The sequence below is a fragment of the Zalophus californianus genome, chromosome 9, assembly GCF_009762305.2.
Source record: "Zalophus californianus isolate mZalCal1 chromosome 9, mZalCal1.pri.v2, whole genome shotgun sequence".
In the NCBI taxonomy this organism is placed as follows: domain Eukaryota; kingdom Metazoa; phylum Chordata; class Mammalia; order Carnivora; family Otariidae; genus Zalophus; species Zalophus californianus.
The window spans coordinates 59,130,591-59,202,679 of NC_045603.1; the positions used below are offsets into that span (position 1 = coordinate 59,130,591).

Here is a 72,089-nt window from a genome sequence, read left to right on the forward strand (position 1 = left end):
AATTTTTCTGTATTGCAGAAGTTTAGATGTAATTTATTATGTAGTTCAAACTAAGCCAACATTTAATTTGATTTCTTTTCGATCCATTGAGTTTTTGGAAGTATTTTTAATGTCCATGCCCATAGAGTTTTCTCAATTAGTTATTTAATTATTATAGATTTCTCCATTAAGCTGACCATTATCAAAGAACATACACTGAATGATTTCAATCTTTGAATCTGTTGAGGGTTTATGTCCCATCTATTGTGAATGACAGTAAGTGTTCTTATGTATTTTAACCACTAGAATATTTTTATTGCTAATGCCATTGTGGGATGTTTAAGGATAACAAAAAATATATTGGATTCTGGTACAATTTACAGATTGGCTGGCCAAGCTCTACCCCATGTGCTTTCTAATTGGAGCTGTTGGAAAGTTCAAAGGTCTCCTGCTAATAGGGTTCTTGGCACAAATTTTGCTCTACCGATGAGATCCACACAAACTCAGAATTTGAAAGGGCATAGTGAGTTGGGCCTCAATTTTCTGTTCCTTTTGACATTTTCTATCAAGGAAATATCATCTTAGGAAGGTTGTGCAAACATGTGGGCTATATTCTGCAGCATTGTTGATCCCCAACCTCCTAAAGAAGCTATTTTGATGGATGAGGAAGGAGTGACATCTTTTTGCTTCCATGTATCTGGTCCCTGGACCCCAGTTAAGATGTTGTATTTTAATTGTATCTACTGGTAGCCTATCTCTGTGAATTTTACTATAAGGGTCATTATGAGTGTCACCCAGAAGTTCCTCCAGCCTTTCCAAATTTGATAGGCCTCAATTCACCTTGATTAGTATTTTCCTATTTAAAATACCTAAACTGTTTACTCCTCCTGCACTTACCAAGTTTTTACTAATACTGCATTATAATAAGGAAAAACTCTGGATCCATATATTTGGCTATTTACCAATTTTAAAAAACCCATATAAGTTCTAGAAATAATTTTTAATTAAAAAAGAGATTTTCTAAAACTAGAATACAATTAAGTTATGGATATACTTAGAGGAAAATGGCATCCTTATAATATTAGTTTCATTAAATAGAGCATTATGTCTCTGGTTTTACTGTAGTCTTTTAGTCACACATAGTTATTGAGGATTTTTAAATACAGATCATGATCTTTCATAAATATTCTTATTAAAAATTTTTTAAATGATTTTTTGAATATTATAATTTCTTCCATTATATTTTCTATTTAGTATTTAAACATAAGAAAGCATAGAATTAGCAAAACATTATCTGATTTTGTCACTTAGAGGGCATTTGTCATATCATAAAATATTTTTACATCAGGAAATACAGGTAACTCATAATTTGGAGTTAATTTCTATCTTTTTTAAAGCATAACAAATGTAATTTATTACATGATTTAATATATTCATTCATTTAAAACTTATCTCATATATCACTAGTGTTTAAAGCTGTTTCTTTTTGCCTACCAATATCTATGCTATGATAATTACCAGAAAGTTTTTCTTTATCAATAAAGAAAGTCCAGAGAAATTTCCCAAAGGATACACACAACCAGAGAGGGAAAGTTTTTTGTATTTGGACTATTATTAGGTTATTTGTTTATTTCTGAAGTTACTGCAGTCCTCATGGACAACAGACGTTGAGCTTGCACTTATGTCTCCATAATTGACTTTATGATTACTCCTCTCCCAGTGGAATCCATCACAGTGGATGAACAAAACCTCAGTGTTGAAAACTTCTGGAGAAAAGTGTCAGAAGTAAAATGAGTAAGACCATCACAATCACTGCTGATACTCTACCAAGTGATCATGGACTCTGGAGACCCAAAGTTGTCCTTAAATATCCATGGTTTTCCCATTATCCTTACTTTAAGATATATAAGGCATAATAGAATTCAAGAAAACAACTCTACTTTATATACATATTCTTTAAGTTTACTTGCCCTGACTAAAGAGTGAGAGCCCTCGAAATGATGCAGCTTTGATAAAAAGTCATTCATTGTCATGTAAGGATTGGAATGTTCATCAGCTTCTATCTCTGCTTCAAAGAAAAACACTAACTGAATATGGAATATATTAAACTACATAACTACTAATGGAAATAAAATATATATAATGAAGCAATAACAATGCATTTATTTAGGGGGCATAGCCTTGGCCTGAGAAGATGAACATATATTTGGGAAGAACTTTAGAAAATGTTATATGGCTTAGTGATTGTTTTGATATTATTAATTTTAACCTAACAATAACTTCTCATTTTTTATTATATTTTCAAAGATTACAGTGTAATAATGGAAACCAAATAGATGGAGGTATAAAAAGGTAAAAATATTTCTTAATATATTTGTTACTGTCCATTTAATGATTCAAACACTCACAGTCAATCATAATGGCTACAGCACTATCATACTGATGATATGTATTCCTCATATTTTAGGTTATATATAATACTCTTATTTTCACTAAAGATAATTATTTAACTACAAATATATTAGGAATCGAAATTCAAAATGTGACTAAAATTAGACAATATATTATGTTACTTTCTTGGTAAATATTCAGCAAAGTTATTATTTTTATTTTTTTCAAGATTTTATTTATTTATTTAGGGGGGAGAGCAGAGGAAGAGGAAGAAGCAGGCTCCCCACTGAGCAGAGCCCAATGAGGGGCTTCTAGGATCCTGGGATCATGACCTGAGTTAAAGGCAGACACTTAACCGACTGAGCCACCCAGGCACAGTGGGTGGTTCAGTCGCTTAGTGTCGCTTCTGACACTAAGTGAAGGCCATCGCTTAACCAACTGAGCCACCCAGGCACCCCAAAATTATGATTTAAATACAGTAACCCATTAACTTCTTTCACTGCTTCATAGAATAACCATCTCATGGACCTAGTATTATCTAATCCAAGTTTCTGATTCTTCAAGATATTAAAATTGTTTTATAGGCAATATTTAAGATGTAAATAATTTATTTACATTAAAAAATTATTTATGCCACTATAAACAAAGCCCAGATTTCATTTGCTTATTTTACCTTGTGTCTCTGAGCAGGTTTCTGCCATGGATGGCAGGGGGACAAGGAATCACTCAGAAGTGACTGACTTCATCCTTGTGGGCTTCAAGGTCCACCCAGAACTCCACATTCTCCTCTTCCTGCTGTTTCTGCTTGTGTATGCCATGATCCTTCTAGGGAATGTTGGGATGATGACCATTATTATGACTGATCCGCGGCTGAACACACCAATGTATTTCTTCCTAGGCAACCTCTCCTTCATTGATCTCTTCTATTCTTCTGTTATTGCACCCAAGGCTATGATCAACTTCTGGTCTGAGAGCAAGTCCATCTCCTTTGCAGGTTGTGTGACCCAGCTGTTTCTTTTTGCCTTGTTCATTGTGGCTGAGGGATTTCTCTTGGCGGCCATGGCTTATGACCGCTTCATTGCCATCTGCAACCCACTCCTCTACTTTGTCCAGATGTCAACTCGTCTCTGCAGTCAGTTGGTGGCTGGTTCCTATTTTTGTGGCTGCGTCAGCTCGATTCTTTTGACCAGCGTGACATTTACTTTGTCCTTTTGTGCTTCCCGAGCCATTGACCACTTTTACTGCGATTACCGTCCACTTCAAAGGATTTCTTGCTCTGATCTCTACTTTCATAAGATAGTTTCCTTTTTCTTATGCAGCATTATTATTTTGCCTACCATAATTGTCATTATTGTGTCCTATATGTATATTGTGTCCACAGTTCTAAAGATAAGATCCACTGAGGGACGTAAGAAAGCCTTCTCCACTTGCAGCTCTCACCTCGGAGTCGTGAGTGTACTGTATGGTGCCATCATTTTTATGTATTTCATCCCTGACAGATTTCCTGAGCTGAGTAAAGTGGCTTCCTTATGTTACACCTTAGTCACTCCCATGTTGAATCCCTTGATTTACTCCCTGAGAAACAAAGATGTCAAAGAAGCTCTGAGAAAGATCCTGGGGAAGAAAATATTTTTATTTAATTCTATATTAACAGTGATATAACTGAAAGGCCTGGACATTATGACAATTTGGGAAGGCATCAATGTAAAGAATACACCCAAAGATTTTGAAATATTTAATTTTAGAAAGTTTATTTATTTGAATCCCATGTACTTACAGCTGAAAAATACATTTGGATGATATTTTTTCCTGACTGTTGATTTTGTAGTGGAATGGCTTTCTCTGTACTTCAACTTCATTTGGATAAAGATCATGATTGTCATGTAATTTGATTTTAGGGAAAATATATTCCAAGTTTGCTACTGGCACTCTAAGGATGATGTTGGGGTGTGTTGTTTATCTTGAGTCAGTAACAAATGTTATATAATGTATATAATTGGTAGATGTAACAAAATTTGATATAATAAGACAGAACAAAATATCAGGTTTACTGAGGAAATCTTTTTGAGTTTTCGTTGAGAGAAACAGATACTCTAGAGCATACAGAGTCTTAAGGGTGACCTGTGAGTTGCTCAATTATCCAGAGGCTAAAAGATTGACACACTTATTTAATGGTTTCTCTGGATTAGATCAATTATTCTTTTTTTAAAGATTTTTATTTATTTGAAAGAGAGAATGAGAGAGAGAGAGCACGAGGGATGGGGAGGGTCAGAAGGAGAAGCAGACTCCCTGCTGAGCAGGGAGCCCAATGCAGGACTTGATTCCAGGACTCCAGGATCATGACCTGAGCCAAAGGCCGTCGCTTAACCAACTGAGCCACCCAGGAGCCCTTAGATCAGTGCAAATCCTCCCTTTTCACAAGAAAAGTGTAATGAAAATGAACCAAAAATAAAGAGAATTCATTTTTTGTTATATATGCTGTTTTTTCTCTAGCTCCTTTAGGTGTAGGGTTAGGTTGTGTATTTGAGACCTTTTTTGTTTCTTGAGAAAGGCTTGTGTTGCTATATACTTTCCTCTTAAGATTGCCTTTGCTGTATCCCAAAGATTTGGAACAGTCGTGTTTTCATTTTCATTGGTTTCCATGAATTTTTTAAATTCTTCTTTAATTTCCTGGTTAACCCATTCATTCTTTAGTAGGATGCTCTTTAGCCTCCATGTATTTGAGTTCTTTCCAACTTTCCTCTTGTGATTGAGTTCTAGGTTCAAAGCATGTGGTCTGAAAATATGCAGGGAATAATCCCAATCTTTTGGTACCAGTTGAGACCTGACTTGTGACCTAGGATGTGATCTATTCTGGAGAATGTTCCATGGGCACTAGAGAAGAATATGTATTCCGTTGTTTTGGGATGGAATGTTCTGAATATGTCTGTGAAGTCCATTTGGTCCAGTGTTTCATTTAAAGTCTTTATTTCCTTGTTGATCTTTTGCTGAGATGATCTGTCCATTTCAGTGAGGGGGTGTTAAAGTCCCCCACTATTATTGTATTGTTGTATTATTGTATTGTTTGCTTTTGTTATTAATGGGCTTATATAATTGGCTGCTCCCATGGTAGGGGCGTAGATATTTACAATTGTTAGATCTTCTTGTTGGATAGACCCCTTAAGTAGGATAAAGTGTCCTTCCTCATCTCTTATTCTGGTCTGTGGTTTAAAATCTAATTTATCTGATATAAGGATTGCCACCCCAGCTTTCTTTTGGTGTCCATTAGCATGGTAAATGGTTTTCCACCCCCTCACTTTCAATCTGGGGGTGTCTTTGGGTCTAAAATGAGTCTCTTGAAGACAGCATATTGATGGGTCTTGTTTTTTAATCCCATCTGATAGCCTGTGTCTTTTAATTGGGGCATTAGCCCATTTACATTCAGGGTCACTATTGAAAGGTATGAATTTAGTGCCATTGTATTGCTTCTAAGGTGACTGTTACTGTATATTGTCTGTGTTCCTTTCTGGTCTATGCTGCTTTTAGGCTCTCTCTTTGCTTAGAGGACCCCTTTCAATATTTCTTGGAGGGCTGGTTTCGTGTTTGCAAATTTCTTTAGTTTTTGTTTGTCCTGGAAGCTTTTGATCTCTCCTTCTATTTTCAATGACAGCCTAGCTGGATATAGTATTCTTGGCTGCATATTTTTCTCATTTGGTGCTCTAAATAGATCATGCCAGTCCTTCTGGCCTGCCAGGTCTCTGTGGATACGTCTGTTGCCAGTCTAATATTTCTACCATTGTAGGTTACATATCTCTTCCCCCTGGGCTGCTTTCAAGATTTTCTCTTTGTCTCTGAGACTTGTAAGTTTTACTATTAGATGTCGGGGTGTTGCCCTATTATTATTGATTTTGAGAGGGGTTCTCTGTGCCTCCTGGATTTTGATGCCTGTTTCTTTCCCCACATTAGGGAACTTCTCTGCTATAATTTGCTCCAATATACCTTCTGCCCCTCTCTCTCTTTCTTCTTCCTCTGGGATTCCAATTATTCTAATGTTGTTTCGTCTTATCGTATTGCTTATCTCTTGAATTCTGCCCTCGTGATCCTGTAGTTGTTTCTCTCTCTTTTTCTCAGCCTCTTTATTTTCCATCATTTGGTCTTCTATATCGCTGATTCTCTCTTCTGCCTCATTTATCCTAGCAGTTAGTGCCCCCATTTTTTATTGCACCTCATCAATAGCCTTTTTGATTTCGACTTGGTTAGATTTTAGTTCTTTTATTTCTCCAGAAAGGGTTTCTCTAATAACTTCCATGCTTTTTTCAAGCCCAGCTAGTGTCTTTAAAGTCATGATTCTGAACTCTAGGTCCGACATCGTACTAATGTCTGTATTGAGTAGGTCCCTGGCAGACGGTACTACCTCTTGTTCTTTTTGCTGAGGTAATTTTTTTCGTCTTGTCATTTTGTGCAGAGGAGAATAGATGAATGAGAGAACAAAATGCTAACTGGTTAACAACGTCCCCAGCAAATATATTCTAAACAAATCAGAAAAGACCTGAAACCAAGGGAAAAGAAAGGGAAAGAAAGAGAAAAGAAAAGAAACAGAAAAAGATAAAAACAACAACAAAAAAAACAGAATATGATCAAATATGATCAGGCTAGTGCATAGATCAGTGCCACACACTAGATTTTGGGTGTATTTTGGTCTGTTAGAAGAAAGTGCTTCCTAAAATTTTAAAGAAAGAAAGACTTATATATGTACAAAATAAGGGTTGATACAATGAAGGGATGGATGATGACTGTAAAGATGAAAATTATAAAAGATTTTATAAAAGGAATTGATAAGTTGTTTGAAAAAAGAAAGAAGATTTAAAAAAAAGAGAAAAGAAAAAAAAGGGAGAGAATATGATCAGGCAGGAGACTAGAACAAAGCCATACACTAGTGATTTAGGGTATATTTTGATCTGTTAGAAGAAACTATCTCAGATTTTTAAAGAGAGAACAACTTTTATATATATATATATATATATATATATATATATATATATATATATATGTGCCAAAAATAAGGGTAACTACTATGAAGGGATAGAATATGACTCTAAAAATGAAAAATAAAAATTTTTTAAAAGGGATTGATAAGATGTTGGTTGAAAAAGGGAAAAGGGAAAAAGAAAAATTCAAAAAAAAGTTAAAAAAATTAACTTTGAAAGACTAATGAATCATGGTAAAAAAAACCATGAATTCTATGTGCAGTATTCCCCTAGCGCTGGAGTTCTCCTGTTCTCCTTGATCAGTAAACTTGATCTTGGCTGGCTGTTTGTGCTGATCTTCTAGGGGAGGAGCCTGTTGCCGTGGTTCCCAAATGTCTTTGCCAGAGGCGGGATTGCCCCTCCCTTGTCAGTCAGGGCTAAGCAATCTGCTCAGTTTTGCTCTCATGAGCTTTTGTTCCCTGCGAGCTCTCGGTACAGCTTTGGAGGACGAGAGTGAAAATGGTTCCCTCCCAATCTCCACCTGGAGGAGCCGAGAACTTGGGGTTCCGCTCCTCTGTGCGCCCCCAGAGAAAAGCAGTCAGTCACTCCCGTGTCCCCGGTCTCCGGCCACACTTCGTGCTCACCCGGCCTGTGACCGAGTGTTTCTATCTCTGGCACCTGACCCTGTGTGGAGACTCTAAACCCAGCAGATCCCTGCGGTGCGCTCCCGCGCCGCTCCTCCTGGGGGAGGAAGGGGAGTCTGCTTGGCTCTGCCGCTTGTTGGGTCCCTGCTGGAGGAGCAGTGGCCTGACTGGGCCGCGGATCACAGTTTATGGCAACCCCGAGCTGAGAGCCCGTGCCTCGGCTCCGTCTCTGCAGCTGGCTTCCCTTCTCCGATACCTGGGAGCTCTGCCGCCCTCAGGCACCCCCGGTCTTTCTGTGACCCTGAGGGTCCTGAGACCACACTGTCCCACGAGGGTTCCACCCCCCGCTTAGCCACTGGAGCGACGTCCCTCAGCAGAGCCGACTTCTAAAAGTTCCGATTTTGTGCTCCGCGGCTCTATCACTTGCCAGAAGCGGCCGATGGAGGCACACTCCCCCGCCATCTATCCTCCCGAATATCGCCTCGGATTCACTTCTCCCCACGTCCTACCTTCCAGAAAGTGGTCGCTTTTCTGTTCAGAGAGTTGTTACTCTTCTTTTCTTCAATCTCCTGTTGAGTTCATAGGTGTTGAGAATGGTTTGATCTCTATTCAGCTGAATTCCTGAGACCAGATGAAATCTAGGTCTCCTACTCCTTCCCCATCTTGCTCCGCCCCCCACATCATTAGTTTCTGATGTAGTGTTCCATGATTCATTGTTTGCATATAACACCCAGTGTTCCATTCAATATGTGCCTTCTTTAATACCCATCACCAGGCTAACCCATCCCCCCACCGCCTCTTCTCCTCTAGCACAGTAATTTTTCAATGCTGACTTTTTCTTTCTTTTCCCGGTATCAAGAAATTTCTGTATTGCTACAGGAATTGCATTCAGGTATATTCTGTTCTCACTCCTGTTAGGAAATTACTCTTCTCATTTTACTTTAGATTCAAGGTGGATGCTTGTGTTGTACAGTGTAAGTTCTGAAAACAGGGATATATTGAAGAAGAAGAATATCTATCATGTTAATATAAATTAATCAAAATACATACAGAAATGTATAAATATATGTATATATAATTCTTTGAATTTGATATATGCATTATAGGACTGCTTATAAACTAATCAAAGTTGTAGTACAAGTCATGTACAAAATCATATTAATAATATACAGCTAATATTTTGATTTGTAATTATGTGATTTAAAACCACCCTTGTCAAAAACATCATGCACATAAGGAACTTCTTCAAACTCATCTAATGACTTTCCATTGAATTTATAACTATAGCTGAATTTTGTGTTGATAACTAGTAAAGTTTTCTTAATTTAAATGATAGTGTTTAAAAAAACAAAAAAATAAATGATCGTGTTAATGGTGGTGAATCCTCACTCAACTACTGCTACACTAACAATTATACTTAAAAGTTATAGCCTACTTTTATAATTGAGATTTTTTTATGTGATAAATATCTTCTATGCCTTCAGTAGTTTCTTGTTTTTAGAGGAAATTAAATTAAATCTTGAATCCTCCCCTCCCCCCAAAAAAGACATTTCTGAGTGATTGCTTTTAAATGCAAGTCCTTGGATCTAAAAGAGAAGATCTGCCCAATTCTTGTCTCAACCACTCTATTGAGAAATAGCTGGTGTAAAATAAACTATATTCATTCAGAGGATACAAATCTGAGTTTTGGCAGTTTTATACATCAGTGAAACCCTCACCACAATAAGATACAGACTTTTTTAGTTACTTTTTTTTATTCATTTAAGTAATCTCTACACACAGCTTGGTGCTTGAACTCATGACCCTGAAATCTAGAGTTGCCACTCTTCTGACTGAGGCAGCCAGGTGCCCCAAGATATAGAACTTTTCCATCACCTCTAAAAGATTTATCATGCCCCTATTTAGATCATGTCTCCTTCCAACCCCATTCCCAAATAACCAGTGATCTGATTTTTTTTTTGCATATCCATCTATCATCTATCTACCTATCTATTGAATCTGCATATGATATGCACTCTTTTTTGGCAGGCTTATCTTTAACTGAGTAAAATGCATTTGAAATTTATTCACTTTTTCATGTGTGTAAGTAATTCATTCTTCTTATTGCTCAGTAGTATTCCATTTCCCATTGTACACACATACCAAATTTTGTTTATGCACACTTAAATTGATGGGCAGTTGAGGTGTTTTCACTTTTTAGATATTGTAAGTAAAGCCAATAGGAACATGCAAACATCTGTATTGGAGCCAGAGCCCACTCCCACCACCTTCCTCCCCTTTTCAGCCTAGTGTGATAGAAAGTGCACAGGCAAGTGTACACAAGAACACAGGGGCTCCTCCTACCCTAGATCCCACTCATGGGCTACCATATCACTTTGAGAGTGGCAGGCTGAAGACATTTCTTATTTCTTCCAGCTCCATGTTGCAGAAGCTCTATACAAGACAAGAGTAGCTAAAATGTCTAGTAATCTCTTCCTTTACCCAGGGCCCATTCATAGAATAGAAGCTCTACCCCAGGCATGATAGGCCAAGAATTATAGGCCTCCAATTCCCGTTGCTCCAGTTCAAAGGATAGAGATTTTTTGCCATGAGAGATTAAGTTTAGAAGACCATAGGCTACTGACCCCACCCAGAAACCTGCTCATAAAGCCAGTGTCACTCTGAGAGAACTGGGTCACTGCTCCTGTTCCAGTTCCAGAACAGTTGAACACAGGTTTTACCTAGAATGAAAAGCAGGCCATAATAAGAGAGGGCTCCAAAGCTCTCCTCAAGTGAACTGACTTTATTTAGAACAAAGTATGGAAAAGTTTAAGCATAAGTGACTCTCAAACATAATACACATTTGGTAATAAGCAATTAAGAAGAGGTTGGTAGCTCCATGAGAGCAAAAAGCTAAATGAGAACCAACTAGAAGTCTACCAGAGAGAACTAGGGAAGGAGACAGCAAAGAAGGCCTTCCTAGGTTGGAGCAAACCTCAAAGACTGAACTTAAAGACTATATATATATATATAGTCTTTAAGTCCAAAACAATTGGATCAGATAGTAAAGAAATATATGTCCCACAATGTTTTCAAAACAATAGAACAAGAAGAATTAGTGGAATCTCTCTACTGGGTGGAAAACATACAGAGACACATCACCCAACAAAATTATCAGGCGAGGACAGAGCCAAAGCTAGCCCAATAAAACCTCTGACATCCAAGAGCATGCACAAGCCTAAGGTTATGCCTCTGAGGTGACACAGAGTGCTTCTCAGAGCAAAGAGATTTCAATAATACAGTCAAAAAAATAAACAAGCAAAAAACAAAAATATAGAAATTATTTCAAAAATGTATTCTGGAGTTTAAAGGTACAATAACTGAAAAATGTTATATAGTGGGAATCATGCAGTATGTACCTTTTTCAGGTTGGCTTCTTTCACTTAGTAATGTGCATTTACAATTCCCTCATGTCCTTTCACAGCTTGAAAGATTTTGCTCATTTCTTTTTAGTGCTGAATATTATTCCACTGTCTGGATGTACCACAGTTTATTATTCACTCACCATTCGTGTGCAGGTTCTTGTGTGGACACGAGTTTTCAACTTGTTTGGGTAAATATCAAGGAACACAATTGCTGGATTATATATGTTTATGTTTAGTTTTATATGAAACTGAAAAACTGTCTTCCAAAATGGCTGTACCACTTTGCATTCACAAGAGCAATGAGTGAGGATTGCTGTCCCTCCACATCCTTGACAGCATTTGGTGTAGTCAGTGGTTTTGATTTTGGCCATTCTAATAGGTATGTAGTAGTACACTGTTTTTTGTTTGTTTGTTTTTTCATTGAGACGTTAATTTTTTATAGAAGTTTAAGGCATAGAGATTTACCATATACCCTTGTCCCTACACACACACACACCTTCGTCCAGTGTCAACATCTCCCACCAGATTGGTATGTTTATTACAATTGATGAACCTACAGTGACACCCATTGAAATCCACAGTTCACTTAAGAGTTCACCTTTGTTATTGTATATTTTAGAATTTGAACAAATATAAATGATGTGTCCATAATGATAGTATCATAAAAAGTGTTTTCAATGTCCTAAAAATCTTTTCTCCTTTGCTGTTCATCTCTTCCTCCCCACAGCCCCTATCAACCACTGATCTTTTTCCTCACTCCATAGTTTTGCATTTTATGGAATGTCATAAAGTTGTTATATGCAAACAATGAATCAGAGAACACTACATCAAAAACTAATGAAGTATTGTGTAGTGACCAACATAACATAATAAAAAGTTGTAAACATACAATAGGTACTCTTTTCGGATTGGCTTCTTTCACTCAATAATATGTAATTAAGATACCTCCTTGTCTTTTCACAGCTAGATAGTTTAATTTTTAGCACGAAATGGTATTTTATTCCCCGGATATATCATGGTTTATTTATCCATTCACTTACTGAAGGAAGCAACTTACTGATTGCTTCCAAATTTTGGCAATTATGAATAAAGCTGCCATAAAATTCCATGTGCTGGTTTTGGTATGGACATAAGTTTTCAGCTCCTTTGGGTAAATACTGAGCAGCATAATTCCTACATGATTGATCAGTAAGAGTGTGTTTCGTTTTCTAAGGAAACTGCCAAATTGTCTTCCAACATAGTTGTACAATTTTGTAACACCCACTAGCAATACATAAGAGTTCCTGTTGCTCCACATGCAATTATTTAATGTCAGTGTTCTGCATTTGGGTTATTCTGGTAGGTGCATAGTGATATCCCCTCATTGTTTTATATTATATTCCCTGATTATATATGATGTGAAGCACCTTTTCATGTGTTTATTTGCCATCTGTATTTCATGTTTAGTAAGGTATCTATTAAGGGCTTTGTTCCATTTTTTTAATAGGGTTGTTTGTTTTCTTATAGTTGAGTACTAAGTATTCTTTGCATATTTTAGATATCCTTCATCAGATATATTTTCTATATACTTTCCCCTAGCCGCTGTCTTTCCTTCTCAATCACTGATGATATCTTACACAGAGCAGAAGTTCTAAGTTTTAGTGAAGTTCAACTTATCAGTTATATTTTTCATTGATCATGCCCTGGTGTTGTATCTAAAAAGGCATTGCTAAACCCAAAATCATCTGGATTTCTTCTATGCTATATCCTAGGAATTTTATAATTTTGTGTTTTACCGTTTGAGTTAATTTTTTGTGAATGGTGTAGTTTATGTCTATGCTCCCATTTTTGCATGTGGATGTCCAACTATTCCAGCACTCTTTATTGAACAGCCTGCTTTTTCTCTATTGTATTATCTTTGCCCCTTTGTCAAAGATCAGTTGATTCTATTGATGTGACTCTTTCTACTTTCTAAGTTCTGTTCCATTATTCTATTAGTTTATTTTTTCACAATACCAATTGTCTTGATTAATGTAGCGGTATGGTTGTGTATAGTTGAAGTTCTGTAGTGTCAGTCCTCCAATTCTGTTCTTTTCTTTCCATATACTGTTGGCATTTCCGGTCTTTTGCCTTTTCATATAAACTTCACTCTAATATCTGAAGTTAATCAATAACCAAAAAATAACTGGCTGGAATTTTCATCAAGATTGCATTGGATGTATATCTCAAGTTGGGAAGAAATGACATCTTGACAATATTAGTCTTCCTTTCCGTGAACCTTCAATGGTTCTATATTTATTTAGGTCTTCTTTGATTTTTTTCCATTAGAATTTTATACTTTTCCTCCTAGAGATCTTGTACATTTTTGTGAAATTCATTCCTAAATGTTTTATTGGGAGGAGTGATAATATAAATGGTATTGTGTTTTAATTTTAAATTCTACTTGCTCATTCATGATATATGGAAACCAATTAACTTTTGTATATTAACCATGTATCCTGTAATCCTCCTATATTTCCTATTAGTTTCAGGAAGATGTTTTTGCCAATTCTTTCAGATTTTCTACAAAGACAACGATGTCACCTGTGAACAAAGATAAAGTTATTCTTCCTTTTCATTCTGTATAATCTTTTATAGTAATTGGCTACAGGTGCCACAGCAAAATACCACAGACTGAGTTCATTAACCACCAATTTTTTTCTTCCAGTTCCAGAGACTAGAGGTCCATGATCAAGGTGTGAGGATTCTCTCTTTGGCTTACAGATGTCTGCCTCTGGTTTCCTCTTCACATGGTCGTCCCTCAGAGCACATGCACCTCCAGTGTCTCTCTGTGTGTCCCAATCTCTTCTTATAAAGACACTGGCCAGACTGTATTAAAATCCACTGTAGCAGCCTTGTTTTGAAGACTCTGTCTCCAACTATAGTCACGTACTGAGATCTAGGGGTTAGGGCTTCAACATATGAGCTGGGAAGACATAATTCAGCCCATAATACTTTTATTTCCTTTTTTGTCTATTGCATCACTTAAGATTTCCAAACAAATGCTGAAGAGATATGGTGAAGGGGGACATCCTTGCCTGATTCCTATCTTAGTGGAAAGCTTCAATTTCATCACCATTAAATTCAATCTTAGCTGTAGGTTTTTGTAGATATTCTTTTACAAGTTGAGGAAATGCCCCTTTATTCCTACTTTGCTAAGAGTTCCTTTATATTCCATCTGTTGGTACCATCACCAGAAACACGATACAAGTTCAAAAATGGTGAGACACACCTCCTTGGTGTACTCCCCTCATACTAATCAGTTAATCAGTTCTGTATTTAACATAAAATTTTCAAATCAGCCTTTTTTTTCACTTACATTGGTATACTTCAAGCCCACATCAATAACATGAACTGATATAGCAGTATACTGACTCCAATCTTATTCCTTTTAAATACATCTTCCACCTAGCCTTATGACTTTCCCTAATTGCCAGCACCTGTTCTCAGGCACACCACGACTTTGAAACCTATATGTTTCTCTTCGGCATAAACATCTATGGATTTGAATTGTCTGTGCAAGGATGTGATTCTCACACTAAGTGGTAAGCTCCCCAAAGAATAAGGTTATTTATATCTGAACCCACAATAAAACATACTAAAATTACCAAATAAATGAATATCCAGAGGCATAGATGAGTAAATTTTAGACCACACACTATTTTAATGACTAACTTGCTCCATAACTTTATTCAATATTTTTCACAATAATTAACACAGGGGAAAAAATGCATGAAAATCCAAACTGAGGGAATGATTGCCCAAAAATGTTTGCAGGTCTCTATCTACCACTTTGGTTCTTTATATTAAGATTTAGCAACTAGCAGTATCTCAGAACAACCTACAATACCTGACACATTTGATATAAAATTTTCCAAATTAATGTATATAGCAAAGATTACTTATTGTTTGTTTCTTATTATTTCTTCCTCTTGATAAAACACACATACCATACTTGATTCAAAATGAAAATTCTATTTAAAATGATAAAAAAAGTAGTTATTAAATTGGAAAATATTATTTTTTAAAAAAATAAGTTGCACATTGGGGCACCTTGGTGGCTCAGTCAGTTGAGCGTCTGACTCCTGGTTTCTGCTCAGGTCATGCTCTCATGGGTCATGAGATTGAGCCCCATTTCATGCTCCGTGCTCAGTGGGGAGTTTGAAATTCTCTCCCTCTGGCCCTGCCCATAATCTCTCTCTCACTCTCACTTTCTCTCTCTCTTTCAAATAAAAAAGAAGAAAGAAGTTGGGCATTATTGTCAATTATTAGTGATTGTGTATAGTGCTAGGAACAATTTTAAGACAAATGCCAGATAAAATATTGTTTATACAGTATAATAACATGTAAAAGTCAGGTTCTGCAGCAAGCCAGTAAAATAAATAGAAACCGATTCTGTGAAACAAAGTCGTATTTGAGATAGTGTGAGGTTCAGCTTGAAAAATGATCTAATATCCAGTACATCTCCAATATCCAGGACATTCAGGATTAACAGCATTCCAAGTAACTCACCTTGAAAAAGTTCCAATAATATTTTTTATGATGCTCAGGAGAATAATTTTCACTAATGGCCACAAGGAGTATGACAGAAATTGCCACAAAATCAATGGTAGAAAAGAAATAAAAATCAAGCGAGTGTATTTCTCTTCTCTAGAAGTTTCGTTAGAGCTTCTTTGACATCTTTGTTTCTCAGGAAGTAAATCAAAGGATTCAACATGGGAGTGACTAAGGTGTAACATAAGGAGGGTCAGAATTGGCATTTGTAGTAAAAAAATGTGGCTCCAGAATCCATGCATTCTTAATCACTGCAGATTACCACCTTTTATAATAAGCTGTTCTGGTTCCTTTACTCGATTTACTTCTATTTGTACTTCAGAGTTAAAGTTTCTTGCTCCCAAAATAAGTTCTCCCATCTTTAAACCTATGTTAAAACACGTCTGCATATATCATGCTCCAAAGGATAGTAGCTATTATCACCATATTTTAATATTCATATTGAGTATTAATAAGTTATTCCTTAAGATCAAAACTTCAACTTGTCCTCATACATGTCAGCACAATATTCTGTGTCTGGCAGATTGCGATTAATCAATATCTGTTATATACATATATGGTTGAATGACAATCGAGCATGCGAAATCAGAAAAACTTGAAGACTTTGAAATACTCAAATGGTTAGCATGGGTTTAGGTTTGAGTACAGGAACGTCCAGGGCTGCTTCTCACATTTACTAACTGGGACTTTGGACTAAGTGATTTATGTAATTTGCTTATATCCTCGATATAACCTACTTAAGGTATTTAAGTTATTGCTGTAACTTTGGCAAGTTACTATACCACTGTAAACTCACATAAACCGGGGATGAAAACACTATAACTCCCAAAGTTTTCTTGGGGGTACTTAGTGCATGTAAATAGTACCATTTCTGAAAGAATAAGCACTTGACAGATATTAACTATTATTATATTTATCATATCACAATGATGCCAATCATGCTAAGGTTCCCCAGAAGAACCATCCCATAAACAATCAGGAATAATAGGAAGAGGAGACTGTGGAGCTCTGGACAGACCCTGATGCCTACAAGAATGAAGTCAGTCACTTCTGAGTGATTGTCTCCTCCCTTGTCACCCATGGCAAATTTCTGCTTAAAGGTATAACAGAAAGTCAACAGATAAAGTTTCCACTATTTCTCTACTATCATATATAGTACTTTACATTAAAAAAGACCTTATAGTTGACAGAATACTATCAAGTTAAGTCCCATTAAGTTTACACACATAAGAAAATTAAAGATGAGAGATACTTGATGTGCCTAAGGTAACACAACTGGTTAAGGTAACACAACTGGTTAAGGTTCAAACTGGAATTTGAACTCAAGGTGAAATATTTTATATTCAAGTTTATTGTGAATTTCAACACAACAAAGTCTGATACGTCCTTATATCTCTCTATCTTGTCATACAGATGGTTTTCAAGATGTCATTTGTGATTTCAAAGTACTAAAGTCTAACACTTCATACTAAGAAAAAGACACTTCCTTAAATTTGATTTATCATTTTATATTCATTTTTTGTAATAATACTTTGCTACAACACAGTAAAAATAATTAATCTTGGAAAAGGAAGGTACAAGTTCTTTTCAAGATAATATGAACTTTCTAGCAAAAAGAGCTTTTACAACAACAAGTAAGTTACTAAAGAATTAATTGTCTTATTTGAGATCTTTAAAAATAAAATCAGACTTGAGAGCCTGGGTGGCTCAGTTGGTTAAGCCACTGCCTTCGGCTCGGGTTATGGTCCCGGAGTCCTGGGATCGGGTCCCGCATCCGGCTCCCTGCTCAGCGGGGAGTCTACTTCTCCCTCTGACCCTACACCCTCTTGTGCTCTCTCTCTCACTCTCTCTCTCACTCAAATAAATAAATAAAATAAAATCTTTAAAAAAAATCAGACAAACTTCTGGAAAAGTCTAATTTTATTTAAGTGCAAAACTGAAATGTGATTGATGCCTTTATAATTTTTATCCTGTAAAGATTGTTGATACTGTTTTTCTATGTATAAATCTGTCAAGAAATCCATGTCATCTCCAACTTCTACACTTGAGGAAAAAATTAGAAACTTCAAAGTGAGGAACAAATCAAAATGTAAAACGAATATATTAGAGAGCAAGTTTTATGAAACTTTGACCAAATGGTCAAAGCCCAGTAGTTTTAAAAACAAATTTTGATTTTCTAGAAGTATCTAAATTAACCTATTTGGTTTTGGGTGACCTGTTAAGCAACTAAGGCAACATTAGTTAATTTGAAATATTTTTGTTATTTTCCTATGAAACAACACACTCACTGTCAATTAAGGATGACCTCATACATCTTTTCTTCTTTGGTGGCATTTAAACCAAGTGTCATTTATGCTTTCAAGGAGAGGTATGGATGATAAAAACCAGCAAATAATCTACAAAATGTCTTTACTGAAACTAAAATGAGTGATACAATAGCAATCAAATTAGAGAGTATTCAGAGTTTCTCCTTGACTCTCTATCCTCCCTCAATTGTAAGAGGTTTACGTGTTTTTTGACTGTCTACAAAAATCCCTCAGATCCCAAAGCCTTCATGACTTTCTTTGCTTCCTTCATTTATTGCCTCTCCCCACAACTCTCTCAAAGAAAGACATGAAATTAATTCATATAGATTCAAATCAAGGGGAACAAATGACTAATGAGATATATTACTATTCTCAGTCTTCACTCTACTGCCCCACCACATATTGGAAATCCATTCAAGTAATTGTATAGTAATTTGTTTATTTTTTGTTTATTTTTTATTCTTTTTTTATTTTATTATGTTATGTTAATCACCATACATTACATCATTAGTTTTTGATGTAGTGTTCCATGATTCATCGTTTGCATATAACACCCAGTGCTCCATTCAATACATGCCCTCCTTAATACACATCACCAGGATAACCCATCTCCTACCCACCCCAGAACCCTCAGTTTGTTTCTCAGAGTCCATAGTCTCTCGTGTTTCATCTCCCCCTCTGATTTTGTATAGTAATTTGGTTTTATTAGGAGGTGGGGGGATGAATTAGGTTTACAGGTTAACACGCATGAGGATGATATTTTATTCTAGAACTAATAGAATGAAGCTATTTTTAGGCATAAAGCTGAACAGAGCAGTTTCAAGTGCCAGTCATCATTTGCTGGTTTGGAATGGGGAAAAAGAGGATAGTTGAAGAAAAGAGGAAGCCCTTTTAAGACATGCTAACATTTTTTCACTCATAACTCTTTTCTGCAAAGAGGCATAAGCTTAGTAGGCCTTGTCCTTTGGTCTTATTTAAAAAGGAGGAGGAGAAAAAAATCTTAAGTTCTTATACCAAATCAAATGTTACTTTTTTGAGACTATATCAATGAAAACAACACATTAGTATTTCAAGGATATACATTTTCATCTGTCTGATTATCCATTAATGTGTTTATTCAATGTTTTTGAGTACCTGTTCTGGACCAAACATTGTGCCTGGTGCTGAATATGAAGACCAAAAAGAACTGAAAGCTATACTAGCTTATGGCATGATATGATCCTGGATATGAAATTTTTTATTATAATATTATAACTGCATTTATTTAGTGCATCACTAAATGTCCAGTATTAAGCAAATAAATTCACTGCTAGCCTTTTAAAGAACATGTATTTTTAGAACTGTGGATAATAAAACTTTTAGTTATGAGATTCTGTGACCACAGCAACCTTAGAATAGGTAGGCTTTTGAAAGCAATCCTGACATTAAATGTTCCATATTATTATTCTGACCCTACTGTGTCACAATATTTGGTTCAGAAAATGTTGTCAGTGTACCTGTAAGGAAAAGGTGATAGATCTAACCTAGAGTAATAAAATACAGTAAAGTAATATTGTTTAGTGCTTTTATACAAAATTATAGAATATGGATGATGAAAGATTCACCTCTATTCATAAATGAATGATAAATAGTCAATATTAGGTATAAAATAATCAAAAGAGCAACGATGGAGGATTTTTATGATTGTAAAGTCTTCTAAGCAATGGAAAGGAGAGATAAATGGATAATAGAACATATATCACTAAGACTATGTTTTAAACATAGTTATCATATTCCCAGTCTGATTTAGTTATGGTCTTTCTTCAAGCAAGAGACTATAAATCACTGAGGTTATTTTTACCTGATAACCTTTAATATATGGCATTCCACATTCTGATACTCAAAAATTGCCTTTTAAGCATGTAGAAAATGTCTATGGCTATCTTATTGAGTGACTAAAATAGATATAATTGCTTTTTAATTATTCTTACCTGAACTTATATTTCTTTTCTATCTTGTGAACTAGTTCATGTGACTCTGCAGGGATTCAAATTCTTTTTCTTTAAGTCTGGGAAAGAAGATGTATTTTAAAAATAAAACTAACAATGACAATGCCAAAATTGAACATCTCAAACAATGTTTAATCCCCAATAAAATTACAACCTCCTTAAGCATGTCATGACCATGTTCTTTGTTAGTGGTATTGCCCATAGGTCCATAACTTCCTATTACCTGTTACTGAAGTTTGCTCTTTCTTTAATATAATTTTGTTTGAAAACCTGTTGTATCGATCTTCCTGAACACCAAGTGAGGATGATGGACTAGGAATCTTCCTCTTTAAGAATTACGGGTATTTCTCTACTAAAATTGAAATAAAAGCAAAAGAAGCTAAGAAATCAAACTGCATGAAAATCTCTGCCTCCATGCTAACATGTTTTGCAGGCCTTAGAATGAAGATGGGCACAAAATGGAGATTTAAGACCAGTAACAAGACTCCCCAGTCCCTGACGACCTACAAAAATAGCACCAGCCAGAATCCATGGTCGTCGAAGTTTTTTCCAATCCCATGAAAATATTTCAGAGAATTGCAGCATAAAGTTTTTAGAATAAAATTTTTGGAGGAAGAAGTCCCTCTGAGAGAGGACTGAAAATAAGTCAATTATAATTTTGTAACAAGGGCAAACTCCAGGGCCATCCCATGAGGACTATGTGAGGAGCAGTTGTTGAATACTCTTGGGACAATTACAAAGTTATTTTGGACAAGACTCCTTGTTAGAAAGTTTTTTTTTCTTTATATTAGACTACTGTTCGCTTCTCTGTAATGTCTACATGCCTGATTGTTGGCTTCTTTGAAACTTCTACCACCTTTCAGAGCCTCTACCCAAAAATTTGCTTTCTGAAGCAACACTGAACATCTTTATTTGATCCTCTAAATGACACCCTTTAAAAATTTAAAAAGACAGATGCACTATTGCCCCATAGTCTTCTCATTTCTGTATTCAATGTCCTTATTTTTTTTATTAAGATCTCCATTCAGGAGCAATTAAATGATTTCTATCTTGCCAGTATCTCTGCCAAACAATTCATTGCCAACCTTTGACATCAAGCTGTATATAATCCATCCCCTTGAAATATCATTCCCTAATTACTTGTGATTTACACTTCTTTAATGCATATAAGACTGAAAGTTTTTTTCACATGTTGCCTCTTAATAGTCTTGCAGTCAAAAGAAAGTCTTTTTCACATGTTGCCTCTTAATAATCTTGCAGGCAAAAGAACCTTTTGTTTTGTTTTGTTCTGTTTTGGCCTTATGCGAATTGCTCTTAAACCAGATGTTCTTGTTCTGTGGATTTTTCCTACACCTTCTATCTGTTCAAATATTTCTTCCCAGTTTCCACTACTTTATACTTAGCCTCTTACATTTTAGACTGTTGGCTTTAGCTTATATTACTATATTATTAAAATCAGTCCAACTATATTTAGGGACCCTCTGATATTAGAGAGTTCATATTTTTGGACATATGGAGGCTATATCCTATAGCCTTCTAAGTTTTCATTGACATAATTTTTGGGCAGAAATAATTCAGAATTGCTTGAGAAAGCCTCCCTACAGGTTTATGAAGATCTGTTAGTCAATATAAAAAAATGTATACTTGTTTAATCACTGTAAATCCAGCCTCTTTTTCACAAAGACTCTAAAATAGCTCATTAAAATAAAGATACATGACATATGACCTCACTGATATGAGGAATTCTTAATCTCAGGAAACAAACTGAGGGTTGCTGGAATGGTGGGGGTGGGAGGGACGGGGTGGCTGGGTGATAGACATTGGGGAGGGTATATGCTATGGTGAGTGCTGTGAATTGTGCAAGACTGTGGAATCACAGATCTGTACCTCTGAAACAAATAATGCAATATATGTTAAGAAAAAAAAGAAGAAGAAGAAGACAGCAGGAGGGGAAGAACGAAGGGGGTAAATCGGAGGGGGAGATGAACCATGAGAGACTATGGACTAAAAACCAACTGAGGGTTCTAGAGGGGAGGGGGGTGGGGGGATGGGTTAGCCTGGTGACGGATATTAAAGAGGGCACGTTCTGCGTGGAGCACGGGGTGTTATGCACAAACAATGAATCATGGAACACTACAACAAAAACTAATGATGTAATGTATGGTGATTAACCTAACAATAAAAAATTTAAAAAAAATAAAGGCAGAGAGGGAATTGAAAAAAGGAAAAAAATTCAAAAAATATATATACACATATATACATTCATATGGGTATATGTGTGTATAAACTGAATATATATATATCATACATCATGTATATGTGTATAGATCTCTCTCATTCTGTTTCTCTCTCTCTACACACACACACACACACACACACACACACAATGTGCATATGATAAAATCTGTGAGTTTTGTGTTAGATAATCCCAAGACCAAAATAATAAAATGAAACCCAATAAAAAAATAAATTAAATAAATAAATAAATATACGTGATATGGTAATCTTCTGAATATTACTTTACTCTGAGGGTTTCAACTCACTTTTCCTCATTCTGGACTCATCAAATATCTTTATAAAATCTAAGAAGAGGGGTGCCTGGATGGCTCAGTCAGTTGAGCATTGGACTCTTGATTTCAGCTCAGGTCATGATCTCAGGATCTTGGGATTGAGCCCCACATCAGGATCCGTGCTCAGCATGGAGTCTGCTTGTCCCTCTCCCTCTGCTCCTCTCCCTGTTTGCTCTCTCTCTCTCTCAAATAAATAAATAAATAAATAAATAAATAAAATCTTTTTAAAATCTAAGAAGATATCAGGGAAAATTATCAAACATATCCCAACTCATGTATACATAACTACAAAATTAATATGTAAAATAACCTTCTATGTATTAGTCATTAGTCATTTTGTCTATGTATTAGTCATTTTGTCTGTATTAGTCATTAGTCATGACCAAATTTTCATCTCAGACACCGCTAAGTGTAAGCTAAATTTTGTGGTCCTAATTCATAAAGCAGAGAATCCAGACAACTCGATGAGCTTTTCACAATCTAGGCCACTTATAAACTTCTTATAATCTGGCTCTATAACAGGTATTTCCAGCTTCAAGTCTCCTTCAATTTGTACCCAACTTATACTCTCCTACTGCCTGAATAGATCTTAGAGTTCCATGACTCCCTACTGTTATTCATGTTATTCCTGCCTATTTTATTGGCCTGAGTATCTTTCTTACCTCTTTATTTTCACTTCTGTACTGGAATTACTTAATAATACCATCGTCAATATACCTAAACTTTTACCATCATGTGTTCACTTACCACTATATCTTAAAATGCCACCTTAATATGAATTTCATTATACAGACTTTAAAACCCAGAGGCCTATCTAGATGTCCTATTAGCATTTCAAACAACATCATGCCCACCCCCCTTGCCCCCCATCCCCATTTAATCCTGATTTCATGGCATTGAGAAGCATGTGAAAGAGAGGAAGAAAAGCAAAGACTAATTGTTCCCCCCCCAGATAATGGATTTTCATCCATTTAAGGCATCATATTGACATGATGACCACTGAGAAAATCATGAAAAAAAATTTAGATTGCATAGAGTAAAACCAAGAAGTCATCCTGATGGCAATATCAGTGATGAGATAATAAACCTGTGCAAGAGATGAAAATATGTTACTCTCATGTGCTCACTCCCAGCTATCGAACACTCAGGCATAGCCCCCATTCTCTACTTCCCTCTCAACACACGGGCGTGTTTGCGCACATACACGCACACACACACACACACACACACACACACACACAGTCTGCATTAACTAATGGTGACAGCTTTTAATGGGCTCCTATCCTAGTTAGTAAATTACTGTAAGTAATAGCACAACATTTTCTATTATATAGGAAAATATTTTTAACCCAGTACTTAAAATAATCATCAAGTTCATCCTTTTAAAAAATTTGATTATCCAGATTTGGAACCCCTCACCTCAACTTGAATATGACTAAAATAAAACAGAAAACAAAGAAAAACAAACAAACAAAAAGTGCATAATTATCTTCTTCTCCTGAACATTCATATTATTTAAGTTTCCAGATTTGTCTTTCTAAAATGTTATTTTAATCATTTAAAATAATGATAAAAGAAATCCTTTCTTTTTGTTTTTGTTTTTTGGGTTTTTTAAAAAACTTTCATTTAAATTCCAGTTAGTTAACATAGAGTGTAATACTAGTTTCAGGTGTACAATACAGTGACTCAATACTTCCATACATCACCCAGTGCTCATCACTAGTGCCTCCTTAATCCTCATCACTTATTTCACCCATCCCCCCACCCACCTCCACTGCAGTAGCCATCCGTTTGTTCTCTACAGTTAGGGGTCTGTTTCTTAGTTTGCCACTAGCTCTTTTTTTTCCCCCCTTTGATCATTTGTTCTATTTCTTAAATTCCACATATGACTAATATCATATGGTATTTGTCCTGCTCTGATGGACTTATTTCACTTAGCTCCCTGCTTAGCGGGGAGTCTGCTTCTCCCTCTCCCTCTGCTCCTCCCCCCCAACTCATGCACTCTCTCTTTCTCTCTCACTCTCTCTCTCAAATAAAAAAAATTTTTAAAAACAAACAAACAAACATTGGTGACAGTGATCCCTATCTTGTTTCTGACGGTAAAGGAAAAGCTCTCAGTTTTTCTGCATTGAGGATGATATTAGCTGTGGGTCTTTCATATATGGCCTTTATGATGTTGATGTATGTTCCCTCTACCCCTACTTTGTTGAGAGTTTTTATCAAAAATGGATGCTAGGAGGCGGAGCAAGATGGCGGAGGAGTAGGAGACCTAGATTTCGTCTGGTCTCAGGAATTCAGCTGAATAGGGATCAAACCATTCTGAACACCTACGAACTCAACAGGAGATCGAACAGGAGAGTAGCAACAACTCTCTGAACAGAGAAGCGACCACTTACTGGAAGGTAGGACGTGCGGAGAAGTGAATCCGAGGCGATATTCGGGAGGATAGACGGCGGGGGAGGGGCCTCCGTCTGCCGCTTCTGGCAAGTGCTAGAGCCGCGGAGCACAAAATCGGACCTTTTAGAAGTTGGCTCGGCGGAGGGACGTCGCTGCAGTGGCTAAGCGGGGGCTGGAATCCTCCCGGGACAGTGTGGTCTCAGGACCCTTGGGGTCACAGAGAGACCGGGGGTGCCTGAGTGCGCCAAGGCTCCCAGGTATCGGAGCAGGGAAGCCGCCTGCAGATACGGAGCAGAGTCACGGGCTCTCAGCTCGGGGTTGCCATAAACTGTGATCTGCGGCCCAGTCGGGGCACGGCTCCCCCAGCAGGGACCCAACAAGCAGCAGATCCGGGGAGACTCCCCTTCCTTCCCGGGGAGGAGCGGTGCGGGAACGCACTGCAGGGATCTGCTGGGTTTGGAGACTCCGCGCGGGGTTGGGTGCCAGAGATAGCAACGCTCGATCACAGGCCGGGTGAGCACGGAGTGCGGCCGGAGACCGGGGACACGGAAGTGACTGCTTTTCTCTGGGGGCACACTGAGGAGCGGGGCCCCGAGTTCTCAGCTCCTCCGAGTGGAGATTGGGAGGCCACCATTTCTGCCCTGGTCCTCCAAAGCTGTACCGAGAGCTTGCAGGGAACAAAAGCTCCTGAGAGCAAACCGGAGCAGCTTCCTTAGCCCGGACCGACAAGGGCGGGGCAATTCCGCCTCCGGCAAAGACATTTGGAAACCACAGCAACAGGCCCCTCCCCCAGAAGATCAGCACAAACAGCCAGCAAGCCAAGACCAAGTTGATCGATCAAGGAGAATAGGAGAACTCCAGCGCTAGGGGAATACTGCACATAGATTCATGACTTTTTTTTTTTTTGCTTTTTTTTTTTTACCATGATTCATTATTTCATCAAAGTTAATTTTTGTTGACTGTTTTTTTTTTATTTTTCTTTTTCCCTTTTTCAACCAATATCTTATAAATCCCTTTTTAAAAAAAAAACATTTTTTATTTTTCATTTGTAGAGTCATATTTTATCCCTTCATAGTAGTTACCCTTATTTTTGGCATATATATATAAGTTGTTCTCTCTTTAAAATTTTGAGGTACAGTTTCTTCTAACAGATCAAAATATACCCTAAACCACTAGTGTATGGCTTTGTTCTAGTCTCCTGCCTGATCACATTCTCTCCCTTTTTTCTTTTTTTTTTAAATCTTCTTTCTTTTTTCAAACAACTTATCTTACCAAGTCCTTTTATAAAATCTTTTATAATTTTCATCTTTACAGTCATCTTCCATCCCTTCATTGTATCAACCCTTATTTTGTACATATATGTCTTTCTTCCTTTAAAATTTTAGGAGGCACTTTTTTCTAACAGACCAAAATACGCCCAAAATCTAGTGTGTGGCACTGATCTATGCACTAGCCTGATCATATTTGATCATATTCTGCCTTTTTTGTATTGTTTTGTTTTTGTTTTTATCTTTTTTTTTTCTTTTTCTCTTTCTTTTTTCTTTCTTTCCCTTTCTTTTCCCCTGGTTTCAGGTCTTTTCTGATTTGTATACAGTATATTTGCTGGGGACGCTGTAAACCTGTTAGCATTTTGTTCTCTCATTCATCTATTCTCCTCTGGACAAAATGACAAGACGAAAGAAATCACCTCAGCAAAAAGAACAAGAGGTAGTACCGTCAGCCAGGGATTTACTCAATACGGACATTAGTACGATGTCGGACCTAGAGTTCAGAATCATGACTTTAAAGATACTAGCTGGGCTTGAAAAAAGCGTGGAAGTTCTTAGAGAAACCCTTTCTGGAGAAATAAAAGAACTAAAATCTAACCAAATCGAAATCAAAAAGGCTATTGATGAGGTGCAATCAAAAATGGGGGCACTAAATGCTAGGATAAATGAGGCAGAAGAGATAATCAGCGATATAGAAGACCAAATGATGGAAAATAAAGAGGCTGAGAAAAAGAGAGAGAAACAACTACAGGATCACGAGGGCAGAATTCGAGAGATAAGTGATAGGATAAGACGAAACAACATTAGAATAATTGGGATCCCAGAAGAAGAAGAGAGAGAGAGAGGGGCAGAAGGTATATTGGAGCAAATTATAGCAGAGAACTTCCCTAATGTGAGGAAGGAAACAGGCATTAAAATCCAGGAGGCACAGAGAACCCCTCTCAAAATCAATAATAATAGGTCAACACCCCGACATCTAATAGTAAAACTTACGAGTCTCAGAGACAAAGAGAAAATCCTGAAAGCAGCTCGGGAGAAGAGATATGTAACCTACAATAGTAGAAACATTAGATTGGCAACAGACCTATCCACAGAGACCTGGCAGGCCAGAAAGGACTGGCAAGATATCTTCAGAGCACTAAACGAGAAAAATAATGCAGCCAAGAATACTATATCCAGCTAGGCTATCATTGAAAATAGAAGGAGAGATAAAAAGCTTCCAGAACAAACAAAAACTAAAGGAATTTGCAAACACGAAACCAGCCCTCCAAGAAATATTGAGAGGGGTCCTCTAAGCAAAGAGAGAACCTAAAAGCAGCAAAGAGCAGAAACGAACACAGACAACAGACAGTTAACAGTCACCTTACAGGTAATACAATGGCACTAAATTCATACCTTTCAATAGTTACCCTGAATGTAAATGGGCTCAATGCCCCAATCAAAAGACACAGGCTATCAGATTGGATTAAAAAACAAGACCCATCATATGCTGTCTGCAAGAGACTCATTTTAGACCCAAAGACACCCCCAGATTGAAAGTGAGGGGGTGGAAAACCATTTACCATGCTAATGGACACCAAAGAAAGCTGGGGTGGCAATCCTTATATCAGACAAACTAGATTTTAAAACAAAGACTGTAATAAGAGATGAGGAAGGACACTATATCCTACTGAAAGGGTCCATCCAACAAGAAGATCTAACAATTGTAAATATCTATGCCCCGAACATGGGAGCAGCCAATTATATAAGGCAATTAATAACAAAAGCAAAGAAACACATTGACAACAATACAATAATAGTGGGGGACTTTAACACCCCTCTGACTGAAATGGACAGATCATCTAAGCAAAAGATCAACAAGGATATAAAGACTTTAAGTGACACACTGGACCAAATGGACTTCACAGACATATTCAGAACATTCCATCCCAAAGCAAAGGAATACACATTCTTCTCTAGTGCCCATGGAACATTCTCCAGAATTGATCACATCCTAGGTCACAAATCAGGTCTCAATCGGTACCAAAAGATTGGGATCATTCCCTGCATATTTTCAGACCACAATGCTTTGAAACTAGAACTCAACCACAAGAGGAAAGTCGGAAAGAACTCAAATACATGGAGGCTAAAGAGCATCCTACTAAAGAATGAATGGGTCAACCAAGAAATTAAAGAAGAATTAAAAAAATTCATGGAAACCAAGGAAAATGAAAACACAACTGTTCAAAATCTTTGGGATACAGCAAAGGCAGTCCTGAGAGGAAAGTATATAGCAATACAAGCCTTTCTCAAGAAACAAGAAAGGTCTCAAATACACAACCTAACCCTACACCTAAAGGAGCTGGAGAAAGAACAGCAAATAAAGCCTAAACCCAGCAGGAGAAGAGAAATCATAAAGATCAGAGCAGAAATCAATGAACTAGAAACAAAAGAACAGTAGAACAGATCAACGAAACTAGGAGCTGGTTCTTTGAAAGAATTAACAAGATTGATAAACCCCTGGCCAGACTGATCAAAAAGAAAAGAGAAATGACCCAAATCAACAAAATCATGAATGAAAGAGGAGAGATCACAACCAACACCAAAGAAATACAAACAATTATAAGAACATATTATGAGCAACTCTATGCCAGCAAATTAGATAACCTGGAAGAAATGGGTGCATTCCTAGAGATGTATCAACTACCAAAATTGAACCAGGAAGAAATAGAAAACCTGAACAGACCTATAACCACTAAGGAAATTGAAACAGTCATCAAAAATCTCCCAAGAAACAAAAGCCCAGGGCCAGATGGCTTCCCAGGGGAATTCTATCAGACATTTAAAGAAGAATTAATACCTATTCTCCTGAAACTGTTCCAAAAAATAGAAATGGAAGGGAAACTTCCAAACTCATTTTATGAGGCCAGCATTACCTTGATCCCAAAACCAGACAAAGACCCCATCAAAAAGGAGAATTACAGACCAATATCCTTGATGAACATGGATGCAAAAATTCTCACCAAAATACTAGCCAACAGGATCCAACAGTACATTAAAAGGATTATTCACCACGACCAAGTGGGATTTATCCCTGGGCTGCAAGGCTGGTTCAACATCCGCAAATCAATCAACGTGATACAATACATTAACAAAAGAAAGAACAAGAATCATATGATCCTCTCAATAGATGCAGAAAAAGCATATGACAAAGTACAGCATCCTTTCTTGATCAAAACTCTTCAGAGTATAGGGATAGAGGATACATACCTCAATATCATAAAAGCCATCTATGAAAAACCTACAGCGAATATCATCCTCAATGGGGAAAGGCTGAGAGCTTTTCCCCTAAGGTCAGGAACGTGGCAGGGATGTCCACTCTCACCACTGCTATTCAACATAGTATTAGAAGTCCTAGCCACAGCAATCAGACAACAAAAAGAAATCAAAGGCATCCAAATCGGCAAAGAGGAAGTCAAACTCTCACTCTTTGCAGATGATATGATACTGTATGTGGAAAACCCAAAAGACTCCACCCCAAAACTGCTAGAACTCATACAGGAATTCAGTAAAGTAGCAGGATATAAAATCAATGCACAGAAATCAGTGGCATTCCTATACACCAACAACAAGACAGAAGAGAGACAAATCAAGGAGTCGATCCCATTTACAATTGCACCCAAAACCATTAGATACCTAGGAATAAATCTAACCAAAGAGGCAAAGGATCTGTACTCAGAAAACTATAAAATACTCATGAAAGAAAGTGAAGAAGACACAAAGAAATGGAAAAACGTTCCATGCTCATGGATTGGAAGAACAAACATTGTGAAGACGTCAATGCTACCTAGAGCAATCTACACATTCAATGCAATCCCCATCAAAATACCACCCACTTTTTTCAAAGAAATGGAACAAATAATCCTAAAATTTGTATGGAACCAGAAGAGACCCAGAATAGCCAGAGGAATACTGAAAAAGAAAAGCAAAGCTGGCGGCATCACAATTCCGGACTTCCAGCTCTATTACAAAGCTGTCATCATCAAGACAGTATGGTACTGGCACAAAAACAGACACATCGATCAATGGAACAGAATCGAGAGCCCAGAAATGGACCCTCAACTCTATGGTCAACTTATCTTTGACAAAGCAGGAAAGAATGTCCAATGGAAAAGAGACAGTCTCTTCAACAAATGGTGTTGGGAAAATTGGACAGCCACATGCAGAAGAATGAAACTGGACCATTTCCTTACACCACACACAAAAATAGACTCCAAATGGTTGAAAGACCTAAACGTGAGACAGGAGTCCATCGGAATCCTAAAGGAGAACACAGGTAGCAACCTTTTCGACCTTAGCCGCAGCAACTTCTTCCTAGAAACATCGCCAAAGGCACGGGAAGCCAGGGCAAAAATGAACTATTGGGATTTCATCAAGATAAAAAGCTTTTGCACAGCAAAAGAAACAGTCCACAAAACCAAAAGACAACCGACAGAATGGGAGAAAATATTTGCAAATGACGTATCAGATAAAGGGCTAGTATCCAAAATCTGTAAAGAACTTATCAAACTCAACACCCAAAGAACAAATAATCCAATCAAGAAATGGGCAGAAGACATGAACAGACATTTCTCCAAAGAAGACATCCAAATGGCCAACAGGCACATGAAAAAGTGCTCAACATCGCTCGGCATCAGGGAAATCCAAATCAAAACCTCAATGAGATACCACCTCACATCCGTCAGAATGGCTAAAATTAACAAGTCAGGGAACGACAGATGTTGGCGGGGATGTGGAGAAAGGGGAACCCTCCTACACTGTTGGTGGGAATGCAAGCTGGTGCAACCCCTCTGGAAAACAGTATGGAGGTTCCTCAAACAGTTGAAATTAGAGCTACCGTTCGATCCAGCAATTGCACTACTGGGTATTTACCCCAAAGATACAAATGTAGGGACCCGAAGGGGTACGTGTACCCCAATGTTTATAGCAGCAATGTCCACCATAGCCAAACGGTGGAAAGAGCCAAGATGTCCATCGACAGATGAATGGATAAAGAAGAGGTGGTATATATACACAATGGAATATTATGCAGCCATCAAAAGGAATGAGATCTTGCCATTTGCAACGATGTGGATGGAACTGGAGGGTGTTATGCTGAGTGAAATAAGTCAATCAGAGAAAGACATGTATCACATGACCTCACTGATATGAGGAATTCTTAATCTCAGGAAACAAACTGAGTGTTACTGGAGTGGTTGGGGGTGGGAGGGATGGGGTGGCTGGGTGATAGACATTGGGGAGGGTATGTGCTACGGTGAGCACTGTGAATTGCGCAAGACTGTTGAATCACAGTTCTGTACTTCTGAAACAAATAACGCAACACATTTTAAGAAAAAGGAAAAAGAAGAAGATAACAGGAGAGGAAGAAAAGGGGAGTATGTCAGAGGGGGAGACGAACCATGAGAGATGATGGACTCTGAAAAACAAACTGAGGGTTCTAGAGAGGAGGGGGGTAGGGGGATGGGTTAGCCTGGTGATGGGTATTGAGGAGGGCACGTTCTGCATGGAGCACTGGGTGTTATGAACAAACAATGAATCATGGAACACTGCACCAAAAACTAATGATGTAATATATGGTGATTAACATAACAATAAAAAATTTTAAAAAAATGGATGCTATACTTTATCAAGTACTTTTTCTGCGTCTATTGATATGGTTCTTATCCTTTCTTTTATTAATGTGTTGTATCACATTGATTGATTTGAAAATATTGAACCTCCTTTGCAGCCCAGGAATAAATCCCACTTGATCGTGGTGAATAATTCTTTTAATGTACTGTTGGATTTGATTTGCTAGTATCTTGTTGAGAATTTCTAGGAATTTATCCATTTCTTCCAGATTGCCCAATTTGTTGGCATATAAATGCTCATAATATTCTCTTATAATTATTTGTATTTCTGTGGTGTTGGTTGTGATCTCTCCTCTCTTATTCATAATTTTATTTATTTGGGACTTTTTTCTTTTTGATAAGTCTGGCTAAGGGTTTATCAATTTTATTAATTCTTTCAAAGAACCAGCTCCTAGTTTCTTTGATCTGTTCTACTGGGTTTTTTGTTTGTTTGTTTCTGTATCATTTATTTCTGTTCAGATTTTTATTATTTCCCTTCTTCTGCTGGCTTTAGGCTTTATTTGCTGTTCCTTTTTTAGCTCCTTCAGGTATAAGGTTAGGTTGTGTCATTCAGACTTTTCTTGCTTCTTGAGGCAAGCCTGTATTGCTTTATATAAACTCCCCTCTTAAGACTGCCTTTGCTGCATCCCAAAGGTTTTGGACCGTTGTGTTTTCATTTTCATTTGTTTCCATTTATTTTTCTATTTCTTCTTTAATTTCCTGGCTAGCCCGTTCATTCTTTAATAGGATATTCTTTAACCTCCATGTTTTTTGTGATCTTTCCAAATTTTTTTGTGTGTGCTTGACCTCAAGTTTCATACTGTGGCCTGAAAATATGCATAGTGTGATCTCAATCTTTTTATATTTGTTGAAGCCTGAACTGTGATCCAGTATGTGATCTATTCTGGAGAATGTTTCATGTGCACTCCAAAAGAATGTGTATTCTGCTTCTTTAGGATGGATTGTTCTGAATGTATCTGTTAAGTCCATCTGGTCCAGCATATCATTCAAAGCTATTATTTCCTTATTGATATTCTGTTTAGATGATCTGTCCATCCATTGGTGTAGGTGGGATGTTAAAGTCCTCTACTATTATTGTATTATTATCAATGAGTTCCTTTATGTTTGTTATGAATTGTTTCATATATTTGGGTGCTCCCAAGTTGGGGGCATATATATTTACAATTGTTAGATCTTCTTGTTGGATAGACCCCTCATATGGTGCCCTTCTTAATGTCTTGTTACAGTCTTTGGTTTAAAATCAGGCATATTACTTATATCTGTTTTGATTAGATCCCATAACCTTTTCTTGTACTTTCTTTTGGGATAAATTTCTCCATTTTAGCATTTTTGTCTAGGTCTCTGTCTTCTTCTTTGTGTTAGGAAAGCCTGCTATTTCCTGCTCCTGAGAGTAACGGGTTTATGAAGAAGAAGTCATATAATGTCCAGGCCCTGGAACTTCAAGAAGTGTTTCTTTTCTTTTTTTTTTTAAGATTTTATTTATTTATTTGACTGAAAAAGAGACAGTAGAGAGGGAACACAAGCAGGGGGAGTGGGAGAGGGAGAAGCAGGCTTCCCGCTGAGTGGGGAGCCCAATGCAGGACTCAATTCCAGGACCCTGGGATCATGACCTGAGCCAAAGGCAGATGCTTAAAGACTGAGCCACCCAGGCGCCCCTTCAGGAAGTGTTTCTGGTGTGTGCTGTGTGCACTCTGCTGTGTTTTGGCTGCTCTCAGGTCAGTCCTCTACAGGGTTTCTCCTTACCTGCAGTGGGGTGTTTGGACCTTGCCCACTATGTAACAAGTTTTAACTAAGTATGTTTTGGTCTGCTTATTAAAAGAGGCTAGATCCTATTTCCCCCAGAGCTGAAGGTTTGCAGCACTCCATGGTCAGTAGACTTGGTGGGTGTGGGGGGTTTGTGCTGGTCTTCTGGGGGAGGGCCCACTGCTACTCTGACTCTCAGGTACACTTGCCCTGGTTCAGAAGCACCTGAGGGTGGGCTTAGTGTAAGTGGCCTATTCCTCCACTGTGGGTGCTGAGCTGTTCAATAAAGAGGTCCATGCTGTTCTTGCTGAAGGGGGGTTGGGTTGGGGGTTGGGGAATAGCATCAGCCAACTCTCTCTCTCTCTCATCCCTGGAGAGGGGAGTTCACACCATCACTGTTCAGGAAGCCCTAATAGAAGAGTGAGCAATCTCCCCTCATGTGTCCCAGGCTTCCCTCAGGTCCCTGCCTTCACCCTATGTCTGAGCCATCTGTCCACCTGGCATCACAGTGCTCCTGTGTTTTATCTCAGGCTCACCAGCTGGGTTTCAAAACTCCAAATTTAGGGACCAGGTGCACCACAGACATGTGCTGATCCTCTGGGAGAGGGTCTCCCCCCACAGTGACTGCTGCTGGTTTGTCCCAGAAGGGCAGTCACACAAAGGTGCAGGGGCTTGGAGTTCGTGGTTAAGTGCAACAAAAATCCAGTGTCCAGGTTAACCCCTCAGGATCTCTGCTCCTATGCTAATGAACTGGGCAGCTCAGTGGCGCCCACTGGCTCTTTTGTCCCCTGAGAAGCAGTGCCACCTCTCCCAAATGCACTCCAAGAAGGGGAACTGTCTCTCCCAGTGTGACCCAGGGCATCCTCAGACCACAGTGTCCACTCCCAGGCCTCTCCTTCTTTCTGCACAGGAGTGCCACAGAACCCACCTAGCAATGGTGCAGATTTCTAAAACTTAAGTCTTTGAGCTCTGCTGCTTGTAAAAACTTGCAATAATTAGACCCTCTTGTTTTCCCCATCAATGGTTCTGGGGAAGTGTTTTTGTTGTGCAATGCCCTGCGCTCTGTTTTCTCTCTCCCTCCCACACCCAACCCCTCTCTCCATGATCAGGGTTCCTTCCCCTCAGCAGCACAGTGATTCTTCTCTCCCCCAAAATCCCATCTCCACATCTCCTACCTTCAATGATGTGGCCTCTTTTCTCCCTCACATTGTACAGTTTGTTCTCTCAGTCCTCGGATCAATTTCTTGGGTTTTCAGAATGATTTGATATTTATCTATCATTCTACTCTGTTTCTGTGAATTTGGCTTTTTAAAATTCCACATATAAATGAAATCGTACAATATGTGTCTTTCTCAGTCTGACTTATTTCACTTAGCTAGACTTATTTCACTACACTAGAAATAGAGTAGAATTATTGTGCCAGGGGCTGAGAGGAGGAAGAAATGGTTGAGGGTGGTCAAAGGGTACAAACTTCTGGTTATGAGTAAGTTCTGGGGGCCTCCAATACCGTATGCTGCCTATAATTAACAGTACTATACTGTATACCTGAAAGATGCTAAGAGAATAGATCTTAAATGTCCTCACCACCAAAAAAAAAAAAAAATTAAGTAACTATGTGAGGTGATGGATTTATTAACTATTTTTATTGTGGTAATCATTTCATAATGTATACATATATCAAATCATCATTTGGTACACCTTAAATGTATACAGTGTTATACATCAAACACATCTCAACAACACTGGAAAACAATGATAACAATAAAAGCTAATATTTAGATATTATGATAGAAAGTCAACATATCTTATGTAGCATTAAAATGCACACATGTAGTCATAATGAAATGAGGAAATGCTCATGAAATTTTTGTTTGTTTAAATGGAGTTGAATAATGGAGATTTTGTGTCTGGCAAATTTCTGAGATCATTGAAAAAGTAACAAACTATTCCTTGCCTCTGATATGTAAAATTCTTCTGAGCATTATCTCAATCATTAAAATGTGCTGTCAGTCAGAGGTGACTTTCTAATTAACTTGACTGTCATTGCACTTCACTCTGCCCATTTTCAGGGGGAGTACGATTGGTACCTGTTACTCTGAGTGGCTGCTTTGAGGGATCATTCCTTCAGTTAACATACTGCATGGCCTTGGAGAGAGACTCTGGGCTGTCAGTTCAGATGAATTCATCAAATACTCCTTTCAGAGCTTTTGTGGGTGTCAGTGACATGATGAAGTCAAATCCACGCTGTGCAATTGCATAGTGGCAAACATGAAATGTACTGTAAAAACTCAATACAATTTAAATAAAATCTCTATATTAGGGGAAAAAATGGTAAAAGCCCTCATCCACCCAAAGGTTGGATGTTGCTATGGTGTAAAAATCAAAGTCATCTTAAAATTATTTACATTAATAAAAAATTTAAAAACTTAGAATGGAGGACTCATGCAGGCCACAGCCAAAGCACAGTCCATGCAGGTGGGGCACAGGGTTTCCCAAGAAGACAAACAGGGTGTAGTTGGAGCCTGCAGGGTGCACTGTGTGGCTTAGGAGTGTGGGGCAGAAGTGCAGGTCCTGATGGAGGAGCAGGCAGAGGAAGGACTAGGTTGCACCGAGCATCGGGAGTGTCTGGGAGAATGGTGGATTCAGGCTTGAGAAGCAGCTGCCCGGACCCAGTCTTCCTAGATGAAGCCTGATCTCGGGCAGGATCTCACAGTTGGTGGTGGAACTGGATGGGCAGGGGTGCTGGGATCAGAAACACGTGGGTGTCCTAGGTGCCAAAGGCCCCTAGTCCCAGGTCATCCATAAGGAGTCTGGCTCAGGTCATCTACCAAGCAAGCCCCAATCCTCATGTATACCTCTCCACCAACTCAGAATCACAGGCATCAATCCCTCTCCCCCATGGCTCCAGTAGATGTGGGAAAAGGGCTCTGGCCAAAGGCTGTGCAGCTGAGGGACCTCACAAGGTCAGAAGGAGGGAATGAACTGTGCATGTTTGGGCCACAAATCTATAGCATTCCAGAAGGCCCAAAGCACCAGGAAAACAACTAAGTGGCTTCTGGTGTAGAATCCTGGGGCCCAATCAGATTTCTGCCAAGGCCCAAGCCACAGGAACCAGAAAGCACCCAATCATTGGAGACCTCTAGGCCAGCAGATCACACACCTGCAGGCAAAGGAAACAAAAAAATTGCAGGTGGGTGGCTAGTGGTAATAATAAGTGATGCCACTCCCATTTTCATACAATGATTCCTTGACCCATGAACCCTGGCTGTGGAAGAAACAGCAGCATTCATTGGATGCTGATTCAGAGCATATACAGCCTTCTGGAGAACCTTGCCTTAGCCCTGCAAGGTTCACTTAGCTGGTGATCAATAACTAGGTCTTCAAAAGGCCATTCCATCATTTTAATAGAACAGCTGCTATAGGATGGTGGGAAGCATAGTAAGAACAGAGAATTCCATGAGTATGGGCATATTGCTGCCTTCTTTTTGCTATGAAGTGAGTTCACTAATCAGAAGCAATGCTGTATGTAATACCATGATGGTGGACAAGGTATTTTCTTTCTCCATGAATGGTAGTGTGGGCAGAAGCTTTACACCAGGGAAGATGAATTCATATCTAAAATGTCTATTCCAGTTGGAACAAAACTCTGCCCTTTCTTTGACAGAAGCAGTCCTTTGTTGCCACCAACCTGCTAATAGGTAGCTGGCTGATCACCTCAGGGAAAGGGACCACACTGGGACTCAGTCTTACTCTCTGCTGCTGGTTGATTAAGCATTCAGCAGTGGCCCTATCAGATCAGACTTGGTGAGTGGAGGTCAATGTTGCTGAGCCCATGCATAACCTCCATCCCTGCCGCCATGCCCACTTTGTTCTGAGATCACTGGGCAATGACAGGGGTGTCTAGGGAAAGATGCTGACTGGTATCCACAGAAAGGGTCATCCTATCTACTTGATTATTAAAATCTCCTCTGCTGAGGTCATCCTTTGGTGAACATTCACATGGGACACAAGTATCTTCACATTTTTTGCCCATTCAGAGAGGTCTATCCACATACCTCTTCCCAAAACTTTGTGTCACAAATTTTCCAATTATGTTCCTTCTAAGTGCTAAACCATTTAGAGAAACCATTGGACACAGCCAGTGAATCTGTATTATAACTGCATCTCTTGGCCATTTCTCCTTCTAAGCAAAGTGAGCAAACAAAGGCACTATTTGAAGTTCTGTCCACTGGGAAGATTTTTCTTCACTCTTGTCCTTCAGGAATGTCCCAGAAAGGGTCTTTAGTACTACAACCATCCACTTTCAGGTGTCCTGCATATCATACAGAAACATCTGTAAAGCAGGCCCAAGACTTCTTTTCCTTTGCCAGTTGATCAGAGAGAACTCTTCATGAAGACAGAGGTGCAGGCTGGAAGAGGAAGGCAGGGTAGCAGGAGTGGGGAACATGGCTGTTTGGCCACTTTTTCAGGTTACTTTCTTGTGCCTCAGGGTCTGCTTGATCCTGATCACATATATAGCACCTCCATTTGATGATGGAGTCCTGCTGTGTACACCCAACGTTATGGCTTCTTGGGTCAAGTCAAACCCCAGGTTCATGATTGGCAACTGAGATTGCATGGTAACTTGGGGGTTTATGGTCAAATGTTTAGTCTTTACTGAGGTCTAGTAACAGACTATTTCTCAAAAGGAGAGAAGTTATTTGCAGAATATGGCAGGACTTTACTTCAAAATCCTAAAGGCCTATCCTGTGACTCATCTATAGGGGCCTGCCAAAGGCTCCAAACAGATTCTCTATCTGCCATTAACATTTCAAGCACCATTGGATCTGCTGGATCATGTGGTCCAAGTGGCAGAGCTGTCAGCACAAGCAGCCTGGACCTATTTCCAAGCTTTTTCTTATTTTGTGTCCCATCCAAACTAGCAGTTTTTCAGGTTACTCCATAAATGGACCAGGGTAACAAACGCAGTGAGGAATAAATTGTCTCCAAAATTCCAAAACACCATGAGGTGTTGTGCCTCTTTTTTGGTTTTAAGAGGAGCCAGATGGAGCAACTTATCCTTCACCTTAGAAGGGCTATCTTGATATGCCCCACACCCTAGAAATTTCACTGAGGTAGAAGGCCCCTGAATTTTAGTTGGATTTATTTCCTACCCTCTGCCATGCAAATGTTTTACCAATAAGTCTAAACTGGCTGCTGCTTCTTTCTCACTACATCCAATCAGCTTAGTGTTATCAATGTAATGGAACAGTGATATCTTATGGAAAGGAAAGATCAAGATCCCTGCAAACTGAATTATGACAAGGGACTGGAATTGATATACCCTTGAGGTAGGACAGAGTATTAAACCTGTATTGCTGGCCTTTTTAGTTGAAAGCAACTGTTTCCTGTGATCTTTACTAAAAGGTATCAAGGAAAAGCACTTGACCTACCTGGATTTTTTTTAAATAAGCTTATTACATGGTCCAGGCTCTGCTGCTTGGCTCTTCTAGTCTAGTAGGTCCAATAAAGCTACAACTTTTTATAGCAGATCAATATGCCTGGTGGACCCATGATATGCCCCAAAAAGATTTCAAATAGAAAGAACCTTACATTTTGAAGCAAAGATTTTTGCCCTCAAAAATCAAGTACTGGTTTGAGAAAAAGTCTGGTGGGCTCTAGTGGAGTCTGAATGCCTGCTCATAAAGCACCAGGCAACCCTGGAACCTGAGCTGTTCACCTAAAACCAGGCATTTTAAGCTGAACTTCAAAATGGATATGTCCAGAAGTACTCCTTCATTATACTTTTTTTAATTTTAAGTGAGACTGGAAACTAAGTCTAAAATCATAAGTAGTTTTTATTAGCAAGCTAGTCAGAGTCCCAGCCTACCTGCTTGGCCCAATTGGTTGGCCCTTCCTTAACACGTATCAATGAGCTTGTTGAGAAAAATTGAGGAAAAAAAATATCAAACTTGCTTTCAATGACTTTGTCTTCTCAAGTACTTGACTACTCAGAAAAAGAAACAGCTTTATAAAATGTTACTATTTTTTGAAGGTTTTATTCATCTTCACCAGGAGACAAATCATTATAAGATTAGCAAACTATTATCAATAGCACTTTCTCTAATAAGACCTTCTACATTCTGACCTCAACACCCTACCAAAGTAATTTTTGGCCTACCATCTCAATAGGTCCAGAGGAAAAAAAAGTTACAATTACATCCTCTTTTACCCACTAGCATAAAGTTATACCTACAAAGAGTGAGGTGTATATTTTTTGTGGATAGAATGGCTGCAAATTTTATTGATGCTGAAGATTTAACACTGCTCATAAGGTAGAGTAAATGGTGGATTGCTACTTCTCCTTCCACAAAAGTAATTCATTGTGGGATGGTCAACTTAGAGGATCCTTAAGTGACTCAAGCTTGATCCCACATTAAAAACAAATCAGGGGTGCCTGGGTGGCTCAGTTGGTTAAGCCACTGCTTTCGGCTCAGGTCATGATCCTGGAGTCCCTGGATCGAGTCCCACATCCGGCTCCCTGCTCAGCAGGGAGTCTGCTTCTCCCTCTGACCCTCTTCCCTCTCATGCTATCTCTCATTCTCTCTCTCAAATAAATGAATAAAATCTTTAAAAAATAAAATAAAATAAATAAATAAATAAAAACAAAAAATAAAAACAAATCAGACTGAAACAATGGAAGGGTACATTAATGAGGAAATTACAGGAAAGTAGAATTAGTATAAAGATTTTTTTCTTCCAAAGGACTTTTCCCAATGCTTGTTTGACATCCTTGTTTCTTAGAGAGTAGATTAGAGGTTTTAACATGGGTGTGACCAATATGTAAAATACTGAAGCCACTTTACGAAGTTCAGGATTGCTTGGAGGTGTGAGATACGCAAAGGAAACAGACCCATAGTGCAAACTTACCACTCCCAAATGGGAGCTGCAGGTGGAGGAGGCTTTCTTTCTCCCTTCACTGGAGGGAATCTTCAAGACTATGATCACAATGTACATAAGACACTACAGTAACAACTATTGTAGGCAAAATAATGAAGGCAGCCAAACTGAGAGATACCATCTCATTGACAGATTGGAATAGGAATTCTTCTCAATGATTTTAGACTTAGTTTCCAGTCTCACTTAAAATTAAGAATCACAGTAGAAGTGATCAATGACTCGGGAAGCACAGAAAGACACTGAGAATGTTATGCTGACTTGGAGGATGGAACTGAGCCAGCCACAAAGATAGGAACCAGCCACCAGTGGAGTGCAAAGGCATCTTAACATGTGGACACTATAAAGAAGAGGACTGCAGATGGCGATGAAGCGGTCATAGGCCATGGCTGCCAGAAGAAAAGCCTCTGTAACCATGAAAAATGCATAAAGAAACAGCTGAGCCACACAACCTACAAAGGAGATAGCCTTTTTCTCAGACAGGAAGTTGATGATGGCTTTGGGGGCAGTAAGAGTGGAGTAGGAGAGATCAATGAAGGAAAGGTTGCCTAGAAAGAAATACATTGGTGTGTTCAGCTGGGAGTCAGTCACAGTGATTGCCATCATACTAATGTTCCCCAAAAGGACCATGCCATAGACCAGCAGGAAGAGGAGGAAGAGGAGAATGTGGAGCTCTGAACCGACGCTGCAGCCTACAAGAATGAAGTCAGTTACATCTGAGTGGTTGCCTGCTCCCTTGTTGCTCATGCCAAGAATCTGCTAAGAGGTACAAGACAAGATTAAAAATTGAACTTCCTATCTATTTCCTGGTATCATAAAATATCCTTTTTCTCTTGTGGAAGACATTGAAATTTGTGCTATCATCACCTGTATTGTGTTAGGTGCCTTTTTTTTTTTAAGATTTTATTTATTTATTTATTTGACAGAGAGAGAGAGATAGCGAGAGCAGGAACACAAGCAGGGGGAGTGAAGAGGGAGAAGCAGGCTTCCTGGCGAGCAGGGAGCCCGATGTGGGGCTCTATCCCAGGACCCTGGGATCATGACCTGAGCCAAAGGCAGTCGCTTAATGACTGAGCCACCCAGGCGCCCTGTTAGGTGCCCTTTTATAGAAACTAAATCTAAGGCATGTTGTGATTGCCCATCAGTACATAACATGTAAGTTACCTAATTCGTAGTTTTCTAATGTGACTCTCCAAATCCAGTGCTCTTCCCAGTATAGCACATGTGACATCTATGCATAAACCATTATTTCTTCATACCTGTGTAGCTCTTCAGTTGATTTTCATGATAAGTTTAATATACCTGAAGGTTTTAGAGATGTAAAAATACTCATTCTCATCTTCAATTTATAATTTCAAATTCATTTTATCCTTGATAATGCTTCCAATTTACAATAGAAGGATCTAATTAAAGACTGATTTAAAATTCCATGAATAGACATTAGACCTGAATAGACATTAATATTTAAATAGTCTGTGCAAGTTTAGGTTACCAAGAGATTTAATTTGGGATCCAAAATAAAACCTTGAAAAATAGAATACATCATCACCTTCTCGAAGTGGACAGCTCAGACACACTACCAGGAGGGGAAATCCATGGATTCTACATATCTCTGCACATATCTCTCAAGAAGTCAGTTTGATCTTAAATGTCTATACAAGTGAAAAAAAAGAAAAGAAAAGAAACTTCAAAACAATGTGTTGATTAAAATCTGGGGTTAGGAAAGAAAAATATCAATTTTGAAAAGTAATTTTATGATGTCTCCATTTAGAGAGAGATCCATATGCTTATTAAAATTTTCTAAACAATTATTTTGGATCTGTCACACAGGTAAATATTCTGAATTGTTTGTCCTATGACTTTGGAAATTCTCTGTTTTCTCCAATACAGTGACACAGCTATTTCTGTATTTCAGATTTTAAAATCAATTGTGATTTAACCACCCAACAGAGGGGAGAGCTTGTGTGGCTTATCAAAAGCACCAAATGACCTAAGAAATATTCATTTTTGATTTGGCACATATGGCAGAATCACCATATTCTGCTCTCATCCTCCCTCAGGCATGTGACTGTCTGTCTTCTCCATCCTCTGCCCTCGTCCCTCAGCTCCTACTGCTCTCAGCCCAACCTCCTCCTCCTCACCACATATTAACTTTTCTAAAAATGTTAGCAACTTAGTGCACAAGAGGAGAAACTGGCAACAGTTCAGTAGTAGGATCCTTAGATCTCTTCTTTACCTACTGCTCCCATGGCAAATTGAAATCTCCTGAAATAATCCTAATTAAATTTATTTTTGAGAAAAGCACTAAGTTCCCATGTTAACTTTTACAAGGGTGTTTACACTTAAATATTGTAAAACTAAATTTAAAGGAATAAAGATTTAACAAGGGAATTTCAGGCATCAGACATCAGATATTAACTGGGCAATGGAAGAGCAAAAAGACAGATTTTAGAGAAAGGAAGAAGGCTTCCAATTCTTCCTTCCTTCCAATGCTACCAAATTCACATCATACAACTAGATATCTAGCAGTATTTTAGCAGAAAATTTTCTTTGTTTTATTTATGGTTCCCATTGTTATTAACCAAATTATATTGTATGAAACTGTATCAGCCAGTATGCAGTGACAGGAAATCATTGTTTTGAGATCGTTATCATTTTTTTGAGAATAATGTGTATTCATTCAATCATTCATTAAGCCACTGAACACTATGAGCCACCTACTATACACCAGCCAAAATATGGGAATACACAAGTATCAGAAAGGAGTTTCTTCTCAAAGTACAAATGCATTGCATTTTCTTCTTTGCCTACCTTTTCATTATGAAATAACCAGTAGGTTGTGATTTGCCCTTCAGGAAAGGAGACATATTTATTTTGAGGTGCACACTAATTTCTTTTTATAATTTGCAACAAGTAAATTTTGCCAAAAATAAAATAAGTTTTATTTATGAAGGCACACAGACATACTCATGAATGACTAATTATTTGACTGAAATAAACATAAGTTTATCTCATCACTTACATGAATATTCTTTTCTTTACTTTTCTTGAGCAATTCTTTAATGGTAGATACAAGGATACAAAAGTTACTGTGTTTAATTCTAAAAATGCAAAAAAGTTTATGAAACTACATAATAGAAATGAAAGACAATGTCAAAATTAAACATTTTTTTAATTAAAATTTCTCACAAAATGTAAAAATCTTCTTTTGGAATACATCGTTTTACTCTGTTTTATGCTCTGCTCATAGATTAATAATACCCCATTCTTCAGTTAAGAGCATTTTCTTATCTCCTTAGTAGTGTTTCTGTCTGAAAACCCCCTGCAATTTTGTACCTTGGTAGAGACAAGAGGATGAAAGAGGTGATCTGGTGAGGCTTCTTCCAACCCAATGAATGTTTCTTTATAGAAACTGAAGCAAAAATGCAACTCAGTCTGTAGAGTCTCCCTGCATGAGCAAGTCTCTCCTGCACCAGGGTATCTCACAGGCCTTGGACTGAGGGAGATGACAGCAAATGGGAATTTAAGCAAGGCAAAGATGAACTCACCAGTGAATAGTGGAGTCCCTGATGGCCTGGGGAAATGTAGCAGAGGGGTCCTGGTGCCCTTAGTTAGCTCTACGGAAACAATTTCCAGTTATTATAGCATGGATTGGGTAGAAAGGGCTCCTCCGAGAGAGGCTAAAATTAAGTCAATTATGGGATGATAACAATAGCAGGCTCCGCATCCATCCCATGAGGACCACATAGAAGAGATAAACAGAACAAATTATATTTACTCTTATTTCTCACCTTGAACCATCTCTGGGTCTTTAGAAAAACTTGTTTTAAGGTTGAGATAATATATTTTACATAATTTCCATTCCCCAGCTTAATTTCTGCCTTCCACAGTCACACTGAATTTACTACTGATGCTTTTACATGACAACTCATAGTCTTGTATTGTCTAGGTTCATTGTCCCTATTTTCTTATTGTATCTTACTCTCTGCTAGATGATTTTTATTTTGCATATTATACCATAAATTATATTACAGACAATGTTACCAGTGTATTCATAATTAAAATTAGTAAGGATAAGTCTACTAATAAGTATGACTATTTGAGTATAAATGACAATTATCTCAAGGCCTGTTGCCTCTGGTGGAATAAAACTTGGGTCTAGCTAGATTACAAGTTTGTGGATCCAGATATAAGAATGTACCCATTTCAATGAAATACAAGAAGTAATGAAAAAGTAATGAGCTTTAAGGAAATAAACATGTAGAACGGTACCCATTCTTAGTATGCCTTATAATGAATTTTGGTTATCAAATACAGAAGATAATGCACAAGATAAAATGCTTAAATAAAATTTTCTTTAGCATATTTATCAGCTAGGAAACACAAACTTTAGTGTCATATAACCTCAAGTGACTGGCATTATCAACTAGGCAATTCTGTTGATCCTGGCTATGCAGTCTTGACTGCTGACTCCCTGAGGATGGCCTTAGCTGGGAAGACTGAGGCAGATTGTCTCTTCTCTGTATGTGTCCTGTCTTCCAGCAGGCAACCCTGCACATGTCTTACAGTAATGGTTGAGAGAGAAAAGTGAAAGCAGCAGTGCACCAGCACTTTTCAGTGTAATAATCCCATTGGCCAAAGTGAGTGACATGGCTGAATCAAGGCAAGAGGCCTGAGTAGGAGAGCACACAACTGCCTAGCACGGAGTATGTCAAAGGGAGGGGTGAAGAATTGGGATCATTTCAACATAGGGCTATGTCCTGTTTGATTAGTTCCTTAAAGATTTTGGATACTAGCCCTTTATCTGATATGTCATTTGCAAATATTTTCTCCCATTCTGTCGGTGGTCTTTTGGTTTTGTGGACTGTTTCTTTTCCTGTGCAAAAGCTTTTTCTCTTGATGAAATCCCAATAGTTTATTTTTGCCCTTGCTTCCCTTGCCTTTGACGATGTTTCTAGGAAGATGTTGCTGCGGCTGAGGTCGAAGAGGTTGCTACCTGTGTTCTCCTTTAGGATTTTGATGGACTCCTGTCTCACATATAGGTCTTTCAGCCATTTGGAGTCTATTTTTCTGTGTGGTGTAAGGAAATGGTCCAGTTTCATTCTTCTGCATGTGGCTGTCCAATGTTCCCAACACCATTTGTTGAAGAGACTGTCTTTTTTCCATTGGACATTCTTTCCTGCTTTGTGAAAGACAAGTTGACCATACAGTTGAGGGTCCATTTCTGGGCTCTCGATTCTGTTCCATTGATCTATGTGTCTGTTTTTGTGCCAGTACCATACTGTCTTGATGATCACAGCTTTGTAATAGAGCTCGAAGTCTGGAATTGTGATGCCGCCAGCTTTGCTTTTCTTTTTCAATATTCCTCTGGCTATTCGGGGTCTCTTCTGGTTCCATACAAATTTTAGGATTATTTGTTCCATTTCTTTGAAAAAAGTGGATGAAATTTTGATGGGGATTGCATTGAATGTGTAGATTGCTCTAGGTAGCATTGACATATTCACAATATTGGTTCTCCCAATCCATGAGCATGGAACATTTTTCCATTTCTTTGTGTCTTCCTCAATTTCTTTCATGAGTATTTTATAGTTTTCTGAGTACAGATCCTTGCCTCTTTGGTTAAATTTATTCCTAGGTATCTTATGGTTTTGGGTGCAATTGTAAATGGGATCGACTCCTTGATTTATCTCTCTTCTGTCTTGTTGTTGGTTTATAGGAATGCCACTGATTTCTGTGCATTGATTTTATAGCCTGCCACTTGACTGAATTCCTGTATGAGTTCTAGCAGTTTTGGGGTGGAGTCTTTTGGGTTTTCCACATACAGTATCATATCATCTGCAAAGGGTAAGAGTTTGACTTCCTCTTTGTCGATTTGGATGCCTTTTATTTCTTTTTGTTGTCTGATTGCTGTGGCTAGGACTTCTAATACTATGTTGAATAGCAGTGGTGAGAGTGGACATCCCTGCCGTGTTCCTGACCTTAGTGGGAAAGCTCTCAGCCTTTCCGCATTGAGAATGATATTCGCTGTAGGTTTTTCATAGATGGCTTTTATGATATTGAGGTATGTACCCTCTATCCCTAAACTCTGAAGAGTTTTGATCAAGAAAGGATGCTGTACTTTGTCATATGCTTTTTCTGCATCTATTGAGAGGATCATACGATTCTTGTTCTTTCTTTTGTTAATGTATTCTATCACATTGATTGATTTGTGGATGTTGAACCATCCTTGCAGCCCAGGGATAAATCCCACTTGGTCGTGGTGAATAATCCTTTTAATGTACTGTTGGATCCTATTGGCTAGTATTTTGGTGAGAATTTTTGCATCCATGTTCATCAAGGATATTGGTCTGTAATTCTCCTTTTTCATGGGGTCTTTGTCTGGTTTTGGGATCAAGGTAATGGTGGCCTCATAAAATGAGTTTGGAAGTTTTCCTTCCATTTCTATTTTTTGGAACAGTTTCAGGAGAATAGGTATTAATTCTTCTTTAAATGTCTGATAGAATTCCCCTGGGAAGCCATCTGGCCAGTGGGCTTTTGTTTGTTGGGAGATTTTTAATGGCTGCTTCAATTTCCTTAGTAGCTATAGGTCTGTTCAGGTTTTCTATTTCTTCCTGGTTCAATTTTGGTAGTTGATACATCTTTAGGAATGCACCCATTTCTTCCAGGTTATCTAATTTGCTGGCATAGAACTCTATGCTCATAATATGTTCTTATAATTGTTTGTATTTCTTTGGTGTTGGTTGTGATCTCTCCTCTTTCATTCATGATTTTGTTGATTTGGGTCATTTCTCTTTTCTTTTTGATAAGTCTGGCCAGGGGTTTATCAATCTTGTTAATTCTTTCAAAGAACCAGCTCCTAGTTTCGTTGATCTGTTCTACTGTTCTTTTGGTTTCTAGTTCATTGATTTCTGCTCTGATCTTTATGATTTCTCTTCTCCTGCTGGGTTTAGGCTTTATTTGCTGTTCTTTCTCCAGCTTCTTTAGGTGTAGGGTTAGGTTGTGTATTTGAGACCTTTCTTGTTTCTTGAGAAAGGCTTGTATTGCTATATACTTTCCTCTCAGGACTGCCTTTGCTGCATCCCAAAGATTTTGAACAGTTGTGTTTTCATTTTCCTTGGTTTCCATGAATTTTTTAAATTCTTCTTTAATTTCCTGGTTGACCCATTCCTTCTTTAGTAGGTTGCTCTTTAGCCTCCATGTATTTGAGTTCTTTCCGACTTTCCTCTCATGATTGAGTTCTAGTTTCAAAGCATTGTGGTCTGAAAATATGCAGGGAATGATTCCAATCTTTTGGTACCGGTTGAGACCTGATTAGTGACCTAGGATGTGATCAATTCTGGAGAATGTTCCATGGGCACTAGAGAAGAATGTGTATTCCGTTGCTTTGGGATGGAATGTTCTGAATATGTCTGTGAAGTCCATTTGGTCCAGTGTGTCATTTAAAGTCTTTATTTCCTTGTTGATCTTTTGCTTAGATGATCTGTCCATTTTGGTCAGGGGGGTGTTAAAGTCCCCCACTATTATTGTATTGTTGTCAATGTGTTTCTTTGCTTTTGTTATTAATTGCCTTATATAATTGGCTGCTCCCATGTTAGGGGCATAGATATTTACAATTGTTAGATCTTCTTGTTGGATAGACCCCTTAAGTAGGATAGAGTGTCCTTCCTCACCTCTTATTACAGTCTTTGTTTTAAAATCTAATTTGTCTGATATAAGGATGGCCACCCCAGCTTTCTTTTGGTGTCCATTAGCATGGTAAATGGTTTTCCACCCCCTCACTTTCAATCTGGGGGTGTCTTTGGGCCTAAAATGAGTCCCTTGCAGACAGCATATTGATGGGTCTTGTTTTTTAATCCAGTCTGATAGCCTGTGTCTTTTGATTGGGGCATTGAGCCCATTTACATTCAGGGTAACTATTGAAAGGTATGAATTTAGTGCCATTGTATTGCCTGTAAGTTGACTGTTACTGTATATTGTCTGTGTTCCTTTCTGATCTATGCTGCTTTTAGGCTCTCTCTTTGCTTAGAAGACCCCTTTCAGTATTTCTTGTAGGGCTGATTTCGTGTTGCAAATTCCTTTAGTTTTTGTTTGTCCTGGAAGCTTTGGATCTCTCCTTCTATTTTCAATGACAGCCTAGCTGGACATAGTATTCTTGGCTGCATATTTTTCTCGTTTAGTGCTCTGAGTATATCATGCCAGTCCTTTCTGGCCTGCCAGGTCTCTGTGGATAGGTCTGTTGCCAATCTAATGTTTCTACCATTGTAGGTTACATATCTCTTCTCCCGAGCTGCTTTCAGGATTTTCTCTTTGTCTCTGAGACTCGTAAGTTTTACTCTTAGATGTCGGGGTGTTGACCTATTTTTATTGATTTTCAGAGGGGTTCTCTGTGCCTCCTGGATTTTGATGCCTGTTTCCTTCCTCACATTAGGGAAGTTCTCTGCTATTATTTGCTCCAATATACCTTCTGCCCCTCTCTCTCTTTCCTCTTCTTCTGGAATCCCAATTATTCTAATGTTGTTTCGTCTTATCATATCGCTTATCTCTCGAATTCTGCCCTCGTGATCCTGTAGTTGTTTATCTCTCTTTTTCTCAGCCTCTTTATTTTCCATCATTTGGTCTTCTATATCGCTGATTCTCTCTTCTGCCTCATTTATCCTAGCAGTGAGTGCCCCCATTTTTGATTGCACCTCATCAATAGCCTTTTTGATTTCGACTTGGTTAGATTTTAGTTCTTTTATTTCTCCAGAAAGGGTTTCTCTAAGAACTTCCACGCTTTTTTCAAGCCCAGCTAATATCTTTAAAGTCATGATTCTGAACTCTAGGTCCGACATCGTACTAATGTCCGTATTGAGTAGGTCCCTGGCTGATGGTACTACCTCTTGTTCTTTTTGCTGAGGTGATTTTTTTCGTCTTGTCATTTTGTCCAGAGGAGAATAGATGAATGAGAGAACAAAATGCTAACAGGTTAACAACGTCCCCAGCAAATATACTGTATACAAATCAAAAAAGACCTGAAACCAGGGGAAAAGAAAGGGAAGGGAAGAAAAAAAAAAGATAAAAACAAAAACAGAACAATACAAAAAAAGCAGAATATGATCAAACATGATCAGGCTAGTGCATAGATCAGTGCCACACACTAGATTTTGGGCGTATTTTGGTCTGTTGGAAAAAAGTGCCTCCTAAAATTTTAAAGGAAGAAAGACATATATGTGCAAAATAAGGGTTGATACAATGAAGGGATGGAAGATGACTATAGAGATGAAAATTATAAAAGATTTTATAAAAGGAATTGATAAGATAAGTTGTTTGAAAAAAGAAAGAAGATTTAAAAAAAAAAGAAAAAAGGGAGAGAATGTGATCAGGCAGGAGACTAGAACAAAGCCATACACTAGTGATTTAGGGTATATTTTGATCTGTTAGAAGAAACTGTATCTCAAAATTTTAAAGAGAGAACAACTTATATATATGCGAAAAATAAGGGTAACTACTATGAAGGGATAAAATATGACTCTAAAAATGAAAAATAAAAAATGTTTTTTTTAAAAGGGATTGATAAGATGTTGGTTGAAAAAGGGAAAAAGAAAAATTAAAAAAAAACAGTTAAAAAAATTAACTTTGATGAATTAATGAATCATGGTAAAAAAAAAAAAAAAGCCATGAATTCTATGTGCAGTGTTCCCCTAGCGCTGGAGTTCTCCCGTTCTCCTTGATCGGTAAACTTGGTCTTGGCTTGCTGGCTGTTTGTGCTGATCCTCTGGGGGAGGGGTCTGTTGCCGTGGTTTCCAAGTGTCTTTGCCAGAGGCTTAATTGCCCCGCCCTTGTCGGTCTGGGCTAAGCAAGCTGCTCGGGTTTTCTCTCAGGAGCTTTTGTTCCCTGCAAGCTCTCTGTACAGCTTTGGAGGACCAGGGTGAAAATGGTGGCCTCCCAATCTCCGCCCAGAGGAGCTGAGAACTAGGGGCCCCGCTCCTCAGTGCGCCCCCAGAGAAAAGCAGTCACTCCCATCTCCCTGGTCTCCGGCCACACTCCGTGCTCACCTGGCCTGTGACCGAGCGTTTGTATCTCTGGCACCCGACCCTATGTGAAGTCTCCAAACCCAGCAGATCCCTGCGGTGCGCTCCCGCGCCGCTCCTCCCGGGGAAGAAATGGGAGTCTCCCCAGCTCTGCCGCTTGTTGGGTCCCTGCTGGAGGAGCAGTGGCCTGACTGGGCCGCGGATCACAGTTTATGGCAACCCCGAGCTGAGAGCCCGTGCCTCGGCTCTGTCTCTGCAGCCGGCTTCCCTGCTCCGATACCTAGGAGCTCTGCCGCACTCAGGCACCCCCCCCCCCCGTTCTTTCTGTGACCCCAAAGGTCCTGAGACCACACTGTCCCAGGAGGATTCCACCCCACGCTTAACCACTGGAGCGACGTCCCTCAGCGGAGCCGACTTCTAAAAGTTCCGATTTTGTGCTCCCCGGCTCTAGCACTTGCCAGAAGCGGCTGACGGAGGCCCCCTCCCCCGCCGTCTATCCTCCCGAATATCGCCTCGGATTCACTTCTCCGCACGCCCTACCTTCCAGTAAGTGGTCGCTTCTCTGTTCAGAGAGTTTTTGCTCCTCTCCTCTTCGATCTCCTGTTGAGTTCATAGGTGTTCAGAATGGTTTGATCCCTATTCAGCTGAATTCCTGGGACCAGACGAAATCTAGGTCTCCTACTCCTCCATCATGTTGCTCCGCCCCCCCCATTGGTCCTTTTTGAAAGGCTTTACCACAGGTCCCTGGCATTCACTCCCTGTTAAAGTGAGGAAAACTTCTCAAACTTCCAAGTGATTATCTGTTGGCTATTTTGAGCTTTTCTTTCTTGTGTCTATTAGAAATTCCATTTCTGCATTTGTTTTTTCCCACACAGAGGGCAATAATATCCTTTGAGGTTATTGGTGTTTTTTTCCCACCTTCTTATATTTCAAGAATGATAGTCATACCTTGTCATCTAAATTTATTATAAAATTGTAATGAGATTGGGTTTTGCTTGCAAGATGCTCTGCTTTCATGTGTATATTTGGGAAGTCGACCATCTTGCTATTGTTTCTCTACTTGACCCATCTGTCTTTTGTTCCATATTTTTTTCTTCTTTATTATGGATTGAGTATTTTTATTATTCAATTTGTCCCCTTTGTTTACTTATCAGCTATAACTTTCTGTTTTGTTATGTTAGTGGTTGCTTTCAAATTTACAGTATACATTGTAAACTTAACAAAGTCTATCTTCAAGCAATACTATACCATTCCATGCATATTAAAACAATTTTCTATAATCTACTTTTATCTGTCTCCTCCTAGTCACACATTTTTCTCATACATGTTACAAATTTGGCCATACATTATAATCTTTTTATTTAAACAATTATTTTAAAAGATATTTAAATAATAAGAAAATTATTACATATTTACCCATGTAATTTCTATTACCTGTGAGCTTTTATCCTTTTGTAAAGGTCCATATTTCTCTCTGGTATCATTAATCCTTCTGCCAAAAGGATTTCCTTTAACACATCTTATAGCGTGGATCTGTTGGTGACAGTCTTTCGGCAGCCACATGTTTGTAAATGTCTTTACTTCACCTTCATTTTTTGAAATATGTTTTCATTGGACGTAGAATTTTAGGTTGGGAGTTTTTCCATTTGGCACTTTAAAAGGACTTTTCTCCAGTTTTCTCACTTGCATTTCTTCCTATAAAAAATCCACCGTCATTCTTATGTTTGTGCCTCCATTTGTAATGTGGGGGTTTTTCTTTCTGCTTTTAAGATTTTCTCACTATCACTGGTAGTGAACAATAATGTTCATGTTATGTCTCAGTATAATTTCTTCATTTTTCTTATGCTTGGAGTTTGTTGGAAATCTTAGATGTGTGAGTTTCGAGTTTTCACCAAATTTGTATAATTCTTTAAGACTTTATTTCTTGGGGTGCTGGGTGGCTCAGTCGTAAGCGTCTGCCTTCAGCTCAGGTCATGATCCCAAGGTCCTGGGATCGAGCCCCACATCGGGCTCCCTGCTTAGCGGGAAGCCTGCTTCTCCCTCTCCCACTCCCCCTGCTTGTGTTACCTCTCTTGCTGTGTCTCTGTCAAATAAATAAATAAAATCTTTAAAAAAAAAAGACTTTATTTCTTAAATCTCATTCTTGCCCCTCCTCTTTCCTCAGGGACTCAAATTACACATATCTTAAGCACTTAAATCTCTCCTACATATTACTGATGACCTTTTCATTTTAAAAATTATTTTCTTTTTATGCATAGCTTCTACCACTATGTTTTTAAATTCACTAATCTTTTCTTCTAACATGTATAATATGCTGTTAATCTCGTCCAGTGTATTTTTCATCATAGACATTGTAGTTCTTATCTTTAGAAGTTTGATTTGGGTCTTTTAAAAACCTTCCATGTTCCTCCATAACTTTTAGAACATATAGAATTCAGTTATAATTGCAATGTCCTCATCTACTAATTGCAACATCTATCTTAGTTCTGGATAACTTTCCATTGATTGATTATTCTCATTATGGGTCATGCTTCCTGCTTCTTTATATATCTCATAATTTCTTACTTGATGCTGGATATTTTTGTATTACTATAAATAATCTTGAGCTTTTACCTGAGATGTATTTAGGTTGGGTCTTACTTTTATGATTTGAATCAAAGCCATGTTCAGTCTAGGGCTAATTATTCTCCACTATTGAACGAAGACCTTCCTAAGTATTCTATGTGATGTCCCATTAACTGTGAGGTCTAATGAGAACAGACACTATGCCAGCACTGTTTAAGATTGAGTACTGTTTCTGTAAATCCTTTTGGATATTTTTTTCCACCTGCATATGCTAATCAGTATTCTGCTGATTACTCTGCAGGTATCTGGGGAATCTCTCTTTGTGCTGTTCTCATCTTTCTAGTACTGTGTCCTACAAACTCTGCCCTTGGTTTATCTAACTCTCAGCTCTATCTTTAATTCAGTGAATCCACCAGCTCTGCCTCAGTTTCTTCTTCCTGCACCATGAGCTAAAGCTCTCTCAAGCCATTAAACTGGGGCAATCTTGTAAAATTAGCCTTGTTTGTCTCAGGGATCACTTTGCTGCCTTACACATTAAAAAGTATTGTTTCGAAGATTTTGTCTGAGTAGTTTGGCTGTTTCAAGTGAGAGGCTCTTGTTACTTTATCTTGACTCGAAGCTGAAGTTAATGGATTTTTAAATATCAGAAAAAAAACCCACCTCTTTTCATTTTTTCAATTGGGGATTATTATATATATCAAATGGGCCCTAAAGAAATCTTAGCTGAAGAACTCACTACTAAGAAAAAAAATTATATAATATTATGGCCCACAAATCAGAGCATTGTTTATGAAGTTTAACAGAAATAATCCACACTGCATTCACAATGAAGGTATCCCTAACAAACAAGCCAAGAGCTTTCCCATTGGGATTTATTACACTCAAGTTATGTGGAGTTAGTAATTATTTTTTAATTACATTTGAATTAATTAATTCTGAAGTAATTTTTTAAATCCTTTTGTCTTGCTTCCATGTAAACATATCCAGGTTTGGTGATTTTTTTTTTTTTTTTTGTCACTACCAATGTTGTTATTTTATATTAACTTTCAGTGTAAAACCTGTAACTAAAAAAGAGAACCACAGTTATCCAACCATGAGATATGCAGGGCGTTTTAGTCTGTCAATATATTGTTCACATAAGCCATTGGAAATAATCTCTTAATATGTTAGCATTAAATTATTTTGGAATGAAAAAAGGCATAATCAAACACTTTACTATGTCAGCATTTTTAAACATTTAATTTAGGTATGAATAGAACAGGTTCCGGAACAGCTAGAGTGAACATAAGAAAGAGGAAGAAAAATAAATTAATTCATCCATATAAAAAATAGTGAGCAAAAAAGGGCTATTAAATAATCTGTCTAATAGGACTCAATATCTGATGTCCAGTATATTGTCATTTAGCAATTACTAAGTCAAAATTACCTTCTTTGACCTTAACTATTAACCCTAGAAAATATCCCTTGGTAAATAATCCCCCTATGCAAATTACAACTGCATGAAGATTTTATTACACTGTCACTGATTCTGTCACTTAGACCTCAAAAATACATATGTTATCAGATGCAGAAAATAAACAGAATTCAGAAGGAGGATGTGAAGTTAAGGAATATCATAACCATCTTAATAGAAAGTCCTATCAAAATGAGAAAAGGAGGTTTTCATTTTTTTAATTTTATAAGTTCATAAATAATTAGCCTGGGAATTAATTAAAATTAAAACAGTTAGCCCACCCTGGTTCTGCCAAAACTAATTGGCACACCACTCTTGGTTCCCCACTTGCCAGCTATTCTTACCTTCTTCCTTTTTTTTTTTTTCAATTATTGGATAGCCACTTGTACTTTATGGGGCCTTCCATAACACAGCTAGCCTTCCAGAGGTGATTTCATGAAATAAAAATTTTATTATTTCAAAGCAATTGTGATCATTCATAATTTCATTTGGCAGTGATTAGTTTATCCTGAGCATATGATACAACTCTGTCCAATAAAACATAAAAAGGAAATTTACAATATTGTTGGAAAAGTTTTTCTCAGTTTCATGGAGGGGTGTATGTCATACTGACTATTACGCAGAAAATTAACAGTTAAAGGAAAAAAACATTAAACATTTATCCTGTCTTTCTGATATTTCAGAAATATTTCTATTTCAGAAAAAACAAACTATCCTATCAAAAAAATGACAGCTAATAAATGTAGAGGACATTAAGGAAATAACAGGAATCATCAATGCATGCTAAAGCCATTAGCTGAAAGAATGAAATAGAACTAAGTATTCACATGGTATCAAAGAATCATACATAAATTATTTGCTGTTGTAAATGGGAAAAAAAAAACTCCACATAATTTCACATTGGCAGGATCAGCTGAAATCACCTTTATTCAATGGTAAAATTTTGCCAACTTAACATGATATATCTGTAATAGGGTATAACAAGAATATATCTCTGAAGTATTCTTGCCAAAAAGGTTTAAACTGAATTGAGCCTTTAGATCTAAATTCTAGTTTGCAAGAAATACAAAAAGCAGAAGAAAAGGTAACAATCACCCCAGTGAAACAATAAGACAAATCCACATGGGTCATTTTACACAAAAATGAGCCTGGCCTCTACAACAAATCAGTATCATGGAAAAAAGTTCAACTGTTCTTTGATTTTTAAAAAACTGACATACAGCCAAATACAAGGAGTATTCCTTGACTTACTCTTGGTTTTAACAAGCCACTCATAACTACATATTTTAGGAAATCGGGGATTTTTATTATAAGAAGAATGTTAAGTGGCATAATGAATTATTAGTAATCTGTTTAGGTATAAAAGGAATTGAAATATTAACTATCAAACTAGCATGGTGAGTATATAGATGTGGATTTTACTATTTTTCTGTCTATTTTATTTTTGTCTGCGTATTTGGAAATTTTTATTTTAAAGAACCTGTTTTTGAAAGGCCTACAAGATAGAGAATTAACAATTTCTTCTTTTAGAAAAAATAATAAATTAATACCTGGAACTACTGCAGCCATCATGTGACCATAAATGGCATTGCCCACCTGCTGAGGATGGCAGAACAGAAAGTAGGGAGAAACCTGTGTCCCTGATGTGGTCCTTGAGCCACTGAACCCACCTTAGAATCAAGGTATCTCCAGCAACCTCATTATATGAAATAATAGACCCCTGAAGTTTTCAGCTGCTTTCAGTGAGTCTTTAGTTACTTGCTGCTGAATGCTTCATATTTGACTCAGCACATATGACTGGAAAGAAAGATGGGAAAGAATGATTTGAGCATGTAACCTTTCTTGTTAAAGATTGTATTTATTGGGACACCTGGGTGGCTCGGTCATTAAGCGTCTGCCTTCACTCAGGTCATGATCCCGGGGTCCTGGGATCGAGTCCCGCATCGGGCTCCTTGCTCGGTGAGGAGCCTGCTTCTCCCTCTCCCTCTACTGCTCCCCCTGCTTGTGTTCTCTCTCTCTGACAAATAAATAAAAATATTTTAAAAAAAAGATTGTATTTATTAATTTGAGGGAGAGAGACAGGGAGAGCATGAGCGGAGGGAGGAGGGGCAGAGAGAGAGAAGCAGATTCACTGTGGAACAGGGAGCCTGACATGGAGCTCGATCCCAGGACCTCAAGATCACGATCTGAGCTGGACACTTAACCGACTGAACCACCCAGGTGCCTCTTGAGCATGTAATCTAATAAAAATGAGGCTGCTTAGAAATAACTGAAGCACTAACAACCCAAAATTGGAATCAATCAATGAGGTTTCCAAATGGGTATACTCTACTCCTCATAAGGGAGAGTAGCATTAAATTGGGGGAAATCCATATAAGACCTGAAATTCACACACACACACACACACACACACACACACACACACACACACACACATCTTAAAGCTCAAGCCTACTCAAAATGCTATCCTGTTTTTCTTTAAAAAAAAAATTTTTTTTTTTTAAAGGAATAGGATAGTCAGTTCTTAGCTTGTGGACATGGAGTGTTGATCTGGAATTCCAAACAAGTGGAGTTGCCTGTTGAGGGCTCTGTTTTCTAAATTCATCAAAGCAAGCCTGCAGACATCTCTTTTCTCTTTTCTACTGGCTGAACCATAGCCAAATTGTTCTTAGTTTAAAAAAAAAAGAACGCTGTGGAGATATTTGCACATTAAAAGGATCTTCTTAAAGCCCAGCCAGAAAGAAAGAAGAATTTGATTATTACTTTGGAAATCTTTAGCCATGAATTCCTTTACTTAGTAAATGCACTTTCAAAGTCAGAATAAGGTTTCTATCTTTAAGGCTATACTTAAAGGTGAATAAATTTGACTACATTTAAATCTTTTAAAAATCTGTACGACAAAATAGACCATAAACAATATTTAAAATATAACCCACAGGCTGAGAGAAAATGTACGCAGTGACAACAATCATCAAAGAATTAATATCTAAAATACATCATTACCTCAAATAAATTTATAAGAAAAAAACAACTAAATGGATAGTAGGTTAAGGGTAGTAGGCAATTCATATAAGAGGAAACTTAAAAATTTAAATTGCACCCAATACCACTAATAATCAGGTAGGTATTAAAATCCTTACTTTTTCACACTCATCAAACTGGCAAATGAGAATCAAGAAAAATGGAAGTTCCTATAATTGAAGTGTAAATTGGCACAACCTACTTGGAGAGCCATTGGTGAAGACAAGAAAATAGAAAATGTATATATTGCATGACCCAGAAATTTCACTCCTTGGCATAGACCCCAAATAAGCTCTCAGGCATGTGCACAACAGACATATATATGAACATATTTCCATTTTTAATAAAAAAAATGAAAACAAAATTCTAATCAGTATGATATTGGATAAGTGATATATTGATCTATGTTACAGTTTTTTAATGAATAAATATATATACACATATACATCTATTTATGTATATTAGGATGTGTACATCTTGCAAATGTAATGATGAATGATGAAAAGAAGTTAAATAGTATCTATGGAAGTTAAATAGTATCTAATGAAGAAAAGAAGTTAAATAGTATCTATTTCATAAATGGTTAATCATGCTAAGTGTATGATGTATTATCTATGGATCTAAACATAAATAGCAGAAGTAAAAACCTATGCCTGAAAGAGAGGATAAAATGACAGAGGTATAAGATTTTTAGTGATGTAAGTATCAATTTCTTGTTTAATTTTAAAAACAGAGAGCTCTGGAGCAAATATAGACCAAGTGAAATCTGCTAAATTGAGGTGGTTCATAGGTGCCACATATGACACTATTTTCAGTACTTTCCACAGTGTAGAAGCATTTTAGTTTGATTGTTTAGATTGTTTTAGCAAAAACTATTGAGTATGGGCTTAGTCTTTGTCTTGACTCCCTGGTCATCGAATGTCATGTGAAACTCACTTTTTGCCCTCTCAAGAGCTCCTATTCCACATGTGATACCACGCAGAATCAGATGTCACACAAGTGACATCAGCCAATCCCAAATTTTGCCTGCTGACTAATCTCACAATCTAGCTTACCTCTTACTTTTCCTTTGCGTTACAGTTTGGAGGAGTAATTTCACCACATTCCTGGACAAACCATTAAGTGGACAGCAGCCCTTCAAAAACTTCAAAAACCTCCCCACACAAATCAACCAACTGTTCTTAACTGAAAACAGTCAATTTTGCTCAAAATGCAAGGCTTTTTAAGACATGGTGACTTTATACAGAGCAAAACACTGGCAAGTGTCTTTTCCTCTGAATGGGGCCACTGGGGTTCCAAGGACCAAGACCCAGACTTGAAAGGGGCAGCTATACTGTTCTTTCTTTTCCAGAGCCCTACTTCAGCTTTATTTGACATTGAAGAAGAAAGATATAAAACTGGTATGAGTAAATATATTTCCAAATTTAGTACCTATATTTCTAAAGCGATATTTCCACTGTCCCTAAATAAGTGCCCTACACATAAAAGGCACTCAATACATGTTAATTCTGTTCATTATTATTTTTATTTTATTTTATTTAAATTCAATTAATTAACATATAGTGTATCATTAGTTTCAGTGGCAGAGTTCAGTTATTCATCAGTTGCATATAACACCCAGTGCTCATTACATCATGTCCCTTCCTTAATGCCCATCACCCAGTTACCCCATCCCACCACCCACCACCCACCTCCCCTCCAGTGTTCATTATTCTTTATACAGTAAGTATTGATAGACTGCTTCCTAGCAGTAAGGTGTTGTGCTAGAGAAACTCTCTGTATAATGGAATATGTGTAAGTGGTATTGAACAATATATTTTCTAAAAACTAGTCAGGAAAAATGGCTATGTATGTGATATAAACAGTTTGCTTTCACTGTTTAAGAAGTAACTGGCTCTAAGATGCTGCAAGATGGTGGAGGAGTAGGAGATCTAAATTTCGTCTGGTACCAGGAATTCAACTAGATAGGGATCAAACCATTCTGAACACCTACAAACTCAGCAGGAGATCAAAGAAAAGAACTCTCCACCACTTTCTGGAAGGTAGGACGTGTGGAGAAGTGAATCCGAGGCTATGTTCGGGAAGATAGACGGCAGGGAAGAGGGCCTCCGTCAGCCACTACCGGCAAGTGATAGAGCCGCGGAGCACAAAATCGGAACTTTTAGAAGTTGTTTCCGCGGAGGGACGTCGCTCCAGTGGCTAAGCGGGGGGTGGAACCCTCAATGGGACAGTGTGGTCCCAGGACCCTTGGGGTCACAGAAAGACTGGGGTACCTGAGTGCAGCTGAGCTCGCAGATATCGGAGCAGGGAAGCCGTCTGTAGAGACGGAGCCGAGGAGTGGGCCCTCAGCTCGGGGTTGCCATAAACTGTGATCCATGGCACAGTCAGGCCAGTGCTCTTCCAGCAGGGTCCCAACAAGTGGCAGATCCAGGGAGACTCCCCTTCCTCCACCAGAAGGAGCGGCACGGGTGTGCACCACAGGGATCTGCTGGGTTTGGAGACTCCACAAGGGGTCGTGTGCCAGAGATAGAAATGCTCGGTCACAGGCTGGGTGAGCACAGAGTGCGGCCAGAGACCGGAGAGATGGGAGTGACTGACCGCTTTTCTCTGGGGGCTCACTGAGGAGTGGGGCCTCAGTTCTTGGCTCCTCCAGGGCGGAGACTGGGAGGCCAACATTTTCACTCTTGTCCTCCAAAGCTGTACAGAAAGCTTCCATGGAACAAAAGCTGCCAAGAGCAGGCAAGGGTGGGGCAATTCTGCCTCCGGCAAAGACATTTGGGAACCACGGCAACAGGCCCCTCCCCCAGAAGATCAGCAAGAACAGCCAGCCAAGACCAAGTTTTACTGATCAAGGAGAATGGCAGAACTCCAGCACTAGGGGAATACTGCACAAAGAATTCATGGCTTTTTTCCCATGATCCTTTAGTCTTTCAAAGTTAATTTTTTTGAACTTTCTTTTTCTTTTTTCTTTTTTTTTGAATTTTTCTATTTCCCTTTTTCAACCAACAACTTATCAATCCCTTTTTAAAAATTTTTTTATTTTTATTTTTAGAGTCATATTCTATCCTTCATTGTAGTTAATCCTATTTTTGGTATATATATAAGTTGTTCTCTCTTTAAAATTATGGGATACAGTTTCTTCTAACAGACCAAAATACACCTTAAATCTCTAGTGTATGGCTTTGTTCTAGTCTCCTGCCTGTTCACATTCTCTCTCTCTTTTTTTTTTTTGTATTTGTCTTCTTTCTTTTTTCAACCAACTTCTTATCAATTCCATTTATAAAATCTTTTATAATTTTCATCTTTACAATCATATTCTAGCCCTTCATCATACTTACCCTTATTTTTATACATATATAAATTTTCTTTCTTTAAAATTTTGGGAGGCAGTTTCTTCTAACAGACCAAAATACACCCAAAATCTAGTGTGTGGCACTGATCTATTCACCAGTCTGATCATATTTAGTCTATTCTTTTTTTGTTTTTTCCTACTTTCTTTCCCTTTCTTCTCCCCCGGTTTCAGATCTCTTCTGATTTGTTTAGTGTATATTTTTCTGGGGACATTGTTACCCTGTTAGGATTTTGTTCTCCCATTCACCTATTCCTCTGGACAAAATGACAAGATGGAAAAATTCACCTCAAAAAAAAAGAACAAGAGGCAGTACCGACTGCCAGGGACCTAATCAATACGAATATTAGTAAGATGTCAGAACTAGAATTCAGAATGATTATTTTAAAGATACTAGCTGGGCTTGGAAAAAGCATGGAAGATATTAGAGAAACCCTTTCTGGAGAAATAAAAGAACTAAAATCTAACCAAGTCAAAATCAAAAAGGCTATTAATGAGGTTGAATAAAAAATGGAGGCTCTACCTGCTAGGATATGTGAGGCAGAAGAGAGAATTAGTGATATAGAAGACCAAATGATGGAGAATAAAGAAGCTGAGAAAAAGAGATAAACAACTACTGGATCACCAGGGCAGATTTCGAGAGATAAGTGATAGCAAAAGATGAAACAATATTAGAATAGTTGGGATCCCAGAAAAAGAAGAAAGAGAGAGAGGGGCAGAAGTATATTGTAGCAAATTATAGCAGAGAAACAGACATCAAAATCCAGGAGGCACAGAGAACCACCCTCAAAATCAATAAAAATAGGTCAACACCCTGACATGAAATAGTAAAACTTACAAGTCTCAGAGACAAAGAGAAAATCCTGAAAGCAACTCGGGAGAAGAGATCTGGAACCTACAATGGTAGAAACATTAGATTGGCAACAGACCTATCCACAGAGACCTGGCACGCCAGAAAGGACTGCTTGATATATTCAGAGCACTAAATGAGAAAAATATGCGGCAAAGAATACTATATGCAGCTAGGTTGTCATTGAAAAATAGAAGGAGAGATCAAAAGCTTCCAGGACAAACAAAAACTAATTTGCAAACACAAAACCAGCCCTACAAGAAATCTTGAAAGGGGTCCTCTAAGCAAAGAGAGAGCCTAAAAGCAGCATAGATCAGAAAGGAACACAGACAATATACAGTAACAGTCACCTTACAGGCAATACAATGGCACTAAATTCATACCTTTCAATAGTTACCCTGAATGTAAATGGGCTAAATGCCCCAATCAAAAGACACAGGCTACCAGACTGAATAAAAAAACAAGACCCATCGATATGCTATTTGCAGAAACTCATTTTAGACCCAAAGACACCCCCAGATTGAAAGTGAGGGGGTGGAAAACCATTTACCATGCTAATGGACATCAAAAGAAAGCTGGGATGGCAATCCTTATATTAGACAAATTAGATTTTAAACCAAAGACTGTAATAAGAGATGAGGAAGGACACTCTATCCTACTTAAAGGGTCTATCCAACAAGAAGATCTAACAATTGTAAATATCTATGCCCCTAACAAGGGAGTAGCCAGTTATATAAGCAAATTATTAACAAAAGCAAAGAAACACATCAACAATACAATAATAGTGGGGGAATTTAACACCTCCCTCACTGAAATGGACAGATCATCTAAGCAAAAGTTCAACAAGGAAATAAAGACTTTAAATGACAAACTGGACCAAATGGATTTCATGGATATATTCAGAACATTCCATCCCAAAGCAACAGGATACACATTCTTCTCTAGTGTCCATGGAACATTCTCCAGAATTGATCACATCCTACGTCACAAATCAGGTCTCAACCAGTACCAAAAGATTGGAATCATTCCCTGCATATTTTCAGACCACAATGCTTTGAAACTAGAACTCAATCACAAGAGGAAAGTCGGAAAGAACTCAAATACATGGAGGCTAAAGAATTCTACTAAAGAATGAATGGCTCAACCAGGAAATTAAAGAAGAATTTTAAAAAATTCATGGAAACAAATGAAAACGAAAACACAACTTTTCCAAATCTTTGGGATGCAGCAAAGGCAATCCTAAGAGGAAAGTATATAGCAATACAAACCTTTCTCAAAAAACAAAAAAGGTTTCAAATACATAACCTAACCCTACACCTAAAGGAGCTGGAGAAAGAACAGCAGATAAAGCCTAAACCCAGCAGGAGAAGAGAAATAATAAAGATCAGAGGAGAAATCAATGAAATAGAAACCAAAAGAACAGTAGAGCATATCAAAGAAACTAGGAACTGGTTCTTTGAAAGAATTAACAAGATTGATAAACCCCCGGCCAGACTTATCAAAAAGAAAAGAGAAAGGACTCAAATAAATAAAATCATGAATGAGAGAGGAGAGATCACAACCAACACGAAAGAAATACAAACAATTCAAAGAACGTATTATGAGCAACTATATGCCAGCAAATTAGATAATCTGGAAGAAATGGATGCATTCCTAGAGATGTAAAACTACCAAAACTGAACGAGAAAGAAATAGAAAACCTGAACAGACTATAACCACTAAGGAAATGGAAGCAGTCATCAAAAATCTCCCAACAAACAAAAACCCAGGGCCAGATGGCTTCCCAGGGAAAATCTACCAAATATTTAAAGTAGAATTAATACCTATTCTTCTGAAACTGTTCCAAAAAATAGAAATGGAAGGAAACTTCAAAACTCGTTTTATGAGACCACCATTACCTTGATCCCAAAACCAAAGACCCCATCAAAAAGGAGAATTACAGACCAATATCCTTGATGAACATGGATGCAAAAATTCTCACCAAAATACTAGCCAATAGGATCCTACAGTACGTTAAAAGGATTATTCACCACGACCAAGTGGGATTTATCCCTGGGCTGAAAGTTTGATTCCACAACTGCAAATCAATCAATGTGATACAATACATTAATAAAAGAAAGAACAAAAACCATATGATCATCTCAATAGATGCAGAAAAAACATTTGACAAAGTTCAGCATCCTTTCTTGATCAAAACTCTTCAGAGTGTAGGGATAGAGGGTACATACCTCAATATCATAAAAGCCATCTAAGAAAAACCCACAGTGAATATCATTCTCAATGGAGAAAAACTGAGAGCTTTCCCACTAAGGTCAGGAACGCGGCAGGGATGTCCATTCTCACCACTGCTATTCAACACAGTATTAGAAGTCCTAGCCACAGCAATCAGACAACAAAAAGAAATAAAAGGCATCCAAATCAGCAAAGAAGAAGTCAAACTCTCACTCTTTGCAGATGATATGGTACTTTATGTGGAAAACCCAAAAGACTCCACCCCAAAACTGCTAGAACTCATACAGGAATTCAGTAAAGTGGCAGGATATAAAATCAATGCACAGAAATCAGTGGCATTAAGATACACCAACAATAAGACAGAAGAAAGAGAAATTAAGGAGTCGATCCCATTTACAATTGCACCCAAAACCATAAGATACCTAGGAATAAATCTAACCAAAGAGGCAAAGGATCTGTACTCAGAAAACTATAAAATACTCAGGAAAGAAATTGAGGAAGACACAAAGAAATGGAAAAACATTCCATGCTCATGGATTGGAAGAACAAATATTGTGAAGATGTCAATGTTACCTAGAGCAATCTACACATTCAATGCAATCCCCATCAAAATACCATCCACTTTTTTCAAAGAAATGGAGCAAATAATCCTAAAATTTGTATGGAACCAGAAAAGACCCTGAATAGCCAGAGGAATGTTGAAAAAGAAGAGCAAAGCTGGTGGCATCACAATTCCGGACTTCCAGCTCTATTACAAAGCTGTAATCATCAAGACGGTATGGTACTGACACAAAAACAGACACATTAGATCAATGAAACAGAATCGAGAGCCCAGAAATAGACCCTCAACTCTCTGGTCAACTCATCTTCGACAAAGCAGGAAAGAATTTCCAATGGAAAATGACAGTCTCTTCAACAAATGGTGTTGGGAAAATTGGACAGCCACATGCAGAAGAATGAAACTGGACCATTTGCTTACACCACACACAAAAATAGACTCCAAATGGTTGAAAGACCTAAACGTGTGACAGGAGTCCATCAAAATCCTAAAGGAGAACACAGGCAGCAACCTCTTCGACCTCAGCCACAGTAACTTCTTCCTAGAAACATCACCAAAAGCAAGGTAAGCAAGTGCAAAAATGAACTATTGGGACTTCATCAAGATAAGCTTTTGCACAGCAAAAGAAACAGTCAACAAAACCAATAGACAACCGACAGAATGGGAGAAGATATTTGCAAATGACATATCAGATAAAGGGCTAGTATCCAAAATCTATAAAGAACTTATCAAACTCAACACCCAAAGAACAAATGATCCAATCAAGAAATAGGCAGAAGACATGAACAGACATTTTTCCAAAGACGACATCCAAATGGCCAACAGACACACGAAAAGTGCTGAACATGGCTCAGCATCAGGGAAATCCAAATCAAAACCTCAATGAGATACCACCTCATACCCCTCAGAATGGCTAAAATTAAGTCAGGAAACAGCAGATGTTGGTGAGGATGCGGAGAAAGGGGAACCCTCCTACACTGTTGGTGAGAATGCAAGCTGGTGCAGCCACTCTGGAAAATAGTATGGAGATTCCTCAAAATGTTGAAAATAGAGATACCCTATGACCCAGCAATTGCACTACAGGGTATTTACCCCAAAGATACAAATGTAGGGATCCAAAGGGGTATGTGCACCCCATTGTTTATAGCAGCAATGTCCACAATAGCCAAACTATGGAAAGTACTAAGATGTCTATTGACAGATGAATGGATGAAGAAGATGTGATATATATATATATATATATATAAAGAATGGAATATTATGTAGCCATCAAAAGGAATGAAATCTTGCCATTTGCAATGATGTGGATGGAACTGGAGGGTATTATGCTGAGCGAAATAAGTCAATCAGAGAAAGGCATGTATCATATGACCTCACTGATATGTGGAATTCTTAATCCCAGGAAACAAACTGAGGGTTGCTGGAATGGTGGGGGGTGGGAGGGATGGGGTGGCTGGGTGATAGACATTAGGGAGGGTATGTGCTATGGTGAGTGCTGTGAATTGTGTAAGACTGATGAATCACAGACCTGTACCTCTGAAACAAATAATACATTATATCTTAAAAGAAGAAGAAGAAGAAGAAGAAGAAGAAGAAGAAGAAGAAGAAGAAGAAGAAGAAGAAGAAGAAGAAGAAGAAGGAGAAGAAGAAGATAGCAGTAAGGGAAGATTGAAGTGGGGGGAACTCGGAGGGGAAGATGAACCATGAGAGACGATGGACTCTGAGAAACAAACTGAGGGTTCTAGAGGGGAGGGGGGTGGGGGGATGGGTTAGCCTGGTGATGGGTATTAAAGAGGGCGCGTTCTGTGTGGAGCACTGGGTGTTATGCACAAACATTGAATCATGGAACACTACATCAAAAACTAATGATGTAATGTATGGTGATTAACATAGCATAATAATTAAAAAAAGGAACTGGCTCTAAATCTCCTAAGTTCATGAAATGGATTCATGTTTGTTATTTAAAAAAAGTATGAATATAGATGTGTGCTCCAGTATGTGCTTACAGTCAATCAGTAGAAACAAGCTCAAGTATAGAAAAGCCTAAAGTTTTTAAATGTTAAGCAAATGTCTGCATTCCTTTAAGGGAAAATAGTATTAAAATACCGTATTAAGGGGTGTCTGGGTGTCTCAGTCATTGGGCATCTGCCTTCGGCACAGGTCATGATCACGGGCTCCTGGGATCAAGCCCTGCATCAGGCTCCCTGCTCAGCAGAAAAGCCTGCTTCTCCCTCTCCCTCTCCCCCTGCTTGTTTTCCCTCTCTCACTGTGTCTCTCTCTGTCAAACAAATAAATAAAATCCTTAAAAAAAATACTGTATTAAAATAAATCAGAAATTTTCCAAACTAATGCATGCATGCAGATAACCCAAAATACCACGAGATGGCAGCACACTCCAGTGATAACACCACGTAGGTTTTCACCTGTCAGTGGTCAGGAAGAAATATTGAGTGAGATGTTCTCATTAAATCCTAGGTGTTTGATTTAGAAAGAGCTTCAGGTTCAATTCAGCACATGTTTCTCTTCATCTTCCAAAGAGGAAAACAAATTTCTGAAAAATTAAAGTATTTATTCAATGTCAAACAAGTAGTTTGTTACAGAACTGGGATCAGAACCCTGAACTTGCAACTCCCAGGGCATGCTCCTAACAACATCAGGCCTTAATCTCATCCTTTTTCTACCCCCAAAGCCTTTCAATGACTGTTATGGCTAAGAGAAATCATGCTATGTAATAAAATATGGAAACTGAGCAGCAAGCAAAGTTTTCTCTTGGGTCCTCCTGCATCTTCTCCAATCCCAGCCCTCACTGACTGACTTCTGTCCCATTTCCTAACCCAGCCCCCAACAAAATGGGAGAGATTCTGGTATCAGTGAAGCCTTCAGCATTCGGGGGCTGAACCTCATTTGCTTACTTTAACTATAAAATGAATGCATATTGCTCATGTTAAAGTAATATTAGGCTATAGAAGTCGATAAACCTTGAAGTTGACTCTACAATCAGATTCTCCTTCAGGCTAAACGCAGTCTGGTGACTAACCTTCCTGGTTTGCCTGGGCCTGAGGGGTTTCCCAGAATATAGGACTTTACTTCTGAAGCACTGAAAGTCCTACGCTGGGAAAACCATCACCTTGGCTCCTTGATGTGGGACTCGGGCTTTGTGGTGTGATGAACAACGTGATGGGCTAGAAGAAAGACAGTGTGTCTCACCATCACCTTTTCTCTCTCCTTCCATCTCTCTCTTCAGTTCAGCCAACTGCATAAAACTGCTCTAAGGAGATGCACTGAGCTGAGCCCCAGGAATTCAAGGATGAACCACGTGGAATGAGGTAGCAAATAGATGCACGAATAAGATTCCTGAATAACATTTTTATCATATCTGCTTTGGGGACGCTCCCACACCAACCTGGTTTTTTTATAACTCCAGTAAATCAAACATGTATGCACCATTTTTGTCCTTTTTTCAAATAAAACCCAGTCATTTTCTTAAAACTAGAATGTGTGTAATAATAGCCAACTTTTGCCAAGTGCTTACCAATTTTCTGGAATTCTGTTATTTGACTCTTTTAATAACACTCTGAAGGAAAATCTTACATTGTCCTCATGGCTCAAACCAGTGAACTGAGACTTGAGGAAGGTAAATAACTTACTCCAGACAATACAATTAATCATGAGAAAAGTAGTTTTCCAATCCCAAATCTGTTGACTCTAGAGCCTGTGCCCTCCCCCCACTTGGGGACACCATTTCTCATCTAGAGAGGTGCTTGTTCTGTCTAGAACTTACCGCATTCATGGAAATGTTCTCTATCTGCTCTGTCCAACAGAGGAACCACTCGCCACATGTGACTACTGAATGTTTGAAATATGGCTTATGTGACTAAGGAACTGAATTTTAAATTTTACTTTATTTTATTTAAATTAAATAGCTGCATGTGGCTAACGGCTGGACTACAAAGGCCTAAGTATGTATTCTATCATGTGGATACAGTATAGTAGATTAACACAGTATAGTGAAAAGAGAAAGGACATTGGAATTAGGCTTTCTGCCCTCAAATCCCTACCCATGCCACTGAACTGGCTATGTGAACCAAAGGAACATTTTTCTGCTTTACATCTCCGTAAGCCTCAGTTAGTTGACTCATATAAAAAAGGGGATAATCATAATTTTGCCAGACAGTTGGGAGTTTTAAATAGATATATATGATATTTGGCACTAATTACCACTAAACATGTTTTATTTGTCATTTAAAGATCTAAAATGGTTGGGAAGGAAATTTGCATAGGCTCCATTTAGCACTTTCTCCAATATTTGAGAGGTCATGTCAAGAAACTCCTCTATGTCTCTCCCATTGTAATAGAATTCAGTTTCTTTCATTACATTCTCTCTTAGAATTGTTGTTGGGTTTAAAAGTTTGATGACAAATGTAAAGTACCCCACAGTTATCTCAGTGACCAGAACAAGGTAATATGCAGTGATGCCTTTTTCCCCCTGCTCTCCTTCAGGACTTAGCATAGTTTGTCTTTTTAAAACCACAAAACACCCTTGATGAAGAGTGTGAGAAAGGCTAGAAGGAATAACCTGCCTACTTCTCTGAGGTCAAAGGATAACTGAATTCTTACTTTGGGTTCAGGCATGTTTAAGAAACAAGCTATACTCAAAACAAAGAACAAAAACAAAAAAAAAAACAAACTATACTCTCATTTGATAAATGAGTATAGGCTAGAATGATTGAAAAATAGTGTGATCCAGTGGAAAGTTCCTGGAGGTTAAAGTGAAGAAGCCAGAATCTGATTTCTTTTTGACCTGGAGTTGTTCTGTGGTTGTTTCTCATTCTGTACCTCAAATTTCCCAGCTAGGAAGTGGGTAGAACCACCTTAAATCTCCCTCAGAATTATGTAAGGATTAAGATCCTTACTTATATAATCTTCCTATTAATGTAACTTACATTTTCATATTAATAATCACCCTTGACCATCTATCCTAGCACTATATGAGATATAAGTTGTAATTTTTGTAAAACACTTCCATGAACTATAAAGCACTAAGCACTAATTACAATCATTAGGTAAAGCAGAAAACATCATCTTCATTTTACCAATCTGGAGATGGGTGTTCAAAAAATTAAGTGACTTGCCTAAGCCACAGTCAAGGCCAAGATCCTTGACCACACACTCACTGACTTGATTACTCTTTCAGAGAAAAATGCTAAAACAAATCTCCATTGTGTTGAGTGAAATGAAAAGGTTTAGCCTTCCATGTAAGTGATATGATTAGTCCTTCAAAAGAGCTTGCCTGAATGAAACGTGTTATGAGACAGTGGATTGGGCCTGGTGAGATGACCTGGATAACTCTGTCTCTCGGTGCCACTCTTTCCTGTTCTTTCTCCCAACCTCACAAAGACAAGTTGATTGAGGAAAGCAGCCCTTCCAAGCGGCTGTTCAAGTTGCTGCTGTCCTGCACAGCCACTAGGTGGCCACCCAGTCTAATCCTGATGAGCTGGTATAATGGGCTTCGAAGGTTGAAGATTTCCAGAGTTAATGGCCCCAGAGGGAGGGGCTAGCCCCAGGGCTGCCTGAGATTTCATCACTTGCCCAGAGGCAGACTTGGGAAAAAAATCATAGCGGACCCCTGGTCTGTCCACAGCCTGGTCATTCCTGCCACTTCAGGGCCTTGGACTCCCATGTGTTCAGATCTCAGTGGCCCTTTCGCCTCCTTCCAGCCATGAAAGTTGAGCTTCCTGGAACCCTTGCTCCAGAGCTTGGTGTCAGGATAAGGTCTTAGCCTTGTTGCTGAGGGAAGCATTGACCCTTTCCCAGAACAGGTTGAATCAGAAAAGAACGATGTTCCTAAAAGAAATTACAGAGGGAGGCTGACCAGAAAGACACAGCACGGAGAGAGTAACCTGGCAGAGGCTTCTGAAGACAGCAGGAAGAGCAGAGAACAAGTCTTTGCCCAAGGAAAAAGCTTGTTAGCTTGCACTTTTCTTTTTTTTTTTTATTATGTTAGTTAATCACCATACATTACAACATTAGTTTTTGATGTAGTGTTCCATGATTCATTGTTTGTGTATAACACCCAGTGCTCCATTCAGTACGTGCCCTCTTTAATACCCATTACCAGGCTACCCCATCCCACCAACCCCCTCCACTCTAGAAACTTCAATTTGTTTCTCAGAGTCCATAGTCTCTCATGGTTCATCTCCCCCTCCGATTCCCACCTCCCCCTTCATTTTTTCCTTCCTACTACCTTCTTTGTTTTTTAACATATAATGTATTATTTGTTTCAGAGGTACAGGTCTGTGATTCAACAGTCTTGCACAATTCACAGCGCTCGCCATAGCACATACCCTCCCCAATGTCTATCACCCAGCCACCCCATCCCTCCCAACCCCCACCACTCCAGCAACCCTCAGTTTGTTTCCTGAGATTAAGAATTTCTCATAGCAGTGAGATCATATGATACATGTCTTTCTCTGACTGACTTATTTCGCTCAGCATAATATCCTCCAGTTCCACCCACATCGTTGCAAATGGCAAGATTTCATTCCTTTTGATGGCTGCATAATATTCCATTGTAGATATATACCACTTCTTCTTTATCCATTCATCTGTCGATGGACATCTTGGCTCTTTCCTTAGTTTGGCTATTGTGGACATTGCTGCTATAAACATCAGGGTGCACGTACCCCTTCGTATCCCTATATTTGTATCTTTGGGGTAAATACCCAGGAGTGCAATTTCTGGGTCATATGGTAGCTTTATTTTCAACTTTTTGAGGAACCTCCATACTGGTTTACAGAGTGGCTGCACCAGCCTGCATTCCCACCAAGAGTATAAGAGGGTTTCCGTTTCTCTGCATCCCCACCAACATCTGTCATTTCCTGACTTGTTAATTTCAGCCATTCTGACTGGTGTAAGGTGGTATCTCATTGAGGTTTTTTTTCTTTAATTTTTTATTGTTATGTTAATCACCATACATTACATCATTAGTTTTTGATGTAGTGTTCCATGATTCATTGTTTGTGCATAACGTCCAGTGCTCCACACAGAATGGACCCTCCCCAATACCCATCACCAGGCTAACCCATCTCCCCACCCCTCTCCCCTCCAGAACCCTCAGTTTGTTTTTCAGAGTCCCATTGTCTCTCATGGTTTGTCTCCCCCTCCGAATTCCCCCACTTCATTCTTTCCCTCCTGCTATCTTCTTTTTTTTTTCTTAACGTATATTGCATTATTGGTT

The 72,089-nt window shown here is 38.3% G+C and overlaps 1 protein-coding gene and 1 pseudogene across 1 annotated transcript; one reads left to right on the forward strand and one right to left on the reverse strand.

Moving 5' to 3' along the window:
• Nucleotides 1–3,018: 3,018 nt before the first annotated feature.
• LOC113922840 (olfactory receptor 9K2) lies at nt 3,019–4,032 on the forward strand. The gene has a single exon (XM_027595175.1). It carries the CDS (start codon nt 3,070–3,072, stop codon nt 4,030–4,032), a length of 963 nt encoding a protein of 320 aa, XP_027450976.1. The 5' UTR covers nt 3,019–3,069.
• Nucleotides 4,033–13,870: 9,838 nt separating this feature from the next.
• LOC113922352 lies at nt 13,871–41,560 on the reverse strand (annotated as a pseudogene).
• Between the last annotated feature and the right edge of the window lie 30,529 nt (nt 41,561–72,089).

Coding starts and splice junctions, on each gene's coding strand:
- LOC113922840 (XM_027595175.1), top strand. CDS start 3,070: ATGGATGGCAGGGGGACAAGGAATCACTCAGAAGTGACTGACTTCATC.